Below are 72,089 nucleotides of genomic sequence, written 5' to 3'. Positions count from 1 at the left end.
TATTCTGCAATTATATCAAGTATTATACTGGGATTTAGTATTAGGTATTGGCTCACATGGTTATGGAGCCCAAGAAGTTCTATGATCTGCCATTTGACAACTGGCTTTAGCCTTTTGAGTTTCAATTGCAGACTCCTGGAAAACATTCCACAGAGCTAATGAATTATCTGATTTCACTTTCCAAAATGGTAGCTTGATAGCCATTTTTTAATTGACCTCATGTGTATTAGTGATTTTTCTATGTCTCTTCTATGCATTCATGAAGGGAAGAGTTTCTATTATATTTATTCCTAGCAGATTACATTGATCATCAAGGTTTCTGAATTTGTCTGAAAGAGGAGCGCTAAATTACTTTATCTCTTGAAAGCATGGTGCCAGGTGTCTCAGAGATGCTTTGTAAATATCTGTTGAGTAAAACAAGAGAATAATCAGTAACTTCTCCCTCTTCCTGAGTTGCTAAACTAACTCTATCATCATTTGTGCTCCAGGGGTCAATCTGTTCCTATGGGTATACTCTGTAGACTGTACCAGAAAATCCTGGTGATTTGCCTGGGAGTATTGAGAATCTACCTGAACCACATCATTTCATTGAGAATCCATTGCACCTTCAACTTGACTCATTTGAAAATGAATTTGTCTGACTTCATACCTTACAGCCCAAATTTTGAAGGCAAATTTTGAGTTTATTATCAATCAAAGTAGCATTTTAAATTCTCTTACAGGTGGATTGTTAATGGACAAAAATTAGGAGATGCTTGTTGTTGTTGTTGTTGTTGTTTTTTTTTTGTTTTTTTTGTTTTTTTTTTTTTTTTTTTTTTTTTTTTTTTTACGGAGTGGACAGTGAGAGAGAGAGACAGAGAGAAAGGTCTTCCTTTGCCGTTGGTTCACTCTCCAATGGCCGCCACGGCCAGCGCGCTGCGCCGGCGCACCGTGCTGATCTGATGGCAGGAGCCAGGTACTTATCCTGGTCTCCCATGGGGTTCAGGGCCCAAGTACTTGGGCCATCCTTCACTGCACTCCCTGGCCACAGCAGAGAGCTGGCCTGGAAGAGGGGCAACTGGGACAGAATCCGGCACCCCGACCGGGACTAGAACCCAGTGTGCCGGCGCCGCAAGGCGGAGGATTAGCCTAGTGAGCCGCGGCGCTGGCCTGAGATGCTTGTTACTAACAAGTTGAATTAAGCAAAATCACTTATGATATATCCAAGACATTTTAGCCAACAGGAGTGAAATTAGCAGAGATGATGAGTGATTTCAACACCAAATGATATCATGTTTTGGCATATCCTGGTTATGTCCAAAGGAAATCATTCTTGCCTTTTAAAATATTTTGGTAAGAAAAATGTAAGATGATGGAAGTGAATTTTCTACATGTATGCAGTTTAGCATGTAGGAATTACAAAATTACTCTTTCGGCAATCTTACTTGCACTTTAGAAGTTTAAATTTTATTTGGAGATAATCTCTGGTCCAAACCAAATGCTTGCATATGCAGAATTTTTTAGTAGAAATAAAATTAAAATCAACTTTTATTTGTATTCTTCAATGCACCAGATATTTTATTTTTTAAAAAATATTTATTTTATTTATTTGAAAAATAGAGTTATGTAGAGAGGTAGAGACAGAGAGAGGGAGGTCTTCCATCTGCTGGATTATTCCCCAGATGGCCGTAATGTTCGGAGCTGAGCTGATCCAAAGCCAGGAGCCAGGAGCTTCTTTCAGGTCTCCCATGTGGGTGCAGGGGCCCAAGGACTTCTCAGGCACATTAGTGGAGGGCTGGATAAAAAGTGGAGCAGCTGAGACTCATGGGATGCTGTCACTGCAGGCTGGGATTTTAACCTGCTATGCCACAGTACTGGCCCCATGCTAGGTATTTTCAAATTCATTATCTCTCCATGTTGTCATAGCCACACTGTGATTTCAGACTAATTATCTACATTTTACAAAAAAGTAAATAAAATCTAAGAGAAGTGACAGAACCTGCATGACCTCATAGTGAATGAGCCAACACTTGGGTGTATACGTTTTTCTCCAAGTTCAGTGCTCCTTGACTCTAAGACATTGCATTAGAGATCATCTTCTCCAAGTCCTCCTTTTATAGATGAAAAGGTAAGGTCCAGAGAAAACAAATGACTATGTGATCTCTGTAGAGATTCAGTTGACAAGACTCAAAGAAGGTTCAGTTCCTGTTAATCAAGTACTTACTTGTGAGCTTCTTTAGCATGAACTTTAGTACTTTAAGAAAATGCAGTATTTAAAAAGAAAATGAAAAAAAAAAAAGCAAGCCAGAAATTATGAGTCACTTGTCTTGCAATGTCAATGGAATATTTCTGAATGTAGGGCTCAGACAAATACAAGGGTACTTCAAAAAGTTTTTGGGAAAATGGAATTAAAAGATAAGTTTCAGGGCAGGCAATGTGGTGTAGTGGTTAAGCTGACAGTTGGGACGCACCCATCCCATATCAGAGTACCTGGGATTGAAACTTGCCTCCACTTCCCGTCTAGGTTCCTGCTAATGCACACCCTAGAAGCAGAAGATGATGGTTCAAGTACTTGGCTCCCTGCTTACCCAGTGGGGAAACCTAGATAGAGTTCCTGGCTCCTGGCTTGGATCTGGCCCAGCTCTGTCTGTTGTGGACATTTAGGGAGTAGACCAAGAGATAGAAGATTGATCTATATCCTCTCCCTCTCTCTCTCTCTCTCTCTCTCCTCTTTCTCTTTCTCTCTCTCTCCCTCCTCCCCTCCCCCCTATCCCTCTCCCCTTCCTCCCTTCCTCTGCCCTCTTTAAAATAAATTAAAAAATAAATATTTCAAAGATCTCTTTGCAGAAACATGTCTTTTTCAAAAATTCTTTGAAATTATGTGTAATTTTTTCACACTATGCATTTTACATGAAGTTTTTAGTCCCCCCACATAATGAATCATTGATTTGTCACCTTGAATCTGTTCGAGTTTCCCCAGCATCCATTTTCCCTACAAATATTTATCAAGTGCCTGGTATGAGCCAGGATCTCTTCTTCCTTTTTTAGTGTTTATTTGAGACAGAGTTATAGACAGTAAGGGTACACTCATATTATTATGAAGACTGAGAAGTTCCCTGACATACCACCTGTGGGCTGGAGGTGCTAGGATTCTGGTAGTATAGGTCAGTCCAATTCCAAAAGACTCAGAACTGTGTAAGTTGATAGTGTAACTCCCAGAGAAAGAAGTCCTGCAAACTGGGTGGCCCCGGGAGGGGGGCATTGTTCATATGATTCCTAGAGTCTGGGAGCCTGCTATTCTGGTGTCCAAAGACAGGAGATTAAGATTGCATTCCATCTCTTGAGCATACAATCAACTCACCTATTTTGCTGTCTCCAGACCACCAGCCTAGGATGGTGCCCACCAACATTGAAAGTGGGCCTTCCCCAACTGTTCCTGACTCGCACACTAATTTTTTGAGGAAATATTCTCTTGGGCACACCCAAAATAATAGTTTTCTTTCTAGGGATTCTTTAATCCAGTCATATTCATACACTGACCACCTGCAGTTGGCTGTAATATCATGAAGTGTTGAGTGCTGTTGAAAGAAGTAAAGCAGGGTGTGCTGACGGAGCATGATGAAAAGGGGAATATAGATTATAGTGCTGCACCTGGAATCGCTTCTTCCCTACCTCACTCCAAATTTTTTTGTGTTCTTCAACCTTATGGTAAAGTTTTGCTTCTTGCAGGTGAGTTTCCCCTGCTATACACACACATACACATGACACCAACCCAACACAGTGGGTCTAGTTAATCCCATGCAGACGACCATGGACTTCTGCTGGAGGCTCATGTCCTGATGTACTATATTCCCACATGTGGTTTAGTTAAAGAGCATAGAGTATGATTCAGACATATGTTGAGTTTAAGTCCCTCTTTTTACATGAACCTTGGTTTGCTCCTCGGAACAATTAAGATCTCAGTACACTTCTTGTTCCTTTAGGTTTCTGCCAATACCAAATGAACGAAAGCACTTTGAAAATTAAAAATTGCATAGCTGGCTTTAAAAACACTATGCAAAATTATTGTAGTGATATCATCTCACTACAATGATCAACTGTAATCAACTTATAATACTTATAAGCAAAGCTGAAATGATTTATTTTTTATTTTGTTTAAGGAATGCAACTTCCTGTGTTTAATGCATATAGATTTGGGGACATGATGTTTCTTTGCTTCCTACCGCCCTCCCACCTAATCTTCCATCCTTCTTCCTTCTCCCTTTTCCTTTCCCATTCTTATTTTTTTACAGAGAGCAATTTTCAGATAATTTTTATACCCATAAGATTATCCCTGCAGCAAGGAGAGAGTTGACCAATTAATATATAGAAAAAAATGAAGAATAGAAACAAACAAACAAGGGAAACATTGTTCCCCTACAGTCAAGGCTAGCACTGTTCAAAATCATTGCATCTCGGTTTTGCTCCTATAGATTATATTTTTGAGTATTCTATTAGTTACTGCAGATCAGAGATACCATATGGCAATTGTCCTTTTGTGACTGGCTTATTTCACTAAGCATAATGGTTTCCAGTTGCATCCATTTTTTTCTGCTGTATAGTATTCCATAGTGTATATATACCATAATTTCTTTATCTACTCTTCAGTTGAGATATCTGGGTTGATTCCATATCTTAGCTGTTGTAAACTGAGCAGAAATGAACATGGGGGTACATATCACTCTTTCATGTACTGATTCCATTTCCTTTGGATAAATTCCCAGCAGAGGGAATGCTGGGACATATAGTAGGTCTATATTAAGCTTTCTGAGGTATCTCCATACTGTCTTCCACAGAGACTTTACCAGTTTACATTCCTACCAACAGTGGATTAAGGTACCCTTCTCCCACATCCTCACCAGCATTTGTTGTTTGTTGATTTCTGTATGTGAGCCATTCTGATGGGGGGTTAGATGAAACCTCATTGTGGTTTTGATTTGCATTTCTCTAATGGCTAGCTATTCTGAGCATTTTTCTTGTAACTGTTGCCCATTTGAATTCCATCTCTTGAAAAATGTCTGTTCAGTTCCTTTGCATAATTCCTCCTTTTTGTAAAAAAAAAGATTTATTTATTTGTTTGAAAAGCAGAGTTACAGAGAGGCAGAGGCAGAGGGGTCAGAAACAGAGAGAGAGATCTTCCATCTACTGGTTCACTCCCCAGATGGCTGCAACAGCCAGAACTGTGCTGATCCAGAGCCAGGAACCAGGGGCCAGGGGCTTCTTACAGGTTTCCCACACAGATACAGGGGCCCAAGGACTTGGGCCATCTTCTGCTGCTTTCCCAGGCCATAGAAGAGAACTTGATTGGAAGTGGAGCAGCTGGGACTCGAACATTGCCCACATGGGATGCCGACACTGTAGGTGGTAGTCTCACCTGCTACACCACAGTGCTGTCCCTTGCCCACTTCTTAATTGGAGTGCTTGCTTTTTGTTGTTCAGTTTCTTGAGCTCTTTATAGATTCTAGAAGTTAATTCTTTGTCAGTTGCATTGTCTGCAAATGTTTTCTTCCATTCTGTTGGTTGCCTCTTCTCTTTGAAGAGTGTTTCTTCTGAAGTAAAGAAGCTTCTCAGTTTGATGTAGTTCCACTTGTTAATTTTGGATTCGATTGCCTGTGTTTCTGGATTTTTTCCAAGAGGTCTTTCCCTATGCCAATATCTTGTATGTTTTCCCCACTGTTCTCTAGTAATTTGATGGTTTCCCAATGTAGATTTAGGTCTCTGATACATTTTGAGTGGATTTTTGTGTAAGGTGAGAGGTAGGTGTCTGGCTTGATACTTCTGCATGTGGAGATTCAGTTTTCCCAGCGCCTTTTGTTGAAGAGACTGTCTTGACTCCAGGAATTGATTTTTGCTCTTTGTTAAACATAAATGGATTGAACATACATGGATTTATTTCTGGGGTTTCTATTCTGCTCCATGTGTCTACACATATATTTTTTTGCCAGTACCAGGCTGTTTTGATTATTGTTGCCCTGTAGTATGTCTTGAAATCTGATATTGTGATGCCACCAGCTTTGTTTTTGTTGTATTAGATTGCTCTAGCTACTCAGGGTCTCTTGTGTTTCCATATGAATTTCAGCATCATTTTTGCTATATCTGAAAAGAATGACCTTGGCATTTTGATTGGTACTGCATTGAATCTGTAAATTGCTTTTGGAAGAATGGACATTTTGATATTGATCCTTCCATTCCATGAACATAGAAGATGTTTCCATTGTGTGGGTATCTTTTTCTACTTCTTTCTTTAATGTATTATAATTCTCATCTTAGAGATCTTTGACACCCTTGATTAAATTTACTCCAAGGTATTTAAATTTTTTGTGGTTATTGAAAATGGGATTGATTTTAGAAGTTCTATTCTCAGTTATGATATTTTCTGTTTATACAAAGACTGTTTCTTTTTTTTTACAGGCAGAATGGACAGTGAGAGAGAGAGAGAGACAGAGAGAAAGGTCTTCCTTTTGCCGTTGGTTCACCCTCCGATGGCCATCATGGTCTGCGGCCAGCGCATTGTGCTGATCCAAAGCCAGGAGCCAGGTGCTTCTCCTGGTCTCCCATGTGGGTGCAGGGCCCAAGGACTTGGGCCATCCTCCACTGCACTCCTGGGCCATAGCAGAGAGCTGGCCTGGAAGAGGGGCAACTGGGACAGAATCTGGCACCCTGGCAGGGACTAGAACCCGGTGTACTGGCGCCGCAGGCAGAGGATTAGCCTATTGAGCTGCAGCGCCGGCTACAAAGACTGTTATTTCTGTGTGTTGATTTTATATCTTGCTACTTTACCAAGCTGTTTTATTAGTTCCAATAGTCTGTGGAGTCTTTTGGGTTCCCTATGTATAGAATCATGTCATCAGCAAATAGAGATAGTTTGGCTTCTTCCTTCCTTATTTGTTTCACTTTTTCTTTTTATTTCCTAATGGCTTTGGCTAAAACTTCCAGGACTACATTAAAAAGCAATGGCAAGAGTGCACATCATGGTCTGATTCCGAATCCTAATGGGAAGGCCTCCAATTTTTCCTCATTCACTAGGATATTGGTTATGGGTTTGTTGTAAATTTCTTTTATTGTGCTGAGGAATTTCCCTTCTATATCCAGTTTTCTTAATGTTTTCATCATAAAAAGATGTTGAATTTTGTCAAATGCATTCTCTGCATCTATTGAAATAACCATGTGGCTTTTGTCTTCTGCTTGTTAATGTTGTTAATCATATTTATTGATTTCACATACCAGGGATAAATCCCACTTGGTTTGGGTGAGCATTCTGATACGTTGTTGAATTTGATTGGCTAGTATTTTATTGAGGATTTTTACATCTGTGTTCAAAACAGAAATTGGTCTGTAGTTTTCTTTCTCCATTGTATCTTTTTCTGGTTTAGGAATTAAGGTGATGCAGGCTACCTAGAAGCACTTTGGGAGGATTCCCTCCCTTTCAGTTGTTTTGAATAGCTTGAGAATTGGAATTAGTTCGTCTTTAAATGTCTGATAGGATTCAGCCTTAAATTCATCAAGATCTGGCCTTTTCTTTGTTAGAAGGGTCTTTATTACTGATTCAATTTCCATTTTGGTTATTGGTCTGGTTAGGTGATCTATGTCTTCATGACTCCATTTAAGTAGGTTGTATATGTCCAGGAATTTATTCATTTATTCTAAGTTTCACAATGTGTTGGCATATAGCTCTTTGTAGTAATTCCTGATGATTCTTTTTATTTTTGTGGTATCTGTTGTTGCATTTCCTTTTTCATCTCTGATTTTGTTGATTTGGTCTTGTCCTTCATTTTTTTGGTTAGTTGGCCCAATGGTGCGTCAATTTTATTCATATTTTTTTAGGAGCCAGCTCTTCATTTCATAGATCTTTTGTAGTTTTTGTTTCACTTTTGTTCATTTCTTCTCTAATTTTAACTATTTCTCTCCTCCTACTAATTTGTGGTCTGGCTTGTTGTTTTTCTAGGTCCTGGAGATGCATTGATACCTCATTTATTTGGTGACTTTCCAGTTTCTTGATGTAGGCACTAATTGCTATAAACTTCCCTCTTAACACTGCTTTTACTGTATTTCATAAGTTTTGATATGTTGCATTGTCATCTTCATTCATTTCCATAATTTTTTATTTTTATTTTTATTTATTTATAACCTACTGTTCATTTAGGAACATATTGTTCAAGCTCCTTGTGTTTGTGTATGTTCTTGATATTCTTGAGTTGTTGGTTTCAAGCTTCAATCCCTTATGATCAGAAAAGTTGCATGGTATGATTTTTATTTTTTTAAATTTATTGAGACTTGCTTGATGGCCTTGTGTATGGTTTATCCTTGAGAAAGTTCTGTGCACTACAGAGGAGAATGTGTATTCTACAACCATGGGATGAAGAGTTCAGTAGATATCATTAAGGCCTATTTGGTCCATAGTGTTGACTAGCCATGTTGTTTCTTTTTTGATTTTCTGTCTGGCTGATCTAACCATGATGAAAGTGGGTTGATGAAAATGGGAACTAAAGTTCCCATTGCTATTGTATTAGAGTCTATATCTCCTTAGATCTGTTAACAAATCTTTTGGGTAGCCAGGCACCCTGTAATTGGGTGCATACATATTTATTGTAATCACATCTTCCAGGTGTATTGATCCCCTAATCATTATATAGTGTCCTCATTTCTCTCTTTGAGCAGTTTTTGTGTTAAATTCTACTTGGTATTAGGATAGCTACACCTGCCCTTGTTTTCCATTCACATGGTATATCCTTTTCCATCCTTTCACTTTCAGTCTATGTGTATCTTTGTTGGTGGCGTATGTTTCTTGTAGACAGCAGATAGATGGGTCTTGTTTTTTAATCCATCTGGTGAGTCTAAATCTTTAAACTGGAGAATTGAGGCCATTTACATTCAAGGTAACTATTGATAAGTAACTACTTGGACTTGCCATTTTTCTGTGAATATTATTATTGTTTACTTTGAGTTTCTTGTATACTTTTAATGTGGGACTTCTGTTTTTTTTTTTTTTTTTCACAATAGTAGGTTTATTTCTGTGTTTCTCTGTGTACCACATCCTTTGGTATCTTTTGTAAGGCTGGATGTGTGGTAACAAATTCTTTCAATTTCCATATGTTATGGAAGGCTTTATTTCACTTTTATTCATAAATGAGAGTTTTATAGGGTACAGTATTCTGAGTTGACATTTTTTTCTTTTATGATTTGGACTATATCTTGCCATTCTCTCCTAACCTGTAGAGTTCCTGATGAGAAGTCAGCTGTAAGTCTATTTGGAGATCCTCTGAAGGTAATCTGGTAATCTGGTAATTACTCTTGTGCACATTTGAGAATCTTTTTCTTATGCTTTACTGTGGAAACTTTGCCTACAATGTGTCATGGTGAAGATCTTTTCTCTCATATCTGTTAGGAGTTCTATGTGTTTCCTGTACTTGGATCTTCCTTTCTTTCTCCAAGTTAGGGAAGTTTTCTGTAATTATTTTACTAAGTAGGCCTCCCCTCCCTTCCCCTTCCCTCCCCTCCCCTCCCCTCCACTCCTCTCCCTCCCTCCTCTCTGATCTTCTCTTACTCTGCTCCTTCAGGCACTCCTAAGATCCATATGTTAGGTCATTTGATAGTATCCCATTTATCTCCAACATTGTTTTTAAGTTTTTTAACTTCTTACTCTTATTTTTGGTTTGACTGTAAAATTTCCAGATTAGTGTTCTAGCTCAGATATTCTTTCTTCTGCTTCACCAACTCTATTGTTGAGGCTTTCCACTGCATTTTTATTTGATCTATTAAATTCCTCATTTCTAGTATTTCATTTTGATTTCTCTTTAAAATCTCAATTTTATGTGAGAAATTTTTATTCATATCATATATGGTTTTCTTTAGCTCGTGGATTTGCTTCTGACTACTTTTGAATAATCCTATGATTAATTTTTTAAATTCCGTTTCTAGCATTTTCCCAATCTCTTCATCTTCACATTCTACTATTGAAATGTTGTACTGCTTTGCAGAGGTCATAGTATCTTCCTTATTCTTGTTTCTTGAGTTTTTGCATTTATATTTAGGCATTTGTAAATTTTTTTCCCTTCTGATGGCTTTTTGTCTTTGGACTATGCCCGTGTGGTTTAGTGGAATGTCTACACTTTCAGTGAATACCAAGTGATGTGTGGTGAGTGTGGCCAGGTAGCTCTGGTCAGTGCACCGGGATGGCGTGAGTATCCAGGATAACACCCAGGATGGATGTAGTAGTTTTCCTCTGATTAACTGGATAGAGAGTAATGATCTCCTCTGTTGGTTTGACCACTCTTTCTCCTCCAGGCTGGGGAGTGCCCAGGTGTTAGCCCCAGTGTGTTCCACACTCATCCACACTGACGCACATATGATCTGCCCACCCCCTCCTGTGGACACCACCCCCTCTCCTGTGAGCTGCTCTAGGCCACCAAGGAGCTCTGCGTGCACTGCAGCACTCTGTGATTGCCCACAACCCAGCCACACCCTACCTCCGTTCACAGGATCACAGTGTTTTCTCAGTCTCAACATCCATGGTTCTCCAGGTCAGGGAGCGCCTGTGGAGCCACTCTGCCCAGCTAGCCCATCCTGATGGCGGTGGGCCACTGCATTCCCAGAGCCACTGTCCATGTTTGTTGCAGCCTGCTGAGTCCATTCCTATCCTCCCAACCAGATTCGATGCCAGTGGGGTAGGCGGGTTTTTCTCTCTGTCTCCCTGGTATGCAGTGTACTGGCCAGCTGCAGACCTGCTCCCTTCACAGTTGTGCTGGGCACTTAGGAGAGTCCCACAGGCTGTGCTTCCCTTCTGTAGGGATGGCTCCCCCTCCCCTCTCATTGCTGGATGAGTGCAGCTGGGCCAATGGAGGCCCCCTGAATTGATTGCTCCTGCACTACTGTCTGTGCCCCCTCTGACTGGGGTGGAGGGCGACCCAAAGAAATGCTGGTTGCCACACACAATCTGGGGCAGCTGCTACATGCCTAAGTCAAAAAATGGTACTGGCCCTCCCACTGCTGGCTGCAGGTTACTGTTGCAGGAGGGAGGAGGGCAGAGAGACATTCTGCCTTTTTGCCTTTCCTTGCCTTCTCTGGGTGTAGAGTCCCTCTACTATTTTGGGGGATCCCGGGTGGACGAAGGAATACAGTTCACCAAGCTTTGCATTTCAAGAACAGGCCCTGGAGTCCAATCTCACATGGTTTGCCAGGGAGGGCAAGTGCATCCCTTCCCAAATCCAAGTTGCTGGGTGTTCTGTTTGTCTTGGTGTACCTGCAGGTAATGATGTCTTTAAATAAATGACCCAGCGACCCATTCAAAAATTATTTGTTGTGTATGTGCTATGTGGTAGTCTGGGGAACAAAGGCACCATTCCTTCATGGAATTCACTTGCATTTTATTTTGAGGGAAAAATCTGAAAAAATAAAACTAATATTGTTGATATTGCTAAATTCCATGGCATGCTTTTTTCCAAATTTAATTTGGTTTTCCCTAAGCCAGCTCTTACATTTACAATAATATATAAGTTTTTTCTCTAATTAAATCTATCTCAAATCACCAAGTATTAAATTCTGTGGCCTCAGGAGATATAAACATAACTATGTTCAATACAAAAAAGTCAGGGTAAAAATAACAAAAATTATTCCCAATAGTGGTGTCAACTTTTCTACAAGATTAATTAATCACCGAAGATGAATGTAACTGGAACGGGGTGACAGAGTGTTGCAGATTGAAAAGTTACAACTTTGAATATCTCAAGCAAATAAGATAATGTATTGGTCTTAATCACACCTCCATAATCAGTAAATCTTTGGAAATATTGAAAAAGGAAAAGGGAAATAAATATCCACTTTATATGTTCAAAATCTGTGTAAGCTATTTGTCCAAGTTTATAAAGCTAACTGAGTTAAGTAATACATACCAAAATGGTTTCTTTTTTCTTTTTCTTTTTTTTTTTTATTTGACAGGTAGAGTTATAGACAGTGAGAGAAAGAGAGAGAGAGAGAAAGGTCTTCCTTCCATTGGTTCAATCCCCAAATGGCTGCTATGGCTGGTGCTGCACTGATCCTAAGCCAGGAGCCAGGTGCTTCTCTCTGGTCTCCCACGCAGGTGCAGGAGCCCAAGCACTTGGGCCATCCTCCACTGCCTTCCTGGGCCACAGCAGAGAGCTGGATTGGAAGAGGAGCAACCAGCACTAGAACGTGGCACCCATATGCAGAAGATTAACCAAGTGAGCCATGGCACTGGCCCCCAAAATGGTTTCAACATGGAGATTTTTATTTTCTATTTCAGAAAGGTTGTGTAGAAACAGTATATCAAGGTCCAGACTCCAGCTTCATTCTTAAATTATGAGCAATAACTTTTTGTTGTTGTTGTTGTTGTTGACAGACAGAATGGACAGTGAGAAAGAGAGACAGAGAGAAAGGTCTTCCTTTTCCATTGGTCCACCCCTCAATGGCCGCTGAGGCAGGCGCGCTGCAACCGGCGCACCATGCTGATCCGAAGCCAGGAGCCAGGTGCTTCTCCTGGTATGAGCAATAACTTAATCCAAGGGAGTGACTCTTTTACTCTAAAACATTAAGGGCATAAAGATGATCATTGAAATGTTAATACATATGGATTGTCATCAGTTATGGCTACTCCTAGCTGCAAGGGAGACAGGGCATTTAATAGTTTCTCCTTCCACAGTGGAAACAAACACAAAGACAGCAGTTAGCCAATAGAAAAGATCTTCTGTAAGTGTATTAGTCAACTCTAAAGAGACTTCCTATGAGATATTGGCTCACATGATCAATGTGGAGGCCAAGAAATCCCATTATCTCCCATCTGCAAGCTGAAGACCAGGAAAGCTCATGGAGTAGTTTAAAGAACTGAGACTCAGAGAGTCAATGGTGTTGATTTCATACTAAGGAGCTCTGAGGGCAGTATATTGATGGCCCAACTTTGTCAAACATGGTTGTTTCAATTTCCTAAACCATTTTGTTCTATTCAGGCCTTCAATGAATTAGAGGATGTACAGCTATCTGGAAATATTCTCATAGACAGACACACACACACAAACACAGAGAGAGAGGTAGAGGGAGAGGGTGAGGGAGAAAGGGAGTAAGAGGTACTGTTCAATCAGTTATCTTGGCATTCAATGGTTAATCTGATACATAAAATCACAATTTTTTTGAAAATTTATTTATTTGAAAGGTGGAGTTACAGAAATGGAGTAGCCATAACACAAAATTCTAGCCATTAAAACAAAAGTTACAATCTGCTGTGAGAGTCAATGAGGTCAGGAAAAGAAGACATATAAACACATAAACACATAAAGCAGAGAGTAGGGGCTGACATTGTACTGTAACTGATTAAGCCACCACCTGTAACACAGGCATCCCATATGGGCACAGGTTCAAGTTTTGACCTCTCCCCTTCCAATCTAGCTTCCTGCTAATTCACCTGGGAAACCAGAGGAAGATGGTCCAAGTTTTTGGGCCCCTGCACCCATGTGGAGACTTGGAAGAACTCCTGGTACCTGGCCTCAGTCTGGCCCAATGATAGCCACTGCGGCCATTTGGGAGTAAAGCAGCAGATGGAAGATATCTCCCTCCCTCTCTAAGTCTGCTTTTTAAATAAATAAAATTAATCTTTAAAAAACAGCATGAGTTCTATTTATGATTTCAAAGTGCTATGTAGAATCTTTGAAGAGAGATTCTGCAGTAGATTGAACTAGAAACCACAGATTAAAAAGGACCAAAGTATAATTTTGGCTATAAGGAGATGAGTGGTAAGAGATGAGAGAAAGCATTCAAAAGTTTTAAATTTTTGCTTTTATCTCTTGTAGGAGGTTGGAATCATCTCAGACTGGACAATGTTTAATTTTTCTTAAATATTTATTTGTTTATTTGAAAGTCATAGTTGCAGAGAAAGAGGGAGAAACCGAGAGCAAGAGGTCTGCCATCCACTGGTTCACTCCTGAAATGATTGCAGTAGTTGGAGCTGGCGCAGACCAAAGCCAGAAGCTTTATCCGGGTCTCATAAGTACTTGGGCCATCTTCTGCTGCTTTCTCAGGTGCATTAACAGGGAGCTAGATTGGAAGTGTAGTGTCTAGGACTTGAACTGGTGTTCATGTCTGCACCACCATGGCTCCAGAGAAATGTTCAATTAAAAAAAAAGATTAGTGGCCACTTATGTTCAAAATTGAAGACTGTAAATACATATGAATTAATCATTGTGGCAGGTCTTGATATTCAAAACTTCTAAGTGTCAGGATCTCTTTGGTTTCTGGTCTTTTGAAGTTTTGTCCTCTTTGGTACACTGCCTTAGTTTTGACTGCCTCAAAAGCAGAGGTTGATCCAGAGACTTAAGTGCAGTTGTTGTAGTTGAGTTCTGATCCCATGGAGAAGGAGTGAGACCCGGGGGACTGAGATAGGGAAGGAGGGAGGTTACTACCGTAGAAAGTGGGGCCTGATTCAACTGGTACCTCTGGAGATCCAGTGACCACCAGAACTTCTGCCTGAAGGAATGGGAAAATGAGGACAATTACACCTTGTATTTGTTGAGGTTTGCCCTTCAGGTGACAATACACCTGCTCCGTGGGGCTTCACTATTGCATAGGGATAATTGGCATTCTCTCAGAAGTGTCCAATAAGTTGGGACATTGGCAAGACTGGCATGAGAGTTGGGCACATCTGAGTGTGCATCACATTGATGAACTCAGAGGCATGAATTGAAAGGGACCTGATGCAGGGCCAGTTACAGGCAGTAATCAAACTCCTTTTCTTGGTTTTGGCTCTTGGCACTCTCCATCACATAAACAGTTCAGAAAAGCATCCTGCCTTTCTCACCAGTAGCACCGTGAAGCTGCAAAAGGACTTCCTCTGATCCTGACGCTCTTTAGGAGAGACATGGGCAGTGTATGAGTATCATCAGTTCTGATCCCTGCTCATCTCCAAAGTGGAGACGCAGGCAGCCACTAAAGCGATCTAGGGCCTGGAAACTTCCCTCTGCCTCCTTTCCTGTCCTGTGAGCTGCTTTTGTCAGCAACAACATTTACCAGGAGCTTCCTATGTGCCAGATGCCAGGCGAGGTGATTCATAGACATGGCCTTATTAAATTCTCTTATCAGCCATTATGGGTGGCTATCATGCTCCCCATTTGATAGCCAAAGAAACTAAATCTCAGAAGGAAACTGCAGATTTTTTGAATGTTGTAAAAATCATTGTCTCAACAGCTGTTTGACCCTGCCTCTCTGTCCATTTCCACTTTACAGCCTCAAGTCTCACCCCGCTGGCCTTTACACTGGATGGTCGATTGTGTTCTGCAGTTAAAGTTGAGGGCTTGCTATGTGTAGTTCATTGAGGGTCATTAGATTCCAGTTTTCCCCAGGAATTCCCTCCCCTGTGACAGATGTATATCTGCTCTCTGCCTTGAAAGCTCCCAATTAAGAGTGACTTCATGATTTCTCTTAGCAGCCTGTTCCATTGCCTAACTGTTCCCAGAGGTCTAACATTTTCCCTGATATTTAGCTTCAATTTTCCTCATTGCAGCTTACAGCTTGTTAATTCTCATTCTACCCTTGTTGATTAATAAGAAGACCAATCCCTGCCCTCCTCACAATACGTTTTTATGAATGTGTCGGCAGAATGATGGCTCCCTCCAGCAGCCCTTCTTCAAGCCTGAACCATTCCAGTTCTATTAACCTCCCCACAGAGATCTCACTCTCCAAACCTGGGACTATTTGTGTCCCTCTCCTCTCAACTGTGTCAATTAGCCTATGTCCTCGGGTAATTTATAGTGTCCAAAAGGGAGCCCAGGTCTGGAGAGGCAGCCAACTCCAGGCAAAGACAGGCACGATGCTGTTGAAATTCACTTAGTTATTTGCAAAGTGATATCTTAATTATTTTTCCCTGAGGCAGACAGCCAAGATTTCTCCCTCTCAATGTCCTTTTTATGAACTTAAGGTGGGAGCTGATTCAGACTCTGTGGCTCATCACCCTTAGTTGGAAGTAAGTAAATTGAGGCACAGAGGTAATGATAATATACTAAAATACTCAGTGACCCAGTGACCTAGTGAGAGTGAAGTTCTCTGTACCCTTCCAGGTCAATATTCCTTTCATTGCTACCCATGGCCTATCCGAGGAATAGATCCACGGTGTGGTATTGTTGCAGATGATGTGCAAAGAGGTGCCTGGAAAAGAAAGGTATGCAGCATTCCGTGCCAATCCAGGGGAAGACAGAGAGGGACTAGTGGATTTCACAGTGGTGGACCACCATATGAAGAGGAGTGATCTTTGGGAAAAAGTGAGGGCAAGAACAAGTTGTGCTGATTAGCTAAGAAATACTACTACAGAGCCATCAGGGATTCTTAGAGGGCTTTTTGAGAAAATATTTTGAGATGATGATGTAGGATAACTTAATGGTGAAGATAACAGGCTTTAGTCTAAAAGGACCACAATTTTCTTTCATGATCTACCACCTGCTCACCATGTTGTCTTGTTCAATTTACCTAAGCTCCCTGAGACTTTGTGCATCTGTAAATTAATAGAAAAATTAAGATTTTATTTACAGTATTCATTATGTAAACATACTATATATTTACATATTTGTACATATGCATTTGTATATTTATGTACAAAACATGTACAATACTACAAATAATATATTTTGCTATGTAAGACATTTTATGTTTCATATTTATGATATAAAATAATAAAATTAAAAATAATAATGAGATCTGTTTCACAGTGATGATGTGATCATCATGTGTGGCAATAACTCCAAAATTGTTCAATATAGTATCTGGTGCATATGAATACATAATTAATGTTCATTATAGCTACTGTCATGTGTTATTCTTTTTTCCCCAAAGAAAACTTTTAGTAAGTTTCATAAGTACAACTTTAGTAATATAGTGATTCTTCACACCATACCTGCCCTCCCACTTACACCCCGTCTTCTCCTCCCTCTCCCATTCCCAGTCCCATTCTCCATTGAGAAAAAAAAGGAATTGTTCCTCGACAGTCAAAGACAAGCACTGTTCAAATCATTACTTCTCAAAGTATCAGTTTCACGTCTACAGATTTACTTTTAGGTGCTTTATTAGTTATCACAGATCAGGGAGAATATGTGGTATTTTTCCCTTTGGGATGGGCTTATTTCACTAAGTATGATACCGTCCAGATTCATCCATTTTTTTGTAAAAGACCAGATTTCATTTTTTTTCTGCTGTGTAGTATTCCATATAGTACATATCCCATAATTTCTTTATCCAGTCTTCAGGAGCACGTTGTTCAGTTTCCATGTGTTTACATATATTCTAAGGATTCCCGAGTTGCTGATTTCCAGCTTCATTCATTGTGGTCTGGGAAGATGCATGATATGATTTAATTTTTTTAATTTGCTGAGCCTTGTTTTATGGCCTAGCATGTGTTCAACCCTAGAGAAGGTTCCACACATAGGTGAGAAGAATGTGTATTCTGCAACTGTAGGATGAAAAGTTCTGTAGATAACCGTTAGGTCCGTTTGGTCTATAGTTTTCAATTAATTCTGATGTTTCCTTGCTGATTTTCTGTCTGGTTGATCTGTCCATTGCTGGAAGGGGGTATTAAAATCCTCCATTGTATTTGAGTCTAAGCATCCCTTAAGATCCCTTAACACTTTTTGTAAAATAGCCAGGTGCCCTGTATTAAGGTGCACATACATTTTTAATAGTTACCTCCTTACCTCTTTTTGTTGAATTGATCCCTTAATCATTGCATAGTGTCCTTCTTTGTCTCTTTTATCAATTTTTGTGTTAAAGTTTATTTTGTCCGCTATTAGCATGACTACACCGGCTCTTTTTTGTTAGTGTGGAATATCTTTTCCATCTTTTGACTTTCAGTCTGTGTGCATCTTTGTTGGTGAGATGTGTTTCTTGTAGGCTGTAAATAGATGGGTTTTGTTTTTAAATCTGTTCAGCCAGTAGGGTGTCTTTCAACTGGATAGGTAAGGCCATTTACATTCAAGGTGACTATTGATAAGTAACAACATTGCCCTGCCATTTTCCCATAAATATTCCTATTTTTATTTTCGATTTCCTTTGTACTTTTCCTGGGAGACTTCATTACTTTACCTTCTGCCACTGTTCCAAATCGGATTCCCTCTGGGCTTTTCCTGTAGTTTTTTCACCAGTGGCTTGGGCTGCGGCAGTCTGGTCTCACCTCACTCTCCAGTGCTGGAACGGAGACAAGATCCTGGATGCTCGGGTCATAAGTTGTGCATATCCTTACCCTCCACATAGGTCCACTGTGTTCTTTCAATTTGTGTAGAGTTTACTCTGCTGTTTTATCCCTAACTCCTCCCTGAGTCTGCCCTCTTTCCACTTTTTTTTTTTTTTTTTGACAGGCAGAGTGGACAGTGAGAGAGAGAGACAGAGAGAAAGGTCTTCTTTTGCTGTTGGTTCACCCTCCAATGGCACCACGCTGATCCGAAGGCAGGAGCCAGGTCTTATCCTGGTCTCCCATGTGGGTGCAGGGCCCAAGCATTTGGGCCATCCTCCACTGCACTCCCGGGCCACAGCAGAAAGCTGGCCTGGAAGAGGGGCAACCGAGACAGAATCCGGCGCCCTGAGAGGGACTAGAACCCGGTGTGCCGGCGCCGCAAGGCAGAGGATTAGCCTAGTGAGCCGCGACGCCGGCCCCACTTTTTTCAAACTATCTTTTCCTAGACTCGAGCAGCAAGCTCCCTCCTACTCTGCCATCTTATTCCAATCTCTATATTATTCTTAAAATTATCACCATCACCACTGCCATTATCATCATCACCATTATTGGAATAAAAGCTAATTCAAACCTTGACTTAATTTCTAGATTCTCTATGATTTATTTTGTCCCTCCCCTCTATTTCACTGAGAAAACAGAGCATAAGATGTGAAATACTTCCCTTTGCTGTCCTGATAATTTTACCAATTCTCATATTTCCCATTTAACTTTATTTACCCTCTCAATGGAATAAATTTTTCTTTTTAATTTCTTGAATCCTTTGACAGCACTTCAAGCTCAATGCACTGTTTTTCCCCCCTATGGCACGTTGTTTCTCCTCTTTGACTCCCATCTTTGTTGGGGTTATTATGATAAATTATCACAAACTTGGTGAATTAAAACACAGAAATTCATACTGTCACAATTATTGATAGTGGAAGTGTGAAGTTAGAATCACTGAGCCAAAACCAAGTTCAGTATGGCTACATTTCCTCCAGAGGCAAAAGCAAATATTTGTTCCCTTTCTCTTTCATCTTCTGATAGCTGCCTAAATTCCTTAGCTTGTGGCCAGATTGCTTCAATATATGGATCCCTAATACACTGTCTTTTCCTATTCTTTGCGTGTAAAATTTTTCTGTTCATCTTTTATAAGGACACCTGTGATTATACCTAGGGCCCACTCAATAATCCCTTCCCAGAATCCTTAAATGAATCATGACTGCCAAGATACTTCTATATAGTCTAACACTTAAAGATTCCAGGGATTAGTGCCTGATATCTTTTTTTTTTTATTTATTTTGGCTCATGGTTCTGAAGGATCACAGTCCAAGATCAAGAGAGGTCATTGGTTTGGCCTCTGGTGATGGCATTTTTGATGGTAGAATCTAGAAGTGGCAAAGAGACAGGGAGTGCACAGATCTAGCCATCATCTCTTTGTAAAGCCACTGGAATTCAACCATTGGGCATTGCCCTAGCGACCTAGCCCAATCTAACCATTTCCCAAAGTCTCCACCTTTAAACAGTGTAATTGGGTTAGACGTCCACTTTCTTAGTATCCTTAACATAAGACTTTGGGTCTACATTTTTGGGTTCAGGGGGACAGCTCTTCAAGCCATGGCCCCTTGCTATATTTTTCGCCTGAGATTCCTTCCTTTCCCACCTCATCCTCTGTCCTTCATCCTCAGCAAGTGTTTCCCAGCATGTGGAAGAGTGCCTGATATCTTTGAAACCATTGTTCAGCCTACTATACAACTTAATCCATTCCTAAAGGATGTAAGTATTTTCAAAGTTGTCCTCTTCTTGCTGTATATGTTTAAAAAGAAGTTGAAGTCAACACATGTGTAGTAGTAAGGCAACTGTTAGCATGAACACATAAAGTTGTTAAATACTACTACAGACCCTTTGGACATACACAATCTCATTTGATTATCCTAACAGCATTTCTTGTTAAGCACTTTTTTTATAGAAAGAGATCAGTGAACCATGTAACTAATATGTGGTTGATCAGGAGTTAAACTGGAGTTTATATAATTCTACAACCTGAGTTTTCCCTATGCCTCTACTCTATGGGCTCTGGTGTTAGGGCCATTTAGGGGTTTGAGATATGTCATTCTCAAAGGAAAGAAAGAAGGCTTAGAAGTATCAAGTCTGAAGAATGACAAACTTTTTTTAAATTCAATTTCTTTCAACAGTGATGCTGCTGTCACTCATCCTTGGCAATCCATCACATATGTGTGTGGTCATGGGTGTACTTTCAGCTGACCACGTTGGTTACCAGGCTGTGACCACACAATTCACAAATGGAGTTAGAAACTCAAAGAGCTCTTCATACATACAGAGCCTTCTCAGAAATATTCTCAGTGACCACGCCCTAGCTATCTCCCCAGTTTTAATGAGTTGAGTTTAGGAAATATCTTGGTCTGGTTGTAGCCTCCCATTCCTGTCTAATCACTCACTTTCCCTATCCAAATTGTCCTTAAAAACAGGGCACAAATCTGTGTGTTTCACATAAATGCAAACTTGTAGCATGTCAATGTTAGCATGTTCACTTAGCCTGCTAAAGCATGTTAAATATATTAATATGACAATAAAATGATGTGGTTTGATTGACAAGTAGAGATACAGTACTAACTGTATATAGATTAAGTGATAGATTTTGAGTTCTCTGGGAAGATTTCAGAAGGAAATGATCACTTAGATCACTTATATTTAATGGCTTCCAAATGAATATCAGTAAGATTTGTCTCTATGAGGATTGTAAAATATGGAGAAAGGAAAAGTCACGTTGGATAGGTTAAAGGACAAGAATGACTGTGTCTTGAAGAGAACAGCAAATTATATAATTTGGCTGCAGTAAAATAATGGTAATAAAAGGAAGGTTAAGGTTAAATGTATAGATTTAAGATAATCAGTTTGTGTGTGGACTTGTTTCTGTTCAAAATACATATTTTGGACAGAGTAGTCACACAAGACTTCACAGAAATATATACACACATAGAAATACTTGTGTATATATATATACATGTATATACACATATACATAATTTATACATGCATATAAACTGAAATGCATGCATAAGATGGATCTTCAAAATGTTTCTGGAAATGTACTTAAAAACTATGCAATGATTTAAAAAGTTTTGCACCAAAATATTTTAATTCTGTTTTCCACAAAATTGATGAAGTATATTCAGATATATATATGTAATATATGTGTATGTGTATGTATGTGTGTATCTATCAATATATAGTAAATATATGGCAGGTGCTAGCATTGTGGTACAGTGGTTTAAGCTGCTGCCTGCAAGGCTAACATCCCTTATGGATACTGGTTTAAGTCCCAGCTGCTCCACTTCCAATGCAGTTCTCTGATAATGTGCCTGGGAAAGCAGTAGAAGATGCCCAAGTACTTATGCCCCTAATAGCCACATGGGAGAACTGGGTGATTTCAAGCTCCTGGCTTTGACCTTGGCAAGACCAAGCCATTGAGGCCATTTGTGGAGTGAACCAGCAGATGTAAGATATTTCTCACTCTTCTTCTGCTCTCTCTGTCTCTCCTTCTCTGTAACTATGCCTTTCAAATAAATATTTTTTATTTGACAGGTAGAGATATAGATAGTGAGAGAGAGAGACAGAGAGAAAGGTCTTCCTTCCGTTGGTTCACTCCACAAATGGCTGCTACGGCCGATGTTGTGCCAATCTGAAGTCAAGAGCCAGGTGCTTCTTCCTGGTCTCCCATGCAGGTGCAGGGGCCCAAGCACTTGGGCCATCCTCCACTGCCATCCCGGGCCATAGCACAGAACTGGACTGGAAGAGGAGCAATTGGGACTAGAACCCTGCACCCATGTGGGATGCCAGTGCCGCAGGCGGAGGATTAATCAAGTGAGCCATGGCGCCAGCCCTAAATATTTTTCTTTAAGAGAAGAAGAATGGATGGTATAGTTAAAGCAGAAAATCATTAGGAAAATTCTGTGACTTAATTAACTGAGGATTTGATTGGAACAGAGGCTTCATGGACAATTCATGATTAGGAAGTTAAGCCCATATTACTGAATTTCTTGAATGCTTTGCAAAAGTATTTGATATTATTTAAGCAATGAAGAACCATTTAAGCTATAGTTGGTCTATAATTATAATCAATATTTCTTCCTATTCTGTATGTATATACATGCTGCTCCTGCCATGAAAAAGTAGGGTCTAATTCCCATATCTTGAACATATGTAAACTTGTGGTTTGCTCTAATCCATATAATGTGGTTGCAATGAAGTTCTAGGACTTAAAAGCATAAGCCCTAAGAGAATTTCTAAGCATATGTCCTAAGAGACCGATTTTCAGTTCTGCTTGGGGAGGGGTAGGGAGGGAATTCATGTGCTGTGTAAAGCAGTCTAGATTATCTTTGTGCAAAAGGATGCCTTGGCAAGAAAGATAGGCCAGGAAGAGGGTATCCAAGTCATTACTACCACACAAGCATAGACACTCCAGAAGTAAGGGCAACTGTCTTAGATCTTTCAGCTTCACTTGAGTTACCAGAGGTGACACTAAAGAGAGATGCCTAGCCTTTCCTGGAAGGCTCAAGGCATTTGAGGTATCCCAGTTGAAATCTCAATTGTCATGGAGCAGGAATTTTTAGTTTTCCCATTGGGCCCTGCTTAAATTCCTGGCTCATAATTGTGAGCAAATAAAGGGGCTATTATTTTAAGATGCTAAGTTTAGGAGTAATATAGTTATGCAGCAATAGATAAATGAAGAAACACAATCTAGCAATTATTTATTTTTTGACAGGCAGAGTGGACAGTGAGAGAGAAAGACAGAGAGAAAGGTCTTCCTTTGCCATTGGTTCACCCTCCAATGGCTGCCGCGGCCTGTGCACTGTGCCGGCACACCACACTGATCCGAAGGCAGGAGCCAGGTCTTATCCTGGTCTCCCATGGGGCACAGGGCCCAAGCACTTGGGCCATCCTCCACTGCACTCCCTGGCCACAGCAGAGAGCTGGCCTGGAAGAGGGGCAACTGGGACAGAATCCGGCGCCCCGACCGGGACTAGAACCCAGTGTGCTGGCGCCGCAAGGTGGAGGATTAGCCTAGTTAGCCGCGGCGCCGGCCAGTCTAGCAATTATTATCATAGCCCAAACTAAGGTAATGAAGCACTGAACTTAGGCAATGTCAAAAAATGAACAAAATGATCTTCATTCTTCTTCTCTCTATTGCTTGTGAGCTCTTGACTAAGGTATTTTACCAACTCTGAATTTGTAACAATACATAATGTTGTCTAGGAGACAGGAGGTAAATTATAGAATTGAACAAATTATTAGTGAGATTTGGGTTACTTTTTCCTGTACATTTCAGCATCCTGTAGTAGCTGAGAACCTGGAAGCAAAACTACACACACTTGCACACATACATATCCATTCACATTTGTGTTTAAGAGTAGAAGTTGTTCTCATTAATGCATAGAAGGAGTTGATTAAAATTTATGGTAAAGCAAGTGTAGTAGCCAGCTTTGTAGATGATTTATTTCCTTTTCCCTCAACTAAGAAAAAATATTGCCAAACTGCATCTTCTCCTGATAAACACTATGTACATAAGTAACATTGTTGAAAGATTTTGGAGACTTGCATCCACAGATCTGTTCTTCTTTCCTTGACTGTGTGACTTTTAAGAAGTCAATTAGCTTCTCTGTGCCTCAAAGGTGTTATGATTCTGTATTTGTGGGATTGTTAAGAGAATAAAATTAATTGCACAAGGAAATAAAACTAGAGATGCCTAGCAAATTGCTGTCACTCAAAATATATTAGTTTAGTAAAATGAGCATTTAAAGATGATATTTTTGTATTCTTACCATTATTATAAGCCTTGGCTTCAGCAATTATATTACCAGTATATTTACAGGATACTATTAGAACCATTTTTGATTAATTCTTCTCACTATATTTGCATAACTCCCTTAAGTAGCTAAGTACAATCTTAGACATATGAAATAATGACCTAATTTAAGTTGCTGTATTTTTGTAAAGCACTGGAAAAGAGGAAAGCACTTCAAAGTAATTAACATGAACATGCTCAATTACGTTTCTGTATAACATGCCAATCCCGTTGCCTGGAAATTCTGAAACGAGGGAATCTCAGGATCCCCATTTGCTAGCACAATGAGGTCCTAAGGTAACCCACTCACTTCTCTCAGGATGGTCTTTCAGAGAATTATTAAGTATTAAAAGGTTAAAAACTAAGAAAACAGTAGCAAAAAGGGGTAAAAAAGTTCTCCCATCAGGCCAGTGGGTGGAAGGGTAGGGTCACTGAATGTAGCCTTATTTCTGCTGGCCATGTTTCTTTCCTACCCAAGCTCCAAAGTAAGCGGACTGTGTAAGCGGGAATGAAATACACAACCCCCTTGTGACTGTGAGCAGCAAAGCATTCTCCGTTTGTGGTTTTCTTCAAATGAGGCTGCTTGGAATATGTGTTTGAAAACACTGAGACTCTTTATTAATCAAGCACTTCACTCGCCCTGCCAGCATAACGTTTCATTGATGTCAAAACTCCCTTAAAAATGGTTTTGGAGCCACTTCTTGTACACAGACTTCAACAGAAGAAATATTTTTGGAATTGTAAATAGAATAATTGAGGCAAATATTTGCCCATTTGGAAAGCTTCTGTAATGGCCTTAATGTTCAGTTGCATTTTAAATATGCAGATCCAGGTATGAGTGGTAGGCACAAGGGGCACAAATGAAGCACACCCCAATATCTGGACTTCCCTTGGAGTTAAGTTGCAAAGTGGACTGAACTGGAGGAGAAATACGAAAAGTCATTTTGAAAAGATAAAGTACTTCCCAGGTAGGAGCAAGCATTTATTAGAGGTTAATCTATTGAAAGAAAGAATGTCAGTCAGAAAAGCTTGATGAGCAGAAAACAGAGAAAAGGAGAATTATATGACCAGTGTTGATGATGTCCTTGCAAGGCCTGTGTTACATGGAGAACACCCAGACTCTGAGACACGACCTGCAAGGACCCAGTATCAGCAACATCATGCTTATATACGTGATCACAACAGGATACCACCATTCAAGCTAAAACTTTACTAGCAAATAAGAAATGCTATAATTTGATTTTATATACGCCAGGCTACTTTGGAATTGTGATATGAACTACAGTGGATAATTTCCTTGTCAATGAGTAGATAGGCATCTAATGTTTCATGGATTCCTGTGAACTCACAAGTTTGTGTTTTCCCAAAGAGATGGATGTACTGTCTGCATGTTGGCAGGTCTGGTTTCTGGGCTTCCAGTTTGAGGATGAAAAGCTAGGCAATGGTAAATTCAACTGGGTTGCCAATTCTCTAGAAGGGCTCCTAGGAGAAAGGAGATAAGGTTGGACACTCATGGCTTCTACTTCAGAAGCCAAAACCTTAAACAACTTAACCTCTCCAGGGCTTACTTTTCTAATCCTATAGGAGACACTTTGCAAGATAATTGGAAATTATTCAGACTTTTTTGGTATTTTGGAAGCTCTTAAAATTTTTTTCTGCTCTTAAGTTGTATGATACTCCATGCATTCTGCATAAACATCTTTGAGATATCTAATGGCCTGTAACATTGCTTCAAAAATTGTCCAAGTCTGGTGTACAGGGGTGATGCCTATAGCAGTATTTGCACTTCCTGACACCTTTTTCTACAAATGGAGATATCTGGTCTGGGGTACGTAACACTGGATCAATGAATTTATTTCTCCTGTAAACATTTGTTGGGCCACAGTGGCTGTATTCAATCTCTGTTGAATACCTTAACTGTTGGAATGTGCTTTGTAGCTATTTGAAAGCCATACAAAATATAGGTGAGTGGATCAAGAAGCAAAGATCAAAACAAAAACAATGAACAAAAAATTGTGAGGCTGCAGAATGAGGAAAATGGTGAAGTAGGGTTCTTAATCCTGCAAAGATTTTTGTAACTGAACTCTGGTTTATGAGGTCTAGCTAGATTCTCTGTCCTTATTTTCCATGAGATGTTTCTGTTATTTTTCCATTAGTCCCATGAAGTGAATCTAGTTTCAGCTGGTTTTGTTACACGGCAAGCAGTGGCTGTCTGTCCTTCCATCTCAGAATTAAATTTGCAAGATACAAGAAGAGCATACTCTCAATGTGGAAACTCCTAGAGGGAGGGCAGAGTAATCAGCTTGTGGAAAAGAACTGGTATGAGAAGACCAGCACCTTTTCATCTGGACACTGCCCTCTCTGAAGCCATCTCTCTTCAAACATATTTCTGAGGAGCTGCTGAAAAACCCAAGTGTTAGGCTATTGGTGCTTTTGAAAAAGCCCAGTGTTGCTCTAACAGGTACAGCTGAAGTCTGCATCCTCATGGTGGACACACTTGTTATTTTTCTTCCATCTAACACTTCACACCAGGCTGGGAAGAAGTGTTTTCTTTCTCTTGATGCTTGTTCAGGTGTGTTTTTGCAGCAGCAAACACTCTGAGTCTGGTTGTGCCCTGATGACGCAAAGGTTTGATACCAATGTGCCCTCAGTTCTCAGGTTCCTCTGAAAAAGACCCAAAGCTTTGTGTAGAAAGGGATGAGCTTGTGGCAAGGACATCTTTGGAGTCATTTGCAAATCACCCAGAAGCTCTATCTTCCCAGGTTTTTCCAAGCCTAGTTAGGATCCTGTTTAAGACCTTTGCCTTGGACAGCTGTAAGGGGACAATCAGTTGAGTGAAATGAAGGTTGGGGAGACTTGACAATAAGATTGAGGCTCATAAATTGTGGGGAGTCTGATTTTAGGGAAGCTGATTAATATCTTCTAGCTTCAACATCTTCATCTATAAAACAGGGACATTGTGATTAGGATTAAGTAATAGAAATAATACAGGGTGTTATACACCAAGGGTGTATGGTAATCTCCAAATGCCTCTTTAATTATTCTGGGTCCCTCCATTAGTGAATAATCCACAACGCATGCTTTGCTGGAGAAGTTGTCTTCAGCCAGATCATTGCTGGTTCATAAATATAGTCTCTGGGATTTTGGACTTTTTTTAATTATTATGATCTCAAAGTCTGATTCTACTTCCTTTTATATGTATTTTAAGGAGTATATCCACTTCCTTAATTCTAATTCAATGCATATCCTGGAAGGATATAATTGCTAAAACCTACTGTGTTTCTATTAGATGTACTTATACATCATTTCTAATCTCACAAAAATGCTTTGAAGTAAGTACTATTGTTATCTGCATTTATTTTTTAATTAGGAAAATACAAATGAAAAAACATGCAGCAGAATGGATTGGCACATTCCTTGGGTTACTCAGATACTAATAGAGATAAGATAAAGACTCAATAAAAGACAAAACTTAAACAAGAACTATTCAGCTATAAATATCCCATTTATCTTATTGATACATTAAATCATATGGAAATTTTATAATATTGGATACAGGAAACAATAAATCAGGGATGCATATTGGTGAAGGGGAATCAGGATAAGAGGAGGTAGAACAAAGTGGCGCTAGTAGGCTCAGAAATCAGGTGTTGTTGTAAAATATCCTCATACTTAGTTTTAAGCACTAGGTCTAATAATTGCCCAAGCTCAGAAGTAGAGTGCTACTCTAAGAAAATATCTGAGCTTTGATGCTTTCTAAAGAAAATGATTTATTTAGTTAGAAGTTTGGGAGGTGGGAAGTATAAAGGTCAGGCAGCTAGCTTCTGGTGACAGTCTTCTGGCTACACAGTGGATGGCTTCACATGGCAGAAGTCAGAGAGAGACCTCACATGGAAGAGACTGGGAGGAGCCAGTTTCCTTCTTTGATAACAACCCACTGTCATGGAAGTTAATACACCTCTGTGAGTTCACAGTCACCCTGTGAGACCTGCATATTTAATGAGCGTTTTAATGAGGGTGTTCATGACCCAACCACTCCATACCAGGACAACCTAAAAGTCCCACTACCTTTCAGTACCGTTATGTTGGGAAACAAGCTTCTAGCACATGACTAGTTTGTCCTTTGGAGGACAAACTATATCAGGTGGTGAGTATTAGGGATCTAACCCAATGTATAGATCTTATAATTAAAAGGATTCTGGTTTTAATTGTTTAATAATGTGAGGCAGAGACATGTTGGGAAGCTAAGAGATGTCTACCAGTTCATCAGCCAGCAGATAGTCCCATGAAGAACTTGATTTAGATCTAAAGAACTGATGATCATGGAGGTCTCACATAGCAGACTTTGGTCTTGTTGCACAATAATTGAACAGATAATAGGACAACTCGTACCATTACGGTTCAGACCATTAAGGATCTCTCATTGCCATTGCTTTCCATCAAATGATGGTGATAGTACCACTACCATTCTTTCTGACCCAGAGAGCATCTACAGTAACTCTAAGATTGGAATCTGGCGGAAAGTTAGTTAAATTCAGTTCACAACTATTTATGGGGCACTAGCTATGTTCCAGGCAATAAGCAAAGCACAGGTGTATAATGATGAATAAGGCACAGTATTAGGCACACATGTAATGGCAATTACATGGCATATTTGCTGCCCACTTCCTTGTCCTCTGCTCCAATGGGCATTGTTAATCAATCACCACACTCCTTCCTGCTGACTATGCATCTGGCCTCCATTCCTCCTCAATAGGCAGCCACTGTCCATCAATAGGACATACCTAGTGAGTTTAAATGAATCAGCACTCCTGCTTCAAAATGTTGTTAATCTTAGTAAAGGAGAGACTGAAATGAGTCCTTATGTATATTAGCCTGCATGGTTTGGGTTCAAGGGAATACAAAAGAGGCCTGATCAACCAATTTTGTTCTAATGTGGATGCAGGTAGGCTGGAGTAATTGGCGTCTGGCCACCCACATAGGAGAGCTGTATTGAGTTCCCAACTCTCTGCTTTGGCCCAATCCAGCCCTGGCCATTTCAGGCATTTGGGGAGTAAACCAGCAGATAAGAGCTCTCTCTGGATGTATCTGTTTTTCTTTTCTTTTTTTTTAAAGATTTATTTTATTTATTTGAAAGAGTTACAGAGAGAGGAAAGGCAGAGAGAGAGAGAGAGACAGAGAGAGAGAGAATTCTTCCATCTGGTGGTTCACTCCTCAGATGGCCACAACAGCTGGAGCTGTGCTCATCTGAAGCCAGGAGCCAGGAGCTTATTCCGGGTCTCCCATGCAGGTGCAGGGGCCAAGGACTTGGGCCATCTTCTACTACTTTCCCATGCTATAGCAAAGTGCTGGATTAGAAGAGGAGCAGCCGGGACTAGAACTGATGCCCATATGGGATGTCAGCGCTTTAGGCCAGGGCATTAAGCCGGTGTACCACAGCATGGGCCCCTGTTTCTGTTTTTCTTTGTCTCTACACCTCTTGAATAAATCAGTTAAAATTATATTGAAAAGAAACTTGAGGAGGTCTGAGGTCTTAAAAAATGTTCCAATTTCCTCCATGTCCCATTGTAATTATTTTAAAATTGGTGTATTTTTTGTAAATAAAGACGTAGCGTTTTTAGGGAAACATTTCTAAGTGCAGATATATTCTTGTCAGAGAGGACTTCTTCTAAGGACAGCTCAAGGCAAAATTAAAACGCAGAAACACTGTTGAAAAAGCATAAACTCTTGCTGGAACTGCAATGTATCTACCCCAGGGTTTGTAAGAATGTGCTAACCCCTGAATGCCAGCGCTGCTGAAGCCAAGATAATCAAGCAGCTAAGAAGTCCTCAGGGAAGGCAGGGTGGTGAATGGGGACCTATTATAAAATACACACCGTCAGGAGAACAAGAATCACAGGTAACTTCCTTCTTCTCTAAAGCGGGTAGTGGTAATAGAACTCCTCTCTGTGGACATTAAGAAGGCCTTGCTTGTTCTGTGGCTTTGGCCATTTATATTTAATTTATGTTTTTAATTTTCTGGAAAGAGCCCAGAGGAGCCCACTGCCCAATGGAGTGCATGATACAGGTTTGGTAAACACAAATTAAAATAAAATAAAAATGCCCTAGTGCCTCTGGACACATCCAAAAACAGAATTAAGAGTTTCAAAAACCCTAGCATAAGAATGATCCTTCCATTTATCTTAAATGGAAAAGTGTAATGGAAGAAAGGCGGGTAAGGAAGAAATGAGAAGGGGGTATTAAAATGACAGGATATAGCATTAGGCATGGTTGGACTTGACTTTAAATGTTGGCCCCACCAACTTTCCTGAAAAGGGAACATTATAGCTGTGCAAAATCTGGATTTCATAGTGAGAAGAAATCAAACATAACACTTCTCACTCTGAATCACTTTACCCAAAAGAGGGTTTGAATTGAGACCTTCATTACTGCCAATAACTGAGTTTACCTAAATAATCTCTAGCACTTTGGAAAGAGGGAAAGGCCACTGCTGTTTGGCAGACAAAAAAAGAACGGGAACCATGTCCTAGAGAAACCTTTTCTTCCCTTTAACTTTTTTTTTTTTAAATCTCATCTTTAGTCTGGCCCTCATCTCTAGAAGAATCCATTATGCAAAGTACAGAACACAGAACCATGGACAAGCTGGCATTTAACATGTATTTCTGCTTGAAATGGCCCACACACTGCATGCTGATTCTCATTCTTGGACAGGGTAGGGGAAGACACTTAAATCTACTTTATTTCAGGAAATACCATAGAGAAATCCCAGACCCTCAAGAACCTAGCTTATTTGTTCGAAGAGCTGAATTTAGACAAATTGAGGACATTTAAATTCCATTTTTAGATTTACATTTAGTGGGCACTGCTAAGAGCAAAGCACTATACTTAGTCTACAGTGAAGCTTAGTAAGAATGACTGGTTCCTGCAGAATTCACATGTGTGTGTCCTTTTAACCTGATTGGAATTTTGTATGGGCTCCCAGACTGATACTTTTACTCTGATCATACAAGAGGGTTACATAATGCACAATGTTTATAAATCTCTAGGGTCTAGATACATTAGCAGTTATATAATCCTAATAATTACTATAAAGGCAAACACTAAAAGATCCTACTATGTGCTTTCTTTTGTTCTATACACTTTACTTGGTTAGCTAATTTAATCCACATTACAATCATATGTGGTTATGAATTAACTTTCTAGGAAAATTTTAAATTGCCGCCAAACAGGTGGCTTAACTGTTGTGAAAGCCAGAAGCCAAAAATCAGGTACCAGGGGAGGTATTCCCTGTCTGTCTCTGGTGAGTGCCTGGAAATCTTTCTTTGTGGCTGGCCTTTTGTGATTCATCATATAACTTTTTCCTTGGAGTGTCTTCTCCCTTTTTTTGTAGCCTACAGGCCAGTTTTCATGAGAAAAATCACATTCCAAGATTCTACATGGACATGTAGTTGTGTGTGTGTATGTGTGGTGGTGGGGGCAGTATCTACTGAACTTAATTCACTATAGCCCTTATTTCATAGATGAGGAAGCAAAGTCTCAGACCAGGTCAGAGGAAAAATCCAGCCTTGAGCCTGTATGTGTGACTCCATAGACAGTGGCCTTCATGTCCATAGTAGCACATCACTGCTGTGCTAGACTGTCTCTCCTGTTGTTTCACGCTGGGCAAATAGGCTGGCAAATTCCTCAAGCCACTGCAGCCTGATGAAACAAGCCTAATGTGTGAGCCACATAGATCTCAATGGTGCCAGGAGTGGACAGTAGCAAATGCCCTCTGGATACTTAGGAATCAACCAGTTTGGTGAGTCTGAGTGTTCATCCTCCAGGTACTGTGGATGCTTAGCTAATGGACCATACCTGCCACTTTCTCTTGGAGATTGATCTTCAGAGATCAAAGCTATCTTGCCCAGAGAAAGCTAAGGCCTCCTTCTTTTCTGCCATCCAGTGGGCACTGATTGGGCCAGGTTATAAAATCCCCAGTCCTGTATCTCTAGGCAGAGCTGAATCTGCTATTGGACTAGACTTCCTGACTACACAGTCCTGCATAGCTATGTCTCTTTCCCTAACCTACTGCTTCTTCCCTTCCCAAGTTTCTCCAAGGAGAGATCCATCTATGAATCAGAGTGAACACAATTCCCCAAACCAATCTCTGCTGCTGGGATCACTGACATTTTTCATGTCACTTCACTTAGTCCTCACTATCACCTCGAATGATAGCCCTAAGCATCTCTGATTCAGAGGTTGGGAAACTGAGATGGAGAGACAGTAGAGGATGTGCCTTGTGCTTCACAGGAAGTACATGATGGAGTTGAGTTTCAGAGCCCACTGTGTATCCCCAGCTTTCCATTAAACTCTCCCGCCTGCTTAACAAAACACTCAGACTCAAGACAAGGGTTCCCTGGGGAATAAGTCTGGTCAAATGAAGGTGTGGGGCTTTGGAATCAGATGCAATTGGGTACTTAGTAAACAAGACTATTTTTGAAAAAAATAGCCATTTGAAACTTTTCGTTGTTTTTAGAGAAATTTTTTTCTGACTCTTTGCTAGGGCTGTGTTTGGGATGATATATTTAAAGTGGTTCACTCCATGGTTGGAACAAAACACATTCAGAAAAGGTAAAGAAATGAGATTGTGTTAATTTTGTTCCTCTCAGTGCTTCAATTCTAGAAGCCTGAGAGCTGTGACCCACTAGGGCTGAGCTTTAGAGTCCAGGCAGGGTACCTCAAGGTGACTTTTCAGGCTCCCAAGCTGACTGGACCCTTTGACAGCCACATAAAGATAGTCATCCACAGAGCAGCCAATCTGAATTCAGAGATAATGGTAAACGTGGCTTCCATGGGGGCGTGAAAAACACACCTGAGAAATGAAGAAAAGTGGCAAGGTTATAGGTTAGGGTGAATTTCACTGTGTTTGACACCCTGGCTGAAATCCTATCCCACAGAGCCTTCAGGTGAGCAATTAGAGAAAGTGGCTGAAATTGCTTCCATGTTTTTTTTTTCTTCTTCTAAAAATATCTGTGCTGAGCATGTCAACATTGTGTGTGTGTGTGTGTGTGTGTGTGTTGTGCTTGCCTGTGTGAAAAAGTCATGCCTCTACGCAGACCTTCATTGTGGTTTTGCTGATGTCTCCCTGTCTTTTCCATTGCTTTTCCTCCGAAGTCTATACTGTAGCAAGAATATTATTATTCCTCTTTTACCACATTTTCATGGCTTTCCATTTGCCTAGACATCTTATTGTAGGACACACTGTGACCTCTACTTTCAACTTATTTATCTCCCTTCTTCTGTAAAATACGTCTTTCTCCTCAAAGACTCAGGCCTTACTTCCCACAAAGTCTTCCAACGTCTTTCATGCCACGTCTTGCAGAGGCTTTCACTGGGGATGATGTGCAGTGTGCTTCCATGTGTCTGCATGTCTGTCTCTCCTACTACATACACTGCTGGTTCCTTTAAGCCAGGGTCAATGTCATGGATTTGAGGTTTGGCAGGCTTGGAAACATTACATGGGACATTATAATCTTTTTAATAAAAGAAAAAATGAATACATGGAAGGATGATGCCTTAAGCTTAATCTCTGTGTGTATAGAATTCTGTATCATAAAATGGGAAAGATCAAAGTTTCCAATTGTGGTAAATTGAATGGTTAACCAAATTCTTTACTTTTTCCATTGTGAAAAGAAACTTGGGTATGTTACTTACTTTGGCTAACAATACTTGGGTGGAAGTGAGGGGACCCCAGTTTTAAGGCACGGATTTCTCTCTACCTCTTGCCTTTTGCTTCTCTCTACTTCTTGCCTCTTGTTGCAGGAGACACATTTTTCCTGGATACCTATTCCAGTGGTCTCTACAGTTTGGACTACAGAATGAAGCTCAGAAGAAGCACCAGCTGATCGCTGACCTGCAGACATATAGAAGCTCAGATAAGCTCCACCTTGAGCAACAGGGGCAGCCTGGCCAACCTGCAGATCTGGAATTATAAAGCATGTGGTTGTAAGCCACTGAGTTTCAGGATGATTGGTTACCCAGCACCACAGTCACAACAGCTTACTGATACTTTAACCTCATTTAGTTTTTGTGAGGATCAAGTCCAATCATTCATGTCCAGTGCTTGATACAGGCTTTAGAACATGGTAAGACACAGAAATTAGGTTCCATTTCTTTTAATGTTCCATCTTTATTATGTACAAAGCTCAGCCTGTTGTGGAAAAGGACAGTTGACAGGAAAAGAAAGCAAGATCTATCAAGTCCAATGAGGTTTTCATAGTTGAACATAACAATTTCTTTGATATTTGCTAAAACCTTTTGGCAGAATGTGAGGCAAGGCAATGTACTGTGCCAGGTAAAGCATCACAAGGTTCATATTCAAGCAGAGAAAAGAAGACTTGGCATGTTGGCTCTCCAGTGATGGGGGTGATATACCTACCCTGTCATCAACGGGACAATGTGCCAACAGCTTTTTCATTTTGTGAAGCACCACTTTGTTGAACACTCGCTCTCATACCAACCATTGCTTGAAGTCCATATGTACACAAAAGCAGCAGCTAATCCTAGAAATTGCCAGAGAGTAGGCTTCTTAAAGCTCAACGCAGTAGCTTCATCTGTTTCTTGATGAGTCTCCTATCCCCATTGTCAGCCCAAACTGGCCTCTACTCTCCAGACGAAGATGCCCAGATGTGCTGTTTGACACCCATACCATGGGGTCTCAGACTCATACATTACTTAACATGTCAAAAACAAAACTAACTTCGCCATATCCATGCCTCCTCTCCAAACTGTGGTCCACCTGTGCCCTTGTGTCAGCACCCAAACAGAACCTGGGGACATTCATGATCTCCTCTTTCATCCTGCTTGTCTCTCTTTCCTCATACATCCAAGTTCTAGTTATTTCTCAAATCACTCTAGCTCTCCATCATCACTTCTGTTCTGTCATCTTGCCTGGTTTCTAGTTGCTGTGTTCTATGTTGCCCTGCTTAGCTGTTCCTCTAGTATTTCTCTTTCTGCTGCCTTCATATCCCTTGTAGTTAAGCCTCATCTTTGTTATCCTGTGTGTGTCTCTATAGTGGGTCTGTGTGTGTAATGTGCCTTTGTATGTCTGTGTGCATACATCTACACATGTGTCTGCATAAATCTGTATCTCTCAGGTATCTGCATTTGTCTATCTCTGTGTTTGCATGTGTGTATGTTTGTAGGTGTCTGTGTCCCTGTGTGTCTGTAGGTGTGTGTCTCTGTATATGTTTCTTTGTGTGTGTGCATGTATATCTGTGTGTAAATGATCCAAATGTCTGTGTGCTTGTGTATTTGTGCATGATTTCTTTCTCACATATGCCTCTTGTCCCCTGTGGACTATAAGTTTCTTGTCCTTGGGAGTTCTGCCTGGAATTTTATTCCTACTCAAGAAATATTCAGTGAATCTAAATTAACTTAAACTACTCTCTTTAGAGAAATGTCTCTACATCTCTGTTCCCATCTGTTAGAGCAGAACTACTGATGAGGAAAGGCAACAGTTGAGTCCACAACAGGTTTGAGCCTATCAAAGACCAAGACCAGTTGACCTCCACTTGAGAGAAAAACTTTTTATAAAGGGTTATTCAGGGAAGGCTTTAGATGGGAACAAAGGGCCAAAAGGCATATGAAAGGTAGGGTAGAATGAAGAAGATAGAACCACAAGAATGCCAATTCCCAAACAGGGTTATGATTATTTTACCTCTTTTTCTGATTAATCTGCAAAGCTTGGGAACTGGAAAGAGGGGTCAGTAGGCATTTGAGAGCCAAGTTCTGTCTGCAAAGATCTGTATCTCCCATGTGCTAGCTACTGTTTTCACTTTCTTTATAATTCAATTGTGTTTGGTGTAGTGTAGCTGAATTGAAATCTTGTATTGTCTTCCACAGTCCTCAATACCCCTGTTGGGAAGATGTTATTACCCATTTGAAAAAGAAGCCAGCTCAGGACAGTTTCGTAATTTTCACCCAATAGAAGTGTGAATGTAAGTTGAGAATCCATCTCTTTGTGAGCCTAAAATCCAAGTATCTTCTCTTTCTGAAATTTCCTTGTCGGGAGCAGGTACAGGGAGTATATCTATGAATGTCCTCATTGTGGCTAAGGAACTGCCCTCTCTCTGGCCATCTTTCTCCGATTAAGAACAAACTCCAGCCGGCGCCTTGGCTCAACAGGCTAATCCTCCACCTAGCGACGCCGGCACACCGGGTTCTAGTCCCAGTCAGGGTGCCAGATTCTGTCCCGATTGCCCCTCTTCCAGCCAGCTCTCTGCTATGGCCCAGGAGTGCAGTGGAGGATGGCCCAAGTGCTTGGTCCCTGCACCCACATGGGAGACCAGGAGAAGCACCTGGCTCCTGGCTTCAGATCAGCACGGTACACCGGCCGCAGTGCGCTGGCCGCGGCGGCCACTGGAGAGTGAACCAACAGCAAAGGAACACCTTTCTCTCTGTCTCTCTCTCTCACTGTCCACTCTGCCTGTCAAAAAAAAAACAAAACAAAACAAAACAAAAAAAACAACAAAAAAAAAACAACAACAAAAAAAACAAACTCCATCTCACTAAACACTTCACTTTGCTGAGGACCATAGAAATGTTGCCTCTATGGTTGCCTTGGCTGAATTCACAGTGAGTGCTTGCTGTCTGGGTTCCATTCAAGACCCTCATTCCTACCCTTGTCTTTCCAGTCTGTGAGATCACAGTGGGCTGCACAGAAGACACTTTTTTTGACTGCCAGACATCAAAGTGCTATTTTCCTCAAAGGGCTTCTATAAGGGGTTAATATTCTGGGGACAAAAATAAACTTCTCATTCTGTTAAGCATGCAATGCTTTTCAAGGGAGTACAGTGACAATGTCCGAGACTGATCCACCTTGTGCTGCCAGCCAAGAATTGGATCTGTTCTAAGTTAAGACAGAGAGGCCAACAACAATCCCCAGCATAGGTGTGGGCTCCCAAGTCTAAGGGAGAAAATGGCAAAGTATAGAGTATCCTGTCGGTGTCTAGAGGATATTTTTTTCTCCAAGAAAGATAGTGTTTTGTTTATGGTGTGGCTTTAGATGGATTAATTTGGACAGGTAGTGCACAGAAAATCCTCTTATGCCTCCTGCCCTCGAAGGCTCTTGTTTTCTACTTCCTGACAAGCACTGGCTGTGACCTCACTCCTGTCATTTGTCTGATCTTTCACCCTGGGACAGAAACAAAGGTGATGAAATTGAAGTCTCAGCAAGGGAGTCTGGCGTTTCATCTCCCAGGTGTGAGGAAGAAACGGGTGGGCTGGGGGAAGGGTGCTATAAGAAATGCCCCTGTACTCTGCAGTCACTCTATGGAGCCCTACCTGCCAAGGACCCCGGGGAGTCACATTCCCACCCTGCAACCCCACCCCACTTGGTGAACTGATGGGTCAGGGAGGGGGAGGGACATTGGAATGAATGCAGCTGGTCGTCATTTTAGTTCTTGGTAGAAGAGAAGGTGCAGACAAAATAAGCTGTCGAAACAAACAAGTAGGTGGATTAGTAATGCCTGAACTTGACAGAGAAGCCAGAGCTCCAGGTCAAAGGATAAACTGATTGGTGGGACCTTTTTGATGCCTGAATTTTAGTGAAGCGATTAATGCCAATTAGATTGACATCAGAGAAGAGGCTAGAAAGATGCGATTCCCCCTCCTCACACCCCCAACATGTCAGGAGCAGGGGTTTGACAGTTGAAGCTCAAGGAAAGATGGGTGATTAGGAAGCATAATTTACTCAATTACTCATGATTTGGCAGAAGTTAGTTTTTAGGACTGTTTTTCTAACCTGAAAATAGAGGCCTTAGAAGCCTTTGAAATGAGGGCAAGACATGTAGAAGGAAATAATTTCAACCCAGGGCAGACTTTAAGAACATAAGAACCGCCACACCAGGTTGGAATCACTATGGGCCCTGGATTCCTGTTGGTGCCTGACAGTAGCTCCGAGCTGGGTGTGTTGGGAAGAGGGTGAGTTGTCCTGCACAGGAGTGAAGGAACTACCCATAGGTTCCTTTATCAGACTCTCATGGACAGACTCCTGGACAGACAACCCACTGACATGGTTCTGGAATAATCAGTGTATTGGCATTTCCTGCCCTTTGGAGTTAAATGGTGGCTTGCTCACCTTACCCTTAGTAGTCATAGGAACTCTTAGATTTTCAATATCCACATTTAAAATATGGGTCTAATAGTAGCCACACTCACACACTGCCTTTTCAACATTAAATGGTAAAATAATATGACACATTTAATGCTGATATAGAAAATGTACCAACCACTGAATTCATGCACTTATTACAATGTATACTTACACTGATTTGTTTAATCTTCACATCACCTTATGAATTTGGTTGCCATGACCACTGTGTTACAGATAAAGAAATGGTGCATATAATGCTTGAACTTAACTTGGGCACAGGGCTAGAAACTTCATGGCCGTGGAGCTGCCCTCAGAACTTTGCATCTCAGGATCTACTTAACCCATAGGGTAACTGTGCATTGGTGAATAAACCTCAGTTTTGGTTGTTTCAGAAATATGCATTCATTAAGTTGCCTGGAAAACTAGGCAGCTCGATGAGGCTGAGGCTCAAACAGTTGCATGCATGTTATCCAAAATAAGTCCTTCCTTAGCAATAGCTGGACTTGGCTGGTGCCGTGGCTCACTAGGCTAATCCTCCACCTTGTGGCGCCGGCACACCAGGTTCTAGTCCCGGTCGGGGCACCGGATTCTGTCCCGGTTGCCCCTCTTCCAGGCCAGCTCTCTGCTGTGGCCCGGGAGTGCAGAGAAGGATGGCCCAAGTCCTTGGGCCCTGCACCCCATGGGAGACCAGGATAAGTACCTGGCTCCTGCCATCGGATCAGCGCAGTGCTCCGGCCGCAGCGCGCTGGCCGTGGCGGCCATTGGAGGGTGAACCAACGGCAAAGGAAGACCTTTCTCTCTGTCTCTTTCTCTCACTCTGCCTGTCAAAAAAGAAAGAAAGAAAGAAAGAAAGAAAGAAAGAAAGAAAGAAAGAAAGAAAGAAAGAAAGAAAGAAAGAAAGAAAGAAAGAAAGAAAGAAAGAAAGAAAGAAATAGCTGGACTCTACTAGTACTTATCATCACTTTCTCCCAAGTTTGGCACACATAGCCCCAGAAACACATTAACCAAGCTTTTCATCATTTAGATATGTGAGTCTAGCAGACAAAATGTTACCCTAGAGAGGTAACTTGGAATGATATGCCAGTAGTTGTGTCATTCTTTGTTCTTTCAAAAAATTTATATTTTGATTTTATTCAGAAAAAGAACATAAAATATAAAGATTTTTAAGCTTTTCAATAGTTCCTTCCTCTGGGTTTTCATCATGTATGGAAGAAAGCATATGTATTGCAGCAGTAACATTTTATTTCTGTTGATTGGCTATTCTTGGTTAAATTTATTTCCCTCAGATTGAAAAGAACTCTGTTTAATTAGGGGCGATGGACATGAGTAATATATCTTAGAAAGGCAGAGAGAAAGCAAAGAAATAGTAAAGTTATAAACAGCAAAATGAAATTTCACTGAGTGAAGGGATGTTAGAAGATTTGGATTGATCAATTCTGGTAAACTGAATATTGGAATGGTTTACCAGTTTACACCAGAGTTTCTCAGACTTGGATACTTCAGACATTGTGAACTGGACAAATCTTTTTGTGGGGAGCTGTCCTCTACTTTATAGATGCATCCCTGTGGTCTTACCAGTAGATAACCAGTAGCACCATCAATATCCCCAGTTGTGACAAAACAGAATATTTCCAGATGTTGCCAAATGACTACTATGGAAGAAAATTACTCCTGTTGAGAACCATTGACTTACATATTTATTGGGAATTTGCAACCAACTTTTCTGTGAAATAAATATTTTACAATTTGAGGGTCATGTGGCCTCTGTCACTGATAAACTCTGTCATTGTACAGAAGCATCTATAGATAACATGCACACAAGTGAGCATACTTGTAGTTCAATAAAATTTTATTTGATAAAACAGGGTAGGCTGGGTTCAGCCTATGTACTGTTAACATGCTGACTTATATCAACATGAAATAAAGTGTCACAATGTGATATGATTTTAATACTGAGTCAGAATATTTTCACTCAAGAATAAAAATAAATATCGTTGATAGTTCCAGGAAGAGAAGTCCACTTTCATTTTCTAAATATGAGTACACACTCTGTAATTAACACACAATTATTCTTAGGTGTTTAAATTTAACTGAAAAGTGATCCCTGTTAAATATAAAAGTGGGAATAACAGAGGGAGGAGATGTACAATTTGGGACATGCTCAATCTGACTTGCCCCAAATGGTGGAGTTAGAAATGTGCCAGGGGATTTCAATACAATCCCATCAAGGTGGCATGTACCATGCCATCTCACTAGTCCAAGTGATCAATTTCAGTGCACATTGATCATACTGATAGGTCTAAGAGTCAAAGGGATCACATAAACAAGACTAGTGTCTGCTAATACTAACTGATAGAATAAAAAAGGGAGAGAACGATCCAACATGGGAAGCGGGACTCATAGAATGGCAGATGTCCTAAACAGCACTCTGGCCTCAGAATTAGCCCTTAAGGCATTCGGATCAGGCTAAAAAGCCCATGAGAGTATTTCAGGCACATTCAGGCATTTCAGTATTTTTGCCAAGACACTCTGGCAAAAGAAAAAAAAAAAACTAAATGAAAGATCTCTGTGAGTGAGATCCCAGTGGAAAGAATAGGCCATCAAAGAAGGAGGTACCTTTCTCTGAAGGGAGGAGAGAACTTCCACTTTGACTATGACCATGTCTAAATAAGATTGAAGTCGGCAAACTCAAAAGGCTTCCATAGCCTTGGCAACTCATGACAAGAGCCTAGGGAGATTTCTGACGCCATAAACAGCAGTGTCAGATTGTTAAGTCAACAACAGCAGTCACTTTTTACTTACTCCTCATGTGGGATCTCTGCCCTTAATGTGTTGTCCAATGTGCAATGTGAAGTAATGCTTTAACTAGGACTGAAACAGTATTTTACACTTTATGTTCTGTGTGGGTGCAAACTGATGAAATCTTTACTTAACATATACTAAATTGATCTTCTGTATATAAAGATAATTGAAAATGAATCTTGGGCTGGCACCGTGGCTCACTAGGCTAATCCTTTGCCTTGTGGCGCTGGCACACTGGGTTCTAGTCCCGGTCAGGGCGCTGGATTCTGTCCCAGTTGCCCCTCTTCCAGGCCAGCTCTCTGCTGTGGCCAGGGAGTGCAGTGGAGGATGGCCCAAGTGCTTGGGCCCTGCACCCCATGGGAGACCAGGATAAGTACCTGGCTTCTGCCTTCGAATCAGCGTGGTGCGCCGGCACAACGTGCCGGCCGCGGCAGCCATTAGAGGGTGAACCAACGGCAAAGGAAGACCTTTCTCTCTGTCTCTCTCTCTCTCTCTCACTGTCCACTCTGCCTGTCAAAAAAAAATAATAAATTTAAAAAAAAGAAAATCTTGATGTGAATGGAATGGAGAGGGAGCGGGAGATGGGAGGGTTGTGGGTGGGAGGGAAGTTGTGGGGGGAAAAGCCATTGTAATCCATAAACTGTACTTTGGAAATTAATATTTCCCAAATAAAAGTTAAAAAATAAATAAATAAATAAATATGAGTACACAACACAAACACATATGTGCATACTTATTCTTTTTGTCAAGGACACAAATTTGAAATCTTAATATGAATTATATATTTAAGTATTTATCTCAATGTTTTTTCATATCACATTATTTATAACACAAATCATTTTATGGTTCTGAAAAGTTAATGAGTATATATCTCTTTTATTGAGTTACTGCAAAAATACAAATTTAAAAATATTAACAGGCATGGAGTATTATGTGATGTTTCAGTGCATGTATATTTTAAAGTCTTGATTATATATTTTGACCTTCAGAAATTCTCTAATGGCTTGCAGTCTTGTCATAGAATTAGATATTTTGTATTGAACTGAATGCCAGATTGTGAATGCCTAGCAGTAGGAAGGGTATGTAGCTTTTCCAACTTACCCATCCTTCATAGTGCCCTGGGCAATGTCTGCTATAACCTATTACATATAGAGGAGAACACAGAATCTGTGAGACATACACTATTGTAACAAACGTGGAATTTATCTCCAGGTATTTGAAACTACTCTTGTTTACAGTCCATGGAGGTGACTGATCACACCTGGAGTGACCCAACAAAGGTTTGGGACAAGCACTAAAGGCCATGCTCTCAACACCTAAGGCATATATTGGTTGAGTGGTGTAAAAAATGACATAGAAAAAAAAAAAATGACATAGGACTTACATAGTAGAGCCATTGACATGAAAGGAAGATCAGGAGGGATCCCATTTCCTTCCACAATTCTGGGGTTTGTGTCCTTTAAATGCGTGGAATATTACCATTAGGAAAATATCATTTATGTGGATCATTGGATTTCCTGTTTTTAATCCCTGCAAGCATTCTGGCAATCTTCAAAGCTAGCAGAAACCACAGTCGTGCTCTACAGAAACCCCAGCTCACACAGGACACCCAACCCTACGGGGAAATTTTTTATAACCAGTCCTTTCTCAGCTCCTGCATATCCAGGTGAGACAGCTAACCAGACTTTGGACCTGGACTTCACTGAAGGAAGAGGGAAACTGAAATCTATCACATCTTCTGTTTCATCCTTCGGGGTTGAATCTAAGATGGAGTGAGATGTTTTCTGGAGAAAAACTGGAGAGGACCTGTGCTTTGCTTCTCAGTGCTTGTTTTCTGTGGCTTTTGAGGAGTGTGCCCTGAGAAGATCTCACCAGAACAGACTGTTGGTGGACGACCAGTTGTCAAAAGCATCCTGAGTTCCCAGTTGCAGCAAGTTTTATGCACAGATCAGAGTACTCCAAAAAGTTCATAGAAAATGGAATTAAAAAATAAATTTACTTTGGTGCAAAATTTTTCAAATCCATTAATAGGAGCAGTCTTGAAAAAGTTCATGGAAAGTACCTATTATGAACAAACTATGCATGGATTTAAATTACTTTTCACCACAATAAATTTATCTTTTATTGTTCCACAGAGGTTTGGAAATATATTCCTATATTATATATATTATACAGTTGTGTTTGAAAAACATAAGACTTCAAGAATGTAAACGAGTAACCTGTTGTTTTCAAAATTATCACTCTGATCATATGCTTTGAAATGTATCAGATGCAGATCCTCTGGCCAAGAAATATTCTTCAAAATCCTATGCACTCTCATAGGATGCAGGCCACTTGATAGGCACAGAGAACAGGTTCTGAAAGTACCATGACTACCTCCAGGTGAAAACAAGTGAACGTGATTTTGCACTGTGAAGAGAATATCCATCACCCACACTAGGCTCTGTACTGTGGACTGGCCCTTTTGGCAGCATCTTAAGGTACTTGGCAATTGTCATAACCTGTCACTGAGAAGATGAAATACCATTAAACATCTCACTTCCTTCTGACATTTACATAAATGCCATCTTCCTGGGTGAGGCCTTTCTTACTACTCCAGCTTAAATTTCAACCCACAATCCATGTCTGACCCTTTCTGTTTTCATTCCTAATTTTACTTTACTCTTTAGTTCTGTCTACTATCTAAAATGATATCTATTCAGTTACTTACTCTGAATATTGTCTGTTTCTCCACTGAGCTATAAGCTAACTGAGGACAGGGTGTGTGTAGGTTTTGTGTGTGTGGGTGTGTTTGTCAGTATTCATTTTTTTTTAATTTGCCATATGGACTTCATTGCCTAATTCATTTGGCATGCCCTTGAAGGCACTGCACACAATAGTCTGGTGGATAAGCTTCCTTTCTAGGTAGATTAGGGGTTTCTGTAGGCAGCTACTACCTAAAGGGATAGTAAATGTTTAATTTAATGTTGTGATGTTGCTCTAATTTGGCCTTGTACCTTCTCTCCAGAGAGTAGAAATACTCAATATCCTCTTTCTTGGAGAGACCTAACTGTGGAGAAAGTTGGCTTCGGGTATGTTAGTTAAGTGAGACAAAGGAGGTAGCACAACAGTATCTATAAATTAGCAGAAGCTTGCTATTACTCACAGACCACAAAGAAGAGAGAGTGCCCATAATGGCCAACAGGAAGGCCAGAGACAGCAGGATACTCCACCGGTGGCTGGGGGAGATAAAACGTTGCTGGAGGGAGACATGTGGGATTCTATGTTATTAAAACACACAGGAATTATCTCCCAGGTTTCCCACAGGGACTGTGGATTGGATAAAGAAAACATACATGAACAGGGGAGCTTATTTATATAACTCTGTCATTGGCCATTAGGTTTTACCCTTGGTCATTATGTGTTGGATTTTAGGTAAAACAAGGAATAAGTGGCTTATATTGCCAACAACTACAAGAGGAAGATCAGTTTTAATCAGGCCAAAAGTGATGTGGTACCACTAGGTAGCAACTATAATAAACTACTTGATGATACATGCCTTTGTAGGCATAATGAAGTAGTCTACTTGTATGAAGAGGAAATGATAATTATTAATAAACAACACCTTTAGGTTTTTACTTATTGGAGTACGTACCCCAGTCTGTCCCATGCTTAGTACTTGCTGTCCATTGTTTCATCATCGTACTGTCTCTGTAAGATCAGATTTATTTACTACTTTCATTTTACTTTCCACTGTATTTTTGACACATTGAAGTCTTCATTCCAATATTTTAGTTTTTCTGTTTTTAAATATTTATTTGAAAGGAAGTTACTGTGAGAGAGAAGGAGAGTCAGAGAGGTCTTCTATCCACTGGTTCATTCCCCAAATGGCTGCAGTGGCAGGGATGGGCCAGGCCAAAGCCAGGAGTTCGGAGCCAGGAGCTAGGAGCTTCTTCGGGTCTTGTACCTGGGCACCAGGAGCAGGAGGACTTGGGCCACCTGCTGCTGTTTCCTATATGCATTAACAGAGAACTGGATCAAAATTGGAGCAGCTTGGGCCTGCACTGTGACATAGTCTAAACCTTCACCTGCAGTGCCGGCACCCCATATGGGTGCCAGTTTATGTACTGTTTCTCTTCCAACTCAACTCTCTGCTTATGTCCTGGGAAAGCAGTGGAAGGTGGTCTAAGTGCTTGGGCTCCTGAACCTATCTGGGAGACCCATTTGGGGAGAAAACTAATGGATGGAAGGCTTTTATCTTTGTCTTTCCCGCTCTCTGTCTGTAACTCTACCTCTCAAATAAATAAATAAAACCTTAAAAAATTGGAGCAGCCAGGACTTGAACTGGTACCCATGTGGTATGCTAGCACTGTAGGTGGCAGATTATCCCACTGTATCACAGTGCCAGACCCTGATTTTTCTTTAATATCTCTATTTCTTGGCAGAATTTCTCATCCATATCACGTATGGATTTCTTTAACTCATGTGTTTGCTTCTCTGTGTTTTTGAGTAATCTTATGTTCATTCTTTTTTTTTTCATGCATTTCAGTGATCCCTTCATCTTCATGTTCTTTTTTTAAGATTTATTTATTTTACTTGAAAGTCGCAGTTATACAGAGAGAGAGGAGAAGCAGAGAGAGAGAGAGGTCTTCCATCTGCTGTTTTACTCCCCAGATGGCCACAATGGCTGGAGCAGAGCCAATCTGAAGCCAGGAGCCAGGAGTTTATTCTGGGTCTCCCATGCGGGTGCAGGGGCCCAAGGACTTGGGCCATCTTCCACTGCTTTCCCAGGCCATAGCAGAGAGCTGGATCAGAAGTGGAGCAGCCAGGTCTTGAACCGGTGCCCATATGGGATTCTGGCACTGCAGGTGGTGGCTTTACCCTCTACACCACAGCACTGACCCCCATCTTCATGTTCTAATATTGAAGTGGTGTTGTATTCCTTTTGGGGAATCATACTGTCTTCTTTGTACATGAGTCTTGTATTTCTACCTTTATTTTTATGCATCTGTGGAAACAGTTATTGGTTTTCTCCTCTGAGGGCTTTTTTCTTTGAATATGGCTCTATGGCTTAGTGGAGTATCTGCTCCTTAATTGGATACCCAGAGCTGCGCTGTGGGTGGGAATAGGGAGCTTTGAGGGTGGGGGCAAGAGGCAGAGTGACACCCACGGTGGGCCTAGTAGATTTCCTCCATCACCAGCAGTGGGGAGGGTATTCCTGAATTATCTGGCATGTTCACTGTGCCAGCCCCTCTCTGCCATGGTGAACCAGCTGCCCAGGGTGAGCCCGCAGTGCCAGCATACCTGCCCGTTCAGGCTCATGAACTGCACAAAGGATCCATGCTCTCCTTAGTGTGAGCCCTGAGCCCTCCAGTCTGATTGTCCCCAGCACTCAGGGACTTCTGAGCTTCTGCAGCTGGATCCAGTGATTGCCCAAAGAGCAAGCCACACCCCACACCCTATTGCACAGTCTCAGGATTCCCATAGTCCTAGGGAGCAAGGGGCCCCTCCATGCCCTGTGAGCCTCTTCATCCATGGAGAGAGCCACCTTGTTCCTGGAGCCGGTCTCCAGCTGACAGGTCCCTTGATGCTCCACCTGGGCAAGCTGAGTCCTCACCCCTGAAGGGGTGAGGGGAGGGGAACACATGCCCCCCTTCATGGTATTAAGTGGGCACGCTACCTCCCACCACCTCTCTAAGATGAACTCAAAGTCAGTGGGGACCTCAGATTTCACTCTGACAAACCCACCAGTGTTGTGCAGACCATAGCAGCCTCCACTTAGGAAGATAGCACTTCCTGCTGTCACTGGTGCCTTGGTGGAGGGAGGGAAAGAAAGCAATGTGCTCTCCTTTCATGGGGTTAGGTGTCAAATGCCAGAGAGTTGTCTTAAAGAAAGCGTTAGGGACTCCTGTATATTCCCTAAGTGAGACCCTGGCCCCCACTGCTACCCCAACAATTCAAACTCAAAGTCAGTGGGGGCCACAGGGTCTGCCCTGGGCAATATCACGTAGGGACCATGGGCTCATACAGGTCTCCTCACCTCACTCTGTGAGGATGGCATCCCCCGAAACCATCAGGTATGGGAGTTGCCAGCAGCATTCCACTAGCTGCTGACTTTATAGCCCCTACTGAGTCTCTCTCCTTTCTATAGGCTCTCCGCTGAAAAGTTTTCTTCAACTGCCTCGTGGAAATGCAGTTCCCCCACTGTTCTGGTATCTTCTCATCATCAAAATCTGCTTCCAATCTGGTGTGTTTTCCAAATCATCCCACTGATGGAGGATAAGACCTTGATTTTGGTTTCTCACCAAGGTTTTATCCAATAACTTAATATATACAAGGATATCTGTCAGTTGCTTAATGGTCCTCCTGAACCTTGGGACATTATTTATTTGGCCTTTCAAAGAATCTCCTGACCTGTGGTTTGGGGCTTATGACTGTAGACTCAAGATGGATGTATTTTTTTTCTTAGGTTCCAACAATGAAGTTACACAAACTGAATGGCTTAAACAAGAGAAACTTATTTCCTCACAACTCTGGAGCCTAGAAGCCTGAAACCAAGGTATTGGCATGTTTGATTTCTTCTGAATACAATCACATTCTTGGATATTGAGGATTAGGGCTTCAACACCTGAATTTAGGAAATACCATTGGAGCCATAATAAAGGATGCACAGTAATAGTGAACTCAGTAACCCAGAGGCAAGATGGTATCTATATTAGTAAAAATGATGATAATAATATTAACCGATTAAATTCAGGTTCCATTAGTGATAAGGAGCTAATATCCTTTATCCCTTGTTAGTGTCCAAACAGCCTAGAAAATTATGTCTTACTGGGCCTGTCTTCCAGGGCAAGTAGCTAAGAGGGGTTAATTAATGTCCCTGTGGTCACATAGCGAGGAAGTCACACAGCCTGGGACTCCCGTTGACCTCAGAGATCCTGTGGGTTGCTCTTTAGTTGAATCCAAATCCACGCAAGGGGATGCTCTTGCCAAAACACCACACGAGCCTTGTCACTCAGAAGGGTTGAAGCTCTGGAGGGTACGAGAAGCAGCCAAGCCCAGAGGCACTGTGATTCCTAATGTGACCTCCGAGGTCTGTCGTGAGAGACCACTCAGCCAGGCCCCAGGAGACTGAAAGACAGTTAAGCACTGCGCATGTTTCCACAGAGGCCTGAAATCAGAAGGCCAATGCCACTGCCTTTCTGAGGGCAGCCTGTCTCCCAGGAATGTGGCCATGATAAACGAGAAATACGTATGAAGTGTGAGCCCTTGCCCCGAAGGGTGCTGAATAAATGCCGGGCATTATACTATTGTTTATTTGGGCTACCCAAGTGCATTGGACTGAACAGGAGTATTTCTGTCACTGACAACCGCGGTCATTGTGGTGAAAAGATTTATGTTACAACATATGAATGATGCTTCTGTGTACATGTGTGTGTTTATGTGTTGCTAATATTTAGTGTGCTGTGTAAGGAGATGGGTGCTGCATTTATCCTGGAAAATAAGCTGGAAATCTCAGGAAAGATTTGGTTACCCACAATTCCCATTTGACAGACTTTCCAAAAATTTCAGACTTAATCATGGAATCTTTAATTTTAAGGAAAGCTCAGGGATCACCTACTGCTGGTCTCCACCTAGTTTCAAAGCTTTTCCCTGACCTTCTGGAGATGTGGTTAACCAACTTCTGCACGAACTCTTCTGCTGATGGTGAGTGAGCTCACTACCCCTGGAGCCTCATTAGCTTCTACTGCAGACAGTAGTATGCAAAGAAGGAAAGCTACCACTAGCAGCCACCCTAGAGGTCTTAGGCACTGTGCCCAAAGCTGCTTTTTTTAATTTAAGTTATACAAGTTTCATATATTTCATATATGCATATTTATGAACAAAGTGGGGCTTCCCCTCCCTTCAGTCCACATTCCAACAGCCCCCCACCCCCGATTACTTGTTGTGACAGTTGGAGGGAGTTTCTACTGCTGCTATTGTTGTTAGGATCACAGTAGAAATGACTCATTGTGATTTGTATGCACTCTATATGTTTTGAGGTAGTCAGTGTTTTTATAATAACCCTATGAGACAATTACTTTTATTTCTCCCACTCTCCAGATAATGAAACCGAGACTCAGAGAGGTTGGACAATCTTGTACAGTGAGAACAGTGAGAAGGTGGATCTGAACACAGGTAGTGAGTTCCAGAATCCTCACTTCTTGCTACAATGTTTTGCTGCTTGTTTATCATCTTGATTTTAATGACATAAAAACTGAATCACTAAGTGTTTGTGCCTGGTCATAAATCATAGAGTAAAAGTGATATAAAATGGTGATTTGAACCTAGCTCTTCCTGACTCTAAGCCCTTGCTATTTCCATAACTCCACAAAAACTTCAGTTATGACAAAATGCTACCTGTATCAAATGAAACAGAAACTCCTCTTTGTTTCTGCACAGGGCTTCAGGCTCTGCCGTGGAACAACTGCACAACAACATTTCAAATGTGAAAGCAGCTCAGGTTGCCCTCAAAGCAAAATTATGGATATGGTGTTATTTTACTTTCCTCTTTAGAATATTACATTCTTTACTCTCAAAACATTATGTCTCCTTTGCTCTGAAGAGGGAACTGAGAAGTGAGGCACCTCTCTCTGAATCTGGATGGACTAGAATGAACAGAACTAAAATATCCCTTTTCTTCATTTTTTGTTAGTCACATACTTGATGAGTAAATGGAAATATGCTAAATGATGTGCTAAATCTCAGTAATTATCCACTCATATACCTAATTACACATACTATGTACACACATGTGAATACTCTGGGCTATGAAATACTTGTCTATTTAGCTATGAAATACTTGTCTATTTAGCTATGTACAGTTATACTTCAAAAAGTTCATGAGGTTTGGGATTAAAAGCTGAATATATTTTTGAACAAAAAACTTTGAAATACATGCTGTTTGATAATATGCATTTTCCATGAAAAACTCTTCAAATCATGGATTTCAAACATTTTTGCTTCAAAATAAACTTATCTTTTAATTATCTTTTAATTCTACTTTTTCACAATATTTTAAAAATTTGTTTATTAGAGAGAGAGAAACATGGCAGGGTTGGGGGAAGAAAGAGACAAAGATCCTATTCAATAGTTCATTTCCCAAATACCCACAATGACTGGGGCATTCCTGATGCTGAAACTGGAAGCCAGAAACACAATCAATGTCTCCCAAATTGGTGACAGGAACCCGATTACTTGACCCTTTATGGTGTGCAACAGCAGGAAGCCAGAATCCGGAGTACGATTCAGGCATCAAACCCAGATATGGATGTAGATATGTTACCGGTATATTAACCAATATGATACCACATATCACAAACTTTGTGATTTATTGATAGATTAGATGATCTTGTCAGTAAACTTTAAAGAGACCATGGATTGTGCCTAGACCCTTGTTTTCAATATCTTCATGGATGATGGTGGCTCTGACTAAGTATAGGATATCTGATAGAGGAGCAGGTCTGGTGTGTGTGTGTGTGTGTGTGTGTGTGTGTGTGTGTTGGAGACAGAGGAGGGTGAGAGCAAGAGCGTGAGTTAGATGTAAAGTCAAGTATAAGAAGATCTTGAAGGTCAGTAATTATCTCAGCACTGATGGAAGTGAATTGGGAAGACTTTAGAGAGAGAAATTAAAAATTGAGCAGAATGAGGTTGGTATGTGGCCTAGTGCACAAAATGCCTGTTAAAAACATCCACATCCCACATTGGAGTGCCAGGGTTTGATTCCTACTTCTGGCTCCTGATTCCGGCTTCTGTTAATGCAGACTTTGATAGGAAGCAGGTGACTGGTCAAGTGGTTGTGTCCCACCCCCACCCAGCCTCCCACGTGGAAGACCTGGATTCAGTCCCCAGCTCCCAGCTTTGGCCATGGAGGGCATTTGGGAAGTGACCCAACAGATGAGAGCTCTGTGTCTGTCTCACCTGTTTCTCATAGAAATAAATAAAAAACAAAAAGCTGAGCAGAGTATTTTTAAAGTAACACTTATAACTATAATAATGTAGAAAGAAGAAGACACATTAGAAAAAGGTGGGGGGGAGGTAATGTAGAAGAACATTTTGTTGAGAACCCTATATTCTCTATCCTAATCAATCCTCAAAACCTGGAGAGCTAAGTGTAATTTTCAGTATGCTACATGTGCAGACTTGAGGCATAGAGACCTACATAAGCTTTTAAAGGCTACACAGCATCCAATGAGTTCCCATCCACTGGTTCACTCCCCAAATGCCTGCAGTGTCCAGGGCTGTGCTGGGTCAAAGTCAAGAACCAAGAACTCAGTCTCCATTTGCAAGTGCATGGCCGGAGGCAAGTGCTTGAACCATTATCTGCTACTCACCAAAGTGAGCTTAACAGAACACTGGAATCTAGAGCAGAGCCAAGACTTGAAAACAAACACTCTTATACGGGATGCAAACATCACAAGTGAGGCCTTAACCACCATGCTAAATGCCTACTCCTACTTTTTCTTTATTTGTAAATATTGGACAAGATCCTGTTGTCACCCTGGTTTCAACTGCATGTGATCTTCTAGGTCCAGCTGGTTGAATTTTCTTATTTTCCTAATTCCAAAATTCCTTACAGTTTGTGATGATTGGCTCAATTTATATTTTCTTGACAGCCAAAGGCTGTTAGTCAGGCTTTGGGTAAGCTGAACTTGAGCCACTGACCCCCTGATTGAATTGCCCGTGACAGCTGAGGCTGTGGGCTGGGGCAATTCACCTTAGCAAGGACAGGGCATGTGAAGGAAAGTTATTTGCAAAACATGTCTAATATAATTATGTTCTTATAAGATTGTTCAGAGTAAATAAGACCAATATTTATAAAGTAAACTTTCTATAAACTTTTATTTTATCTTCTCATTCTTTAGAAAACATTTGTGAAACATTCTCATTCTGCTGGACTTTGTGGATATACAGATAAAAAGCAACACAACTTAATAGAAGTCACAGCTAGTGAGATAGACATTCTTAAGTAGCCTGTCCAGGAAATTGTGAAAGTGTAAAAAGAAGACAAACATCTAACTCAATCTCTGGCCAATACTTGTTCTGAATCTTAAAGTCCAAGTAGGAGCTGACAAGGCAAATATGGGTGATGCAGAAAGTGCACCAAAACCAAATGCAATAGTATGGACACATATAGAAGCAAAAAAAAGAGTCTCCATATTTCAAAATTCCAAGAAATCTCATTAACATTTTATTCTAAATTTCCCTGGATTTGTGTAATATGTAAATAATGTGGGGAAGCATGAATAATTTGATTGGATTGGAGTTTAGAAAGAGAAGAGCTGGAGAGTAGACTTGAGGATGTTGTGAATTTAAGAACAGTTGAAACCATGCAGGTTTACAGGTATGGGTAAGATGGAATAAGTGTATCCCATTGTTGTTCTTCCATTGAATGTGGCTACAGAGCATGGACAAAATACATGGAGAAGCTACTTTGAGGATTCTTAAAAATAAATAAAAGTGGAAGTATGAGGAAGAAGACCAAAATCAAAGTGCCAGTGCCACTGAACCAGCAGTGAGCTTTTCATTAACTTTTTTTTTTTTTTTTGACAGGCAGAGTGGACAGTGAGAGAGAGAGACAGAGAGAAAGGTCTTCCTTTGCTGTTGGTTCACCCTCCAATGGCCGCCGCGGCCGGCGCACCGCACTGATCCGATGGCAGGAGCCAAGTATGTATCCTGGTCTCCCATGGGGTGCAGGGCCCAAGCACTTGGGCCATCCTCCACTGCACTTCCCTGGCCACAGCAGAGAGCTGGCCTGGAAGAGGTGCAACTGGGACAGAATCCAGCACCCTGACCGGGACTAGAACCCGGTGTGCCAGCGCCGCAAGGTGGAGGATTAGCCTAGTGAGCCGCAGCGCCAGCCCTTTCATTAACTTTTACTCCAGTATTCTCCTGGCTTGGATGCAATACCTAGAACCTGCAAGTGGAGACTGGTGTGACCAAAGAAAAATTCAACAGACCTAATTTCCTGATGGCCACCGTTAATGAGGGAAATAACCCATCAGAAAAATCTCACACTTAAGTTCCCTTTTTTCACTGGGTTAGAGGAGTACCCTCTCCCCCTTAGGGCTCTAGGCCAGACTCTCTCTCTGGCTATATCACCAGTGGCATTGCTACAGTCTACTCACACTTTGCTCTCCAAAGCTGGTGCTTCAGCTGGCTCTTGGCTACAGGGATTTTGTGTTGTATCCATGCTAATTGCTACACATCCACACTTTTCATGCTGATCCAAGGCACCCCACTTCCTTCCATAGAATTTCCAGTGTAGATATCTTTCCAACTCTCCCCTGGGATTGCACTTCCTCTACATTTTTGCAACAATTTCCTCCTAGCCTAAAGCAGTACATCCTTTCCCTATTCTGCTATCTTGGAATCCAGTTTTATTTTTGCTTAAAAGTGGATAATGCTGTAGTTTTTGCTATGAATTTAATTTTCACTTTATCTAGGACAAACCATATGCTAGGTCACAAAGCAAGTCTCACCAAATTAAAAAAAAAAAAAAAAGTTGAAAGCATACCGTGCTTCTATTCTGACCATAATGGAATAAAGCTAGAAATTAACAACTCAAGAATATCTAGAAAATATACAAACACATAGATAGTGAACAACATATTTATGAATGAAGTGTGGGACATAGAAGAAATCAAAAGGGAAATAAAAAAACTTCTGGAAATGAAAGAAGATGACAATACAACATATCAAAACTTATGGGATACAGCAAAAATAGTGTTAAGAGGGAAGTTTACCTAGTCTTCAAACAGTATTTTATACTTTGTGTGTCTGTGTGGGTACAATCTATTAAAATCTTTACTTAGTATATACTAAGTTGATCTTCTGTGTATAACGATAATTAAAAATGAATCTTAATGAACAATGGTATGGGAGAGGGAATAGGAGATGGGATGGTTTGTGGGTGGGATTGTGGTTATGGGGGGAAAAACCACTATAATCCAAAAGTTATGCTTTCAAAATTTATATTTATTAATAAAAGTTTTCTAAAAAAAGGGAAGTTTATAGCAATTTGTGACTACATCAAGAAATCGGAAGGTGTTAAATAAGTTAGCTATCTTTGTATTTCAAGGACCTAGATAAATAGCAATAAATGAAACCCAAAATTATAGGAGGGAAGAGATAACTAAAGTTAGAGAAGAAATAAACAAAATTCAAATAAAATTATAAAAGATCAGTGAAATAAAGAGTTTTTTTTTGAAAAAAATAAACAAAATTGATACACCATTGCCCCAACTAACAAAAAAAAAAAGAGGAAGAAGACCCAAATCAATAGAATCAAAGATGAAAAAGGAACTGTAACAACAGATACCACAGAAATGAAAAACAATCATCAAAAATCACCATAAAGAGCAACATGCCAACAAATTGGAAAATCTAGACGAGATGGGTAGATTACTGGACACATACAATCTACCAAAATTGATTCATGAAGACAAAGAAAACCTAAACAGACCAATAACCAAGATGGAGATTAAATCAGTAATAACGGGGGGGGGGGGCAGCGCCATGGCTCAATTGATTAATCTTCCGTCTGCAACACTGGCATCCCATATGGGCGCCAGGTTCTAGTCCCAGTTGCTCCTCTTCCAGTCCAGCTCTCTGCTGTGGCCTGGGAGAACAGTGGTGGATGGCCCAAGTGCTTGGGTGCCTGCACCCGCATGGGAGACCAGGAAGAAGCACCTGGCTCCTGGCTTCGGATTGGTGCATCACTGGCCACAGCGGCGATTTGGGGAGTGAACCAACGAAAGGAAGACCTTTCTCTCTGTCTCTCTCACTGTCTGTAATTCTACCTGTCAAAAAATAATTTTTTAAAAATCAGTAATAATGTCACTCCCAAGAAAGAAAAGCCCACGACCAGTTGGTTTCACTGCTGAATTCTACCAGAGTTTTAAAGAAGAACTAATTCAATTCTTCTCAAGCTATTGAAAACAATTGAAAGGAAAAAAATCCTCAAAAAAATCCTATGATGCCAGCAGCACCTTAATTCCTAAACCAGAAACTCCAATATGGGATGTAAGTGTCCCTAGCAGTAATTTAATTGCTGTTGTCAAGTGCCCTCTCCTAGAATTTTCCTTTTTAATAATGTATGTTCTGAACATCTGCAGACTTTTCTTCATGACAGTCCTTAGAAAATACTACATTAAGAATATTTACATAAAATGTACATTGTATCAGATTCTATAAGTAATTTAGATGTTTTAAAGTATGCCCACATCCACAACTGCTATTCAATATAGTTTTGCAAGTTTTAGCCAAGACATTAGGCAAGGAAAAGAAATGAATGCAAATTAGAAAGGAGGAAGTCAAATCTGCAATATCAATATCTGCAAATAGAGATATCTTCATGACTATATACATAGACATGATTCTATATATAGGGAAACAAAAATACTCCACTAAGAGACTATTGGAACTCATGAAAAAGTTTGCTAAAGTGGCAGGATATAGAATTAACACACAAAAATCAGTAGCCTTTGTATACACAAACAATGCCATGGCTGAAAAAGATCCCCTAAGATCAATCCCATTCCCAGTAGCTACAAAAAATTAAATACCTTGGAATAAATTTAAACAAGGATATTGAAGATCTCTATGTTGAAAATTACACAACATTAAAGAAAGAAATACAATGACACACAAAAAATGGAAAAATCTTCCATGTTCATGGATTGGAAGAATCAATATAAAAATGTCCATACTACTGAAAGCACTTACATATTCAATGTGATCCCAATCCAAATACCAACAATATTCTTCACAGAACTAGACAAGGCAATGCTAAAATTCATATGGAAACAGTAGAGTCTCCAAATAGCTAAATCAATCTGAAACAACAAAAACAAGGCCAGAGGCATCACAATTCCAGTTTTCAAGATATACTACAGGGCAGTTATAATAATCAAAGCAGCTTGGTACTGGCACTGGAAGACATGTAGACCAATGGAATAGAATAGAAACTTTAGAAATCATTTGTGCATCTACAATCAACTAATCTTTGACAGAGGAGTTAAAATCAATCCATGGAGAAAGGACAGTTTTCAACAAATGGTGCTGGGAAAATTGAATCTTCACATGAAGAAGTATGAAACAAGACCCCTACTTTATACCCTATACAAAAATCAACTCAAAATGGATTTAATATCTAAATCCATGAATTGATACCACCAAATTACTAGAGGAAAATGTTAGGGAAAGTCTGTAAGACATTGGCATAGGTAGCTGGTGCCACGGCTCAACAGGCTAATCCTCCACCTAGCGGCGCCGGCACACCAGGTTCTAGTCCCGGTCGGGGTGCCGGATTCTGTCCCGGTTGCCCCTCTTCCAGGCCAGCTCTCTGCTGTGGCCCGGGAGTGCAGTGGAGGATGGCCCAAGTCCTTGGGCCCTGCACCCCATGGGAGACCTGGCTCCTGCCATCGGATCTGCGCGGTGTGCCAGCCACAGCGCACCGGCCATGGCGGCCATTGGAGGGTGAACCAACAGCAAAGGAAGACCTTTCTCTCTGTCTCTCTCTCTCTCACTGTCCACTCTGCCTGTCAAAAAAAAAAAAAAAAAGACATTGGCATAGGCAAAGACTTCTTGGAAAAGACCCTAAAAGCACAGACATTCAAAGCCACAATTGACAGATGGGATTACATCAAACTGACAAGCTTCTACATTACAAAAGAAACACTGAGCAAAGTGAAGAGAAACCAACAGAATAGGAGATAATATTTTCAAACTATGAACATGATGAAGGATTAATATCCAGAATCTATTAAAAAGCTCAAGACACTCAACAGCAAAATGAACAATCCAGTTAAGAAATGGGCAAAAAACTTGAACAGGCATTTTTCAAAAGAAGAAATTCAGATGGCCAACAGACACATGAAAAAATGCACAGCATCACTAACCATCAAGGAAATGCAAATCAAAACCACCATGAGGTTTCCTCTCACCCTGTAGAGTTACTCTGATACCAAAATCTATAAACAATAAATGCTGGTTAGGATGTGGGGTAAAAGGTACCCTAATCCACAGTTGGTAGGAATGTAAACTAGTATAGTCATTGTGGAATACAATATTGAGATACTTCAGGAAACTGAAAATAGATATACCATATGACCTAGTAGTCCCACTCCTTCTAATTTACCCAAACAACATGAAATCAGCATATGAAAGAGTTATATGTACCCCCATGTTTATTGCAGCTCAATTCACAATAGCTAAGATGTGGAATCTACCCTAATGTTCATCAACTCATCAATGGATAAAGAAATTTATATATATATATATATATACACACACACATATATATACTACAACTCAGCAATAAAAAGAATAAAATCTTTTCCTTTGCAACAAAATGGATGCAACTGGAAACCATTCTACTTAGTGAAATAAGCTTGTGCTAAAAATACAAGTACCATATGTTTTCCCTGATCTGTGATAACTAATAGAGCACCAAAATGTAATGTAGAGGAGTGAAATTGACATTCTGAGGTTTGATGATCATTTACAGCCCTTGATTCTACTGTTGAGGAACATTTTTTTTTCTTCTTACTATTTATTGAACTCTTTACTTCGTGTAAGGTTAATCTTATGAGTGTAAGGTAAACCAAAAGTAGATCATTGTGAAAATTAATAGAGGAAATAGGAGAGGGATGAGGAGGGGTATTATGAGAAGTATCACTATGTTTCTAAATCTGTATACATGAAATATGTGAAATTTGTATACCTTAAATAAAATTTTTAAAAAGGAAAAAATGTAAAACTCACTGAAATAAGAACAAAATAGGACTTCCTTAAACCTTATTATAAACAACATCAACAAGCACAAAACCTACCATCATACTTAAAGTTTTGAGAGCATAATTAAAAATAAAGCAGAACTAGAATTGTGTAAACAGTAGAACAAATTACCATACTCATACTACCTGATTTTAAAAATTGCTATAGGTTACTATTAATCAAGAGACAGTGATATTGAAGAAATAGACATATCAATCAATGGAACAGAAGAGAATCTGAAAATAGATGTGCACAGAATCCTATTTAGCTAACTAATTTTTAGTAAAGAGGCAAAGACAATTTAATGGAGAAGAGATAGTCCCTGCAATAAATAGTTTGGAAATACTGAATATCCATATTCAAAATAATAAAAATCAACCTAAATCTCATAATTTATATATAAATTTTAACTCAAAATCAATCATAGGCTTCAATATAAAATATTGTTAACATTTTTGAAAATATTTGTTACCTAGGGTAATCAAGAAATTCTAGATTTTACCTCCATAGCATAATTCCCAATTTTTAAAAATTATACTTTATGAAAATTAAAGATAAAAAGAAGATTTGCTCTTTTATGAACTTAAATTTTATTTTATTAATATTTAAAGGCAGAGAGACAAAGAGGGGGAGAGATGGACATTTTAGAGAATGAAGACAAGCCACAGAGTGGGAGGAAATACTTAAAATGTTTACCAGTGATATATGTAAGGAATTTCACAGATGGTCTCTGATGTATGATGGTTTGACTTAATGATCTTTCAACTTTATGATGGTGCAAAAGTGGTATGCATTGAGAGGAAACTGTACTTCAGCTCTCAAACCTTTCCCAGGGCAGCAATATGCAGTACAGTACTCTGTTGTGATGCTGGGCCGTGGCAGTGGCGACATTACTCAGTCACCCTCGTGAACACCAGCAGAAACCACTGATACTCCACCGTGTGCTGTGTCGCTAAGCTAGAATGTTTGGTAGATCAGGTGCATTCAATGTATATTCAACTTACAATATTTTTGATTTATGACGTGTTTATAAGGGCACATCCCCACTATAAGTTGAGAAGCATGTAGATATAGGATATATTTTAACATTCTGAAAAGTCAACAATGAAAAAAGAAAAATAAAAATAGGCAAATTATTTGCACAGAGATTTCATCAGGTGAGTTATAGAGATGCCAAATAAGCAAATTAAAAGTTGTTCAACATCATAAGCCATTAAGGAAATTTGAAGTAACACTACAGTGAAATAAAAATATATAATTATTAGAATTCCTGGAACTAACAAAAGGCAATACAGCTATAATAAGGATGCAGAACAGTTGGTGTGCTCGTACATTGCTGGTGGGAGTGCAAAATGGTACAGCTACTCTGGAAAATATTTTAGCAGTTTGTTATAAAGTTGAGCATACACTTATCAGATGACCCAGCAATCTTATTCATAGATGTTTATCTTAGAGTCAGGGAAACTTATGTTCACACAGAAAAACCTGCATATGAATGTTTATAGCAGCTCTATTTATAATTTCCCCAAACTGAAAACAACTCAAATATCTTTCAGTGGGTGAATGGATAAACAAACTGTGGTACATCCATACAGTGAAATAATTTTCAGCAATAAAAACGGATGAATTATAGACACACAAAACATCTTGGATGAATCTCAAAAGCATTATGCTGAGTGAAATAAGACAGTCTCAAAGTTCATACACTCTGTGATTACATTTATGTAACACTCTCAAAAGGACAAAACTGCAGTGATGGAGAACAAACAACACCAGCCAGGGGTTAGGGGTGAGGGGAGAGTGTGACTGTAAAGAAATATCATGCTGGGGACTGGCAGAGCTGCTCTATATCTTGTGGTGGTGGCTGCAGGACTCTACATGTGTGTCAGAATTCACAGAACTATCGACAGTCCTCCTTATCTGTGGGCTTCATATCCATGCATTCAAAGCAGTGATTAAAATTGTTTTATTTTAATTTTTATTATTTTATTTGAAAGGCAGACAGACACAAACAGACACAGACAGAGGGAGATCTTCCATCCACTGGTTCACCACCTAATGCCCTTGAGAGCTGGGGCTGGACCAGTCTGAAACTAGGAGACCAGAACTCAATCTGTGTTTTCCATGTGGGTAGCAGGGATCCAGCTACTTGAACCATCACTGCTGTCTCCTGAGGTGGACATTAGCAGGGTGCTGGACTGGAAGTGAAGTAGCCAGTATTCAAATGAGGCAAATGTGGGACAGAAGTGAACTAATTGCTGTGCCAAGTGCCCTCTCCTAGAACTTTCCTTTTTAATAATATATGTTCTGAACATCTGCAGACTTCTCTTCATGACAGTCCTTAGAAAATACTACATTACAAATATTATATAAAATTTGCATTGTATCAAATTCTATAACTAATTTAGATGTTTTGAAGTATACCAGAAGGTGTACATAGGTTATATGCAAATTCTGTATCATTTTGTATAAGGTACTTGAGCATCCATGGATTTTGGTACCTATAAGAAGTTCCGGAATCCTGTGGATACCAAGAGATGACTGTACCAAAATAAATTCAATGTCAAAAGCAAATATGTGGAAAATAGTAGAGGGGTTAAAACAAATGCATTTTAGCCCCCCAAAATTCTGAAAGTTCCAATAAGTGATTTCAAACGTTCCAACAGGGTAGTTGAAAATATGTAAGTATTCTTTACAAACACGAGCTCTTCTGCGCACAGATTGGCAGTCTCTGGGAGAAAAGTTCCCGAGCTGTAAACCCCATTAGTAAGCCTTCCTGTTTGAATATGGTTATTATCTCTGAAGAGGAGCCCTCCCCCTGCCTTGGCCCCAGTGTTCTAAGGAATGGTGAGCAACACCAGCTCCAAGTTCCCTGAACGGGAAGGATGAGGACTTGGCTGGGCCCAAAGCAATAAAGGATACAGACTCCAGGTGTTTTTCTTACAACAGTGACATCTCAGCTCGCAAAATGATACAATGCAGTGGGCCTAGGAGCCTGCCTATGTGCACAATGACATGATTGTGTTTTATAGACTGAAAAAATTACATTACAAAACATGGGAGGAAATCAGGAAGAATTAGGCGTTTGGTTGGATCAACTCCTTAGTATTAAGGGAGACCAAGTGAACAATGATGGCTTTTCTGGCATTTCCCTAAACTGTGTGAGTTATGAGATGTGACATGAGTGTGTTTTCTTCACAACTGATTTGTTTGTGAGGTAATTAGGATTGCATTTATTCACTCCTCTAACATTTAATCAGCCAGTCCTCTGAGCCAAGCACCACGATAGACATTTGGGACAGAAATAAATCAATACCTAAAGAAGCTCTGTCGATGGGGCCAATAAATCTTGAAGAATCTCTGTGGTCAGTGGGATAATGCATTTCACCTGACCGAAGAGTGAAGCAAGGTTATTTCCGCAGAAAGGATGTGTAGCCTTTTCCAGGTTCACAAATAAATTCCAGGGCTCCCACTGACAGACTCTGAGCATAAAGAAGAGGGTCAGAGCTATGCTGTCTGGTTTTGAACCCCTGCTCTGCTGATCACTCTCTGTGTGACTTCAAGTGGGTAACTTAACCTCTCTGTGGCTGTGTTCCTCATTTGTAGACAGATGATAATGACTGTTCCTGCTTCCCAGGACTATGATCCATAATAATAAAAATGAAGAAATCTAAATCCCAGCACATAGTAAACCTTGAACCACGGCTAGCTGATTTATTGTAGCTCAGCTCAATGTTTTTGGGCTGAGTTTCTCTTTTATTTCATTCCTGGTTTGCCCAATGTAGGTCAATAAGGACACTTTGCCTTTAGCACTTGGCTGTCCTGTTTCCTTCCCCAAACCGAAAGTGCTGTTCATCTCTGCTCCCTGTTTTCTTTAAGTGTAGAGGAGGAGAGGTCAGAGGGACTTGACAGAGGTGGACTTCAAGGTTCCTTCAGGCTCCAGTATTGCAAACTCCAGGAAGGGAAGAATGATGCAAGCCCTGGGTTTGTAATTCCTACCTAATGCAATGCCGAAGCTGTCCCCTAGCGCACTGTGACTACTAGTAAAAAGACCAACATTTCCCTCTAGTGGTGAGATAAGGAATAACTTGACTTTTTGTGATTCAGCTCAGAAAAATACTTTCAATGCGGGATGATGTGTGTGGGAGGGATGGGGTGGAGGCAGCGGAGGCAAATGACAGATAAGAGGATTGCAGGTGGTATCAGAACAGTGCATCAAACTCAGTGATTGCATGGATGTTGATTTTTCATGGTGAAAGAAAAAAATTTTTAAAGATAGTTAATTTAGGTAAATTATGAGGATATTTCAAAATGTTGGTAGAAAATGGAAGTAAAAGATAAGCTTTTTTTGATGTCAAATTTTTGAAATTCATGCATATGGGGGAATCTTTGAAAATTTCATAGAAAATGTGTAATGAAAAAAGTCCATGGATTTCAATATTGTTTAATAGCAAATGAACTTAGCTTTACATTCTATTTTTCAGTAACTAAAAAATCCTCATAAATATGTAGCTTTGCATAGAAAACTGGGAAAACACTAGTGTTCAATTCAACTTTTGCTTTCCATGGAGAGCAAACATGGATAAGACTGCAAAGGATTCAATAGCTACCCAAGACTTGCTACAAAGAGCAATAAAGCTCCTCTTCAGTCTTCCTAGAAGCAAGAGTTCAAAATGTTTTAGATAATTCTTTAGTATTTGACTTTTGAAAAAAAGATTTATTTTTTTATTTAAAAGGCAGAGTGAGGAGGGATGAGAGAAAGAGGGATGAGAGAAAGAGAGAGAGGGCGGGAGATCCAATCTGCTAGTTACTCCCCAGTTGCCACAATGGCCTGGACTGGACCAGGTCAAAGCCAGACGCTAGGAGCTTCATCAGGGTCTCCCACACGGGTACAGAGGCTCAAGCGCTTGGACCATCCTGTGTTGCTTTCCCCAGGAACATTAGCAGAGAGCTGAATTGGAAGTAGAGCAGCTAGAACTTGAACTGGCACCTACATGGGATGCCAGCATTGCAGGTGGTGGCCTAACCTGATACACCACAATGCCGACTCCTTTGTTCTTTTTTTTTTTTTTAACATATATTTATTTATTTGAAAGGCAGAGAGTGAGAGTGAAAGAGATCTTCCATCTGCTGAGTAACTGCCCAAATGGCCCCAACTGCCAGGGGTGGGTCAGACAGAAGTCAGGAGCCTGGAACTCCTTTCAGGACTCCCATGTGAGTGGGAAGGGTGGGGCCCAAGTACTTTGAGCATCCTCCACTGCCTTCCAAGGCATATCAGCAGGGAGCTGGAGCAGAAGCGGAGAAACCTGGACTTGAACTAGTGGTCATATGGGATGCTGATGTTATAACTGGCAGCTTAAACTGCTATGCTACTATGCTGGCCTCATTAGCTATTTTCAAATGAGATGATTGTACTTCTAGATGTTTCTGTTTTGACATTACATATATTGAGTTCCCAATATGGAAGATGAGATTTTGTTTGTTATCCACCCCCTCTACCAGCATTTCTCTCTTTAGACTTCACTTCCCCTATATTTCATATCATTCTGTCTTCCCCTTTTACATATCTAGTAATTGTGGTTAGGTCAACAGTATTTTTTCATTGTTGGAACAGTATAAAAACTATTTTAGGTAATTCATATCATGTGATTATCTTTACTTTCCTACAAAATATTACCCATGAAGTCAGTGGCTTGTCTGTTTGCTTCGTTAGCTTATCTGTGTGTAGTCATCTCAGTTTGTGTGGAGTATTGATTCCGGGTCAGAAGTCCAAGTCCCTGATATAAAATGGCATAGTATTTCCATACTTGGATACTTTTAAGTCATCTCCACATTGCTTATCCTACAGAAAACAATGCAAATGCTGTGTAAATCATTGTATCCTGCGTAGTTTAGGGAATAGTGACATGAAAAAAACTTGTTCATATTCAGAACAGACATATTTTGTTTTTAAATATTTTTGATCCATGGTTAGCTGAGCCCACAGATGTGGCACCCACAGTAACAGAGAGCCAGCTGAACTTACGATTAATTCAACTCTGATATTTTTCCCTCAGTTGTATAAATCTCCTCTGAATACAAAAAATGCTTCAGACAATTAAAAAATTGATCTACAAATTTGAAATAGTTAAAATTCTTCCTGGCGCCTCGCTGACCTGGTTGCTCCCTGGGCCTGCACAGGCCATCATCTGCCTTATCACTCCTGGCACTGATTTTGCCTCTCTCTTGTATGGCTTCTCCTGTTTGGACCCAGGATCCTACTTTTCTCTCTTTCCTAATATATTCCTTTCTTTAAAGAAAAGATATCAGATCTGTCAGCTGATTTCCTAGAAAGCATGCACGGTCAGAATTTTAATACTATCTGTCTGAAACTATCTCTGTTGTGTCTTTATATGGAATCAATAGATTGCCTATGCATAGGAATCTGTAGGGAGAAAATAATTTTCTTCCTTGCCTTCTAGGTGCGGGGCCAACATGAAGAAGTTCAATATTATTCTGACTGTTGATCCTGCATGTAAGATTCATTTTGCCAGTGCCGTGCTCACTTGGATAATCCTCTGCCTGCGGCACCAGCATCCCATTTGGGTACTGGGTTCTAGTCCCAGTTGCTCCTCTTTCAGTCCAGTTCTCTGCTGTGGCCTGGGAAGGCAGTGGAGGATGGCCCAAGTGCTTGGACCCCTGCACCTGCATGGGGGACCAGGAAGAAGCACCTGGCTCCTGGCTTCGGATCAGCTCACTCCAGCCATAGCGGCCATCTGGGGAGTGAACCAATGGAAGGAAGTCCTTTCTATCTCTCTGTCTATAACTCTACCTGTCAAAAAAAAAAAAAAAAAAGATTCATTTTGTTTTTATTCCAATGTTCTAAAACGTCTTAATGGTGTGTCTTTGTTGTTGTCATGCACTTTGTTGAGCCTCTTGAATTGTTTTTAAATTTATGTATTTGAGAGGGGGGTAGAGAGGGAATGTTCCCATCTACTTGTTGATATCCAAGATGCCTACAATATCTGGGAGCCGAAGTCAGGAGCCAGAACTTAAACCAGATCTCCAATGTAGGTGGCAGAATCCAATTATTTGGGTCATCACTACTGCCTCCCTGACTGCATTAGCAGGGAGCTGTAGTCAGGAACCTGAGCCAGAGTGGACTCCAGGTGCTCTGCTGTGGGATAGGAGAATCCATACTACTTGACTTGACTACTTGGTCTTGACTACTAGACCAAACACCACCCAACTAAGACTTTGAAATAGAAACTCAAGTGTTTCAGAAATAAAGTTTTATAATGAACATCCCAAGTCACTTTAATATTTTTTATGGGATGACAACAGTATTACTATAATAGTATTGCATTCTTATTTTTATTAAAATTAGCTCTTTTCAAGATTATTACTAGCAAATTCTGATTTTTAGTACAGGTTGAATATCTCTTATCTAAAATACTTGGGACCAGAAGTACATTGGATTCCAGGCTAGGTTTGTGTTTTCTTTTGGATTTTGGAGTAGTTGCATATATATAATGAGATATGTTTTTTTCCTGTTTTTGTTTTTATTCTTTTCCATAATGAGATATCTTGGAGATGGGACCTAAGTCTAAATGTAAACTTCATTTATGTTTCATATAAATTTTACGTACATAGCCTGGAGGTATTTTTTTACAGGATGTATAATAATGCCACGAAAAAGCTCCATGGTGTGCAGTGTCCTACTTGAGACGTTCTGTTCATGTTGAAAATGCTTCAGATTTTATAGTGCTTAGGATTTCAGATTAGAGATGCTCAAACTCTGCTATGATTCTTTATATGTGTTTTTAAATTTCCTGTGAACTATTTTCTAGTAAAAAAAAACCTATTTGGTCTTAAGTATTCTTATGCTTAAGTCCTCAGCTGAACTTAAAACGTATTTTATTTGTTTGATATGTAGAATTATATAGAGTGAGAAAGAGGGAGAGGGGGAGGAGGAGAGAGAGAAAGGAGAGAGGGAGACGGAGAGGGAAGGGGAGAGGGATCTTCCATCAGCTGGTTCACTCCTCAGATGGCCACAAGGGCTGGCTGAGGCCTCTACAAGTCAAAGCCAGAAGTCTGGAACTGCATCCTGGTCTCCCAGGTGGGTGGCAGGGGACCAAGCACTTGGGCCATCTTCCACTGCTTTCCCAGGCACGTTAGCAGGGAGCTGGACTGAATGAGCCTCTGGGACTTGAACTGGCTTTCATCTATTGCAGGCTGCAACTTAACTCCCTGTGCCATAGTGCTAGTCCTTTGATGAATTTTCTATCTCTGATTTTTCTACTCTTTTGGAATGGACTTCTAATATTTGGATATTGAATATTTTACATATGTCACAATGTGGTTCTTTTTCCTCTTGGTTGGTATTCACTTTCCATCTATAATATGTTTTACTTTTTATGAGATTTATTGAATTTTATCTTCAAAGCCTCTGTTGAATGTTACAGTTATGCTCCTTTATTTCTATACAGTTTTGTGTTTTTCATAATTTTGAAAGTCCTTCTTTGTCCCTCTTTGAGAATTCCTTCTTCCACTCTTATTTTATGTTCCCTTGTTGGCTGGAGTACACCAATGACCCTGTCTTTGAAGTTCTTGCTTTTCTGTGTGCTTTGTCTTTCCTCCTGCTCCATCTTCTCTCCCCTAGTCTTCTTCCTCCTCTTTTTATTTTTTGACTTTCACAGGAGATTTTCATAGGGGATTCATAGGGGATTTATTGTCAAGTAACCTTGGATGATTGCCAGTTTCTAACAATTGGCACTGATAATTGATGGAAAGTTTCATGTGTGTGAAAAGGGCTTGTCAATTGGATTTTTCTACCAAAAGGATACTTAGCTGGACTGGAGAGCCCTTGGATCCAGTACTTTCATTCTTTTCTCTTGGATTAGTCCAGTTCTTTAGAGAGGACTCTTCCAGTGTCCAGGAGCTGTCTGAGAGCTCCATGTGGGGGAAGGGCAGGAAGGCTCACTTTCTTGGCACTGAGCAGGCAGACTTCCATTTGTTTTCCAGGTTTCCTTCATGGCACCCACCTTCATGCCTGGCCATGCCTGTCAACTTTGTGTTTTACTTCTCTGAGGAACAAGCCCCTGTTCCCTGGGGCAGGGGGAGTGCTGTAAGAACCCGAGGGGAATCCACTTGGGATTCAAATACTTTGGATCTGTGTTTCAGCCACTGCTTTTGCCTGTTTGCCTGTAGCCATGCCTTCTCTCCCGATTCAGAAGTACCTGATGTTGCCAACTGCTGAGCCTTGGGGGTTCTGTGTGTATAAATCAAGTTGCCTTTGAGCTCTCCTCACTGCCAGTGTAAGGGTCTGTCTGTGTAGGTCTGCTGAGATACTACAACTCAGGATCTGCCGTGCAGCTTCCGAGAGGCTGCTCTGACACCTTCCCTGCGGATTTATGCCTCTAAGCACTCTTTACCTGTCCTTGCAGTGATTTCCTCTTGGGGTAGGGTGTTGAGAAAGGGGCTTGGAAGTAAATGTGTACTTGTGGTATGTGTTTGTGGGTGGGTTTGTCCCATCTACTCCCTTCAACTAGTAGACTCACAATAATTATTTCTTAGGTTCCCTTTCCATTTTTTTTTCTTTTTTTGGGAGGGGTGAGGGGATGTATTTTTAGTGTCAATCTTTCTAAAGTGGACAAAAAAAAAAAAAAACTGAAAGGCAATTGTTGCATGGAATATTTCCGGATATTCTTTGAACAATATCTAAGTGTTGGGGATTGAAGTGTGATTGTCGCAGTTTTAGAGGGTTATAGAAACAGGAAAGCATTTCCCCCGCTATACACCCAGCACTGTGCTCTAGTGCTTTGCACATGTTATCACATTTCATTTTAAGTAGATGTTATTGTCCCTGTTTTACAAAGAAGGAAATTGAGGGTAGTGCATAGACTAAAGAAATACACAACTATTCAATACAAAGTAAGTATTCAGCTAAGTTTTGCTTGAAACTGAAGCCCACAATCTCACCACTCCAGCAAACCAAATTCATTGTGCGGCTAAAGCACCACAAAGTAACTGAACAGTGTGCTATTACTTACAATTATCAAAATTCTTTCCTGTTATAAACCCATGCTTGACTTAAAAGAGGGAAAGGATGGCTGAGAATGTGGTCTCCAACTGGGAACTCTAACTCATTCTGTGACCTTGGGAACATGCTTTACTTCCAGGGCCTCAATTTCTACATCAGAAAAACAAGGTCATCAGAATAAATGGTCTGTTACGTTCTGATGATCTGTCCTGCAGATGGTGAGCTGGAGGTGCTGAGAGCTTCAACAACGCACCCAAGTCAGATGGGAAGTCACATGCTTGGCCACCCTCTAACTCTCAGCTTCAACTCGGCAACAAACTTCCCGGCAGATACTTTAACAGCCTTCAAAATGCCAGTGGGCATGAAGTATGGTTTTCTCCTAAGTCCCTCTTCAGAACTGAATCTCTCCATGTCCCCTTCAGGGACCACAGGGCCTCATCTAAACATAAGGTAAATAAATACTCCAAAATGTGGGACAGAAATGGAAATCAAAGGAGAGACTGGGGAAAGGAGGTAGTGAACCTTGGGCCTCATGCCATATGGCTTTAGCACTTTTGATTATTTTATGAATGCATGAAGTGACACACTGGTTTCTTTAAAGTCATTTTGCATTCCTTTCAGGGTTATAATTCATGTGATTTTAGATAATGAGGTAATTGGATTTAATGACCAAAGTAGTGATTCAGGAAGGAGAAGATCTCAGATTATTTATAATAATAATTGTTACTAATACTTGTATGATATTACCAAGCCAACATTAAAATTTAATAACTTCCAGTTGAGAGATAGAAGTGACCATAAGTACTACTTTACCCAAGCCTTGGTTTCAAACATCTAAGGAATTCACAACTCAGAAAGGTAATGTCACTTGAGCAGAGATTTGACCAGAATTATGATAATTCTTAATTCATCATTCTTCCTATAATACGTATTGATCCATTGCCATAGTCTTAGCACATCTCCCCTGCAAATATCAAAGTGACCTTTGGAATAGTACCAATGGTATCTCTATGATTGAATAGTTTTTGGTTTATTGATTGCTTTATCTAATAATCATGTTATAGGCAAAGTAAATCTTAATAGGGAAAAATAGAACAAAGAAGGCATGGTGATATAATCTTAATTTCAACATCAGAAATTGTTTATCACAATTGAGATGTGTTAGTAAAATGAAATAGATTTTATATCATTATATAAAATACTTCATTTATAAAGCCGGCGCCGTGGCTCAATAGGCTAATCCTCCACCTTGCGGCGCCGGCACACCGGGTTCTAGTCCCGGTTGGGGCGCCGGATTCTGTCCCGGTTGCCCCTCTTCCAGGCCAGCTCTCTGCTATGGCCAGGGAGTGCAGTGGAGGATGGCCCAGGTGCTTGGGCCCTGCACCCCATGGGAGACCAGGAAAAGCACCTGGCTCCTGGCTCCTGCCAGGATCAGCGCGGTGCGCCGGCTGCAGCGGCGGCCATTGGAGAGTGAACCAACGGCAAAAGGAAGACCTTTCTCTCTCTGTCTCTCTCTCTCTCACTGTCCACTCTGCCTGTCAAAAAAAAAAAAAAAAAAAAAAAAAAAAAAAAAAAAAAAAAAATACTTCATTTATAAAAATATTTATTTATCTGAAAGGCAGAATTAGAGAGAGAGAGAGAGAGAGAGAGAGAGAGAGATCTTCCATCTGTTGGTTCACTTCCCAAATGGCTACAACAATTGGGGCTGGGCCAAGCCAAAGACAGGAGTCAGGAATTCCATCTGGTCTACCAGTGGGTGGCAGGGACAAAGCACTCAGGCCATCTTCCACTGCTTTTCTCAGTTGCATTAGAAGGGAGCAATGGGGCAACCAGGACTTGAATTGCTGCTCATTTGGGATGCTAGTATCACAGGACATGACTTGACACATTGCACCACATGGCTGGCTCCAGAAAACCTAGTTTTTAAAAAATGTGTTTTCATTTAATAGTTTTGGTCTATTTATTCAAATATTCATACCATCAGACATTGTGTGCTTTGGATAGGTCTTCTCATCAAATTCTCATCATACTGAATTAAGTAGACATAATTATTATTCCCATTGTCTGAAGTGCTGTTAGATGAGTAAGTTATCAAGTATTTGGTAAAGTTGAGATATAAACTCAGCATGACCTATCCTAAAGCTCAGAGTCCTTACCACAAAAATGTTTGTATACAATACCTCGAGGAAAAATTTACCCATATTTAAAGTGTGCCATAATGCTGCAATTTTGCCAACTTCATCACTACTACCTAATCCGAGCCAAGTGTTCTTTTCATCTTGGCATTGCTATTTGCAGCCTCTTCCTCAATTCCTTGATTTCCACTTTCTATCTCTTTGGCAATGCCAGATGACACAGAATTGTAAGTGATTTCTTAGGAGAGTCATGCATAAAATATTTCAAGAAACCTTTTGTTGTTAAGACCAATTGATTCCAAATAGTGATGTACTTTAATTTCTTATTGGCATTCCATCCTCATAATAATACCTTGAATTTAAAAAATTTGAAGTTTTCACCCTTTAAGTTCTCATGAGAAAGAAAAATCAAAATTTCATCATTTATGATACTTGCAAAAATAATAAGTACTTCAAGCTCTGAGTCTGTTTTACTAGTCAAAAGTAGATGAAGTAAGATCAAATAACTCTTTCATTATTTTATCGAATGGTTATTTATCATCTGCATTCAGCATGACAAATAAACGTTCACTGAATTGCTTTGGTAATTCCTCAAAGAGACATGGGTTCCAGTGCTAACTTGGTCCTTTGTTACATGGGTTTGCATATATTTTCTTATCAATAATTTATGGTGAATAGTACCAGTACCATTATCACTCCACACTGGGTGGCTGTTTGGATAAAATGAGGTCATATGTGTGGAAACCACAATGCCTATCATACAATTGGTGCTAGGTTCTGCTTTCTCTTTGATTTACCCAAACAAATTCATCCCTAAGATAGCCTCTTTCCAGCAGAAGACTTTGTTACTGAGCCAGCAGATTGCTGGTAAAGGTCAGCATTCTCAACTGTCCTGAAATCATTTGCCTGAAATGTTTTCTTTCCCATTCAGCATTGCTTGTTTACATGGTGTCGGATCAAATGGAAGGCAGAAGAACAACATGATTCAGGGTCTTCCTCTGAGACCTGCAGCATAAAGACAGCTGCAACATAAAGGATGTCTCAGGAAACAGGATAATCTGTTTGTGTGGCCACAAGTCTGTGATCCTTGACCTGTCTTAATCCTCAGTGGTAGATATGTGTGGCACTTTGTCCCCAGGTGGAATCAAGTGTTGAGGGGGTGGGGACACTACACATTGTGCATTTCTTTTATATTGCTACTTATAGCTTGAATACCTGTGGTTGATTTCCAAATCTTCTCTTTCTTCATTGGGTTCAAGTGTTCCTATCTCCTGCTTTGCGACATAACATGGGTTTTCCTGAAATCCCATCTCTCTGAAGGATTTGGGATGCTCTTGGTATCTGCCCCAGTAAGAAAACAAGGTGAAGGAATGTGGAAATGTGAAGCCATCTGGCTGCTGGTCCACTCTCACACCGGCTGTAGGGGTCACTGAGAGCCCTCCAAGGGCTGCTGAGATCCAGCTCCAACAGGAAACATTTGATCTCATCCCAGCAGTGCTCGAACATTTGTGCTCAGATATGTAGATTGTCTCCCACCTGGGTGGTGAGAGATTTGAATTGGGGAAGTCAAAGCCCTTTGGAAAATTTCAGTCTCCTAAGAACTATCAAAATCCCAAGTCTCAAGAACTTTAGTTTTTTTTTTTTGGGGGGGGGTTTGAACTGTAGTTAATATCATGTCTCAGTGAATGTCTGTTTTTTTTTTGTTTTTGTTTTTTGTTTTTTTTTGTTTTTTTTGAGTGTATGCTGTTGCTAACTGCCAGCATTTATGGTAGGAGGGACATTCTGTAATTTTAGAGGCATGATAGTGAACAAATGCCACACATTTTTGTTCTCCAAGAGCCCTGGTGATAGACAAATGATCAGAGATTGGCAACATGGGGTGAAATTCTAAGACAGATTCCAGCAGAGACATTGTTAGGGAGATTCACTTATAGAAGAGAAAGTAGACAAGTCTAACTCTGCAAGATCCAAAATGACTAGACCTGTCATCCTTTCAATAAAACAGAAAGACTTAACTGTGTTGTATTCTATGTACTTGTCCTGGTAAGCTGTCATACGGGCTGAATTAGTCTGTAGGTGTTGCCATCAAAAATGCCACCAACTGGAGGACTTAAACAACAGACATT

The 72,089-nt window shown here is 40.4% G+C and overlaps 1 long non-coding RNA gene across 1 annotated transcript; it reads left to right on the top strand.

Annotated features, from left to right (window-relative positions):
* The first annotated feature begins 16,816 nt into the window (after window positions 1-16,816).
* LOC138848773 (uncharacterized) lies at window positions 16,817-52,570 on the top strand. Its single transcript, XR_011386836.1, has 5 exons — window positions 16,817-19,984; window positions 43,280-43,490; window positions 47,459-47,548; window positions 49,093-49,167; window positions 51,894-52,570. It is a non-coding gene; the product is annotated as an uncharacterized lncRNA (long non-coding RNA).
* Window positions 52,571-72,089: the final 19,519 nt, after the last annotated feature.

The sequence above is a fragment of the Oryctolagus cuniculus genome, chromosome 2 (assembly GCF_964237555.1).
Source record: "Oryctolagus cuniculus chromosome 2, mOryCun1.1, whole genome shotgun sequence".
NCBI classification, from domain to species: Eukaryota; Metazoa; Chordata; class Mammalia; order Lagomorpha; family Leporidae; genus Oryctolagus; species Oryctolagus cuniculus.
Note: the sequence above shows the minus strand (reverse complement) of the source record. Positions and strands in the feature narration are given on the sequence as shown.